Raw genomic sequence first — 72,089 nt, 5'->3', positions numbered from 1 at the left:
GTATTCAAGTTAGACACTGAATTAAAATTCTTCATGAGTTGTAAATAGTTTTGACAAATTTAAATTCACAGTAGTCATGAGGATGCAGGTTATAACATAAGGAATATGGTCAATAATATTGTAATAACTACATGTGTTGTCAAGATGGGTACAAGACCTATCAGAGTGGTAGATAGGAGGGGAGTTGGGTGCAGGGTAAAAAAATTGAAAGGATTAAGAAATACAAATTGGAAGTTACAAAATAGTCATGGGGATATAAAGCAAAGGGAATATAATCAATAATATGGTAATAATTATGTATATATAGTGCCAGGTCAGTACTAGACTAGTTAGGGGGATGACTTCTTAAATTATATAAATGTATAACCACTATGCTGTACAGCTGATATAATGTACAGCATGGGGAATATAGTCTATAGCATTGTGATAGCGTGGTACAGTGTCAGATGGTTTCTGGACGTATCATGGTGATCACTTCTTTAGGTATATAAATATTGAATAACTATGGTATATATTGTACGTTAGCTACATTTTAGTAAAAATCTTAAAAAACAGCAAAGACAAAAAAATAACTAATACAAAGCACAGTTTAAAAATCTGTCATTTCAAAAGTTGTTGGTGAAGAAAAGTATCAATTCCAAATTTTGAGGGGCTTTATTCCAGTTGCATGGCTCTCTGTTGGGCAGATATTACAAGGGAAATTTAAAAGTAGAATGAAAAGACAGTCTGATTGTTTTAGGATAGAGTCCTTCAGGTTGAAACTTGTCAAGAAACTCTTTTCCTTTTTGAAATCATGGAATGAATATAACTTGATTGTCCAAGGGTTTTGACCCAGCAGGCAAGGAGACTTCCTATCACCACAGGCTAGTCATGATGGTAGTGCAGACTGGGCACTGAACCAAAATGAGTATCCACTATGAGGCCAGCTGTGACACATGCTCACTACGTGGGGACCATGCAGAAAGACAGGTGCAGTTGATCAGTTTGACTAGGGAGATATGGCCGGGGTTTTGCGGGGGGGGGGGGGGGTATTAACCTTGCAGGCAAGGCTGGGGCTATTTCACGATCCAGTAAGCCCATTGCTGGCCTTAGTAGTGTGCACGTGGCCCTATACCTGGGTGAAGAGCACAGTACCTGACTGAGAGAAAGTAATGCAATGGGAGCCGTGGCAGAGATCAGTATTGGGGTAAAAATATCAACCCTCTTATTATAAATAACTAGACACTGGGGCAAAGGGAGGCAGCCCAAAAGCCCCCATAGCTAATTGGCAGAGAATAGCCTGAGAGTCAAGAGAAGAATGCTGAGGGCTGGGCAACTGAGACAAAACAATGCAGGGACCAATACTACCTGTAGTCACCATGGGCCACAGGATTCAGGGTAGATGCATTGGAAACTGACCTCAACCACATTATTCTCTACTCTGATTAGTTACATGCATGTTCAGGATAACCAAGAAAGCATGTATGTATTTTACGTGGAATGCCCTTGGATTCTTTTCAATTAATTACTGTTTTATTTCTAAAACCCCATTTTAAAGGTACTAGAAACTGTTAAGAGAGAAAAAAAGCTGCTGCCAATTCAATTATGACAGATTGTCAATTGTAAGATACAAACTGATCATAGAGATGTTAAAAAAAAAGCATGTCATAGAACTTATAAAATATGGTACCTGGATACTATCAGTTCATTTTAACATTAATGTTTGAATAAGTATTAAGTGAGTTGTCTCGGATTCCATACCCTAAGGCTGCTCCCCACTAATCCCTAAACAGGCATCAAAACAGATTTGAACTGTCATATCAGTGAGATATGTATGTAATATGGTGCCAAGCAGGCAAAACCTTTATAATGAGCATGGCGTATATTTTTTATTCAAGTATTACAGAGTGTTTAATCCTTACCTCTAGACAGTATCAAACCTAGAAAAAGAAAATTTGACTCAAGTTAGTATGACTTGTTTCCTGTCCCTTTTTTTTAAATTATTTTTTGTGTTTCTCATTAATACTAATATCACCATCATTTTCACTCTTCAATCTCTTAGAATTGTTGGCAATCTAGGCCAATGATTCTCAACCTGACTGCTCATCAGAACTACCTATGAAACTTTTGAAAAATTTTATTTCTAAAATTTAAAAGCTTCATAACACATTTTGTTGGCCAGACTATAGAGACTCTCCCAAACATAGCTGGTAGGAATGCAAAAAATCATAGAGAGAAGAGTTTGGCAATATCTATCAAATGCCTTTTGACCCAGAAATCTCACTGTTAAGAATTTACCCCAAGGGATAAACTACAAACACAAAAAAAATCATATCCAAAAGGTTAACACTGGAAACCACCCAGGTCTATCCATAGGAGGCTGGTTGAACAAAACCTACCGTATCAAATAATGGAGTACTATTTCACAGTAGAGCTATAAAGAAGAATGAGGATCACCTCTCAAAATGGATTTGGAGTGAAAAAAAGGCAAGTGCAACAGAGGATGCTACGATTTTTATGTACCTAGAACTAGATAGATATATAGTTGCTTATTTTGGCAAAAAAAAAAAAAAAAGGAAGCATAAACCAGAAACAAATATAAATGGTTCCCTAGCTCAAGTCAGAAGAAGGAATTGAATGGTGACAGGAATTGGAGGTAAATGAGGCTTCTCGGAGTACAACATTTTTTATAGTTTTGGGAGTTTTTGAGCAATGTAAATATTTCATATCTTCAAAAATAAAATTATATCAACAAGGATAAAAAAACAAACCCTAAAATTTAATTCAAACAGAAATAAATGAACCCAATTTTATATTGCAAACACACATTTTTAAAAAGGATTATTCAAATAATTCTTTTTTTTAATAACTCTCAAACACATTTCTTTGTATCCCCTTAATGACATATTTTCTCAGGATAAAAAAAATAAAAATTATTGTGGACATTACTTAGGTTTGTTGCTGATTCTTAAAACTATTTTTGGTGTAAAACTGTTTTTTATAGGATTTAGTAAATGAGTAAATAACTGGTGGTATTAGGATTCAGGGTTTTTAATGTGGGACAAACAATATCTAAATACAGAATGGAGAAGGTAAGGAGCCCTGAGGTGTGGATTTGAAGTGGAGTTGTCAGCATGAACTCACAATTTAAAAAATATATACCTTCCTAGCTCTGTCCACCGAAGGTGCCCAGAAGCAAAGTAAACCAAGAGGAGATGAACGTACTAGTGGCAAGATCTTCATTTCAAAATACTAATCACCACTGTAAGTAACCAGTGTTCCCTGGAGAAAGAGCTGATTCCAGATCAGAGACAGAATATGATGTATAAGCTGAGCCTGGAACATCCTATGTCAGAAGGCAAAGGAAAGACCCAGAGAATGATAAGTATGCCAAAAGGACAACGCAGCAAGCATGAAGGGCCAAATATGGAACAATTAGGATAATTTGGAAATTTTAAAAATTGAAAAAATGAATTGAATTTTTAAAAATTTATGAGTCCATAGAGCTACTGGGGAGAGGGAATCTTTCTTTTCACAAAAGAATGCCAGCTAATAAATGCAGAAGGAATAATAAAATTAGGGAATCACTCAAAAATGTGGTGCATATGTACAAAGGAATACTTAGCCATAAAAAAGATGAAATGTAGCCATTTGTGACAATATGTATGGGTCTTGAGAATATTACGCTAAGTGAAATAAGTCAGAAGGAAAAGGACAAGAACGGTATAATATCACTTATATGTAGGATATAAAACAAAAAGCAACAAACGAACCAGCAAAACAAACAAACTCATAGGTATAAACAACAGAATGGTGATTACCAGAGTGGGGGTATGAAGAGGGTAAAAGGGGTCAAATATATGGTGGAGTAAGACTAGACTTTGGGTGGTGAGCACCCAATGGGGTGTACAGATGCCATCTTGTAAAATTGTACACCTGAAATTTATATAATGTTATAAACTAGTGTTACCCCAATAAATTTAATTTTAAAAAATTTGGAAATCACTATTTTGCACTCTCCAGTGTGGCTCAGACAACGATCATCAATGCACGCTAAAACTACTGGGTAAAAGTGTGTTGGGGAATATAATATTCACATAGTGTCAAAATGTCATCCGATAGATTACTTACTAATTTAAAAAGCAAAAAATACCTTTAAAATGAAAAAAAAAAAATTGGCAGGTATTATCTTAATCAGGTGACCGAACTTAGCACAAAACTAACATATCGTGTCTCTTTAAAGTCATGCAATGGGATGTGCACAACAGCAACTGTGTACTATTCTTAACAAAAGTGGTTAAGTTGAATCTAATCATGAGAAAATAATCAGACAGTTTCAGAAACATTCCACGAAACAATTAATTTGACGTCTTCAAAACGGCCATTGCATGAAAAGCAAAACTTTGGTAGTAGAATGCTGTGTACTAAAGAAGTCTAAAAAAGTAGGGCACTATTTAGCATGTAAAAGATGTGTAATCCTTGATTAGATTCCAGATTTTTAAAATCATCTGAAAAATGCACTACTAAAAGAAAAAAATTATTGAAAAATTGGACTGTGAAATCACTACTCATCTTACTCATTGTACTGCAGAACTTTTTCATTTGAATCCCTTATTTCAATAGCTCCAATGACATGACGTATGCAATGGATGTCAAAGTTTCAATGATCAAACACTATTAATATTTAAACATACAAGTCTTCTAAAGCATTTCACTTAGTACTTTTAAAACAGGTTAAAGTATTTTATGTCATCGCGAAAATACAGTTTCAAATGTGGAGATTGTTTTACATTTGGTAAAGATAAAGGCTGAGGCTTACATGAATTCTCCTTTCCTCTCTTTGCCCAACCAACTTAGAATAATTGTTGTACAGCTAGTTGACCACATAAAACCCACCACAGAAAGCCAATTGAAAAGTCACCACAACCAATAAACCAAAGGAGAAATCAAATTGAAACAACTCATGCATGTGGACAAGGACCTTAGCTTTTAAATCTTTTCTTCTCTCATAATAATTAGCATAGGACTTTTCCACAGCAGGTGCTTGTCCCTTAAGCCCCAGTCAGTTAACTGAAGGTTACTAAGATAGACTCAGGAGCAGGGCACAACGGAAAAAGAAATAAGACAGAACGAGAAATAAGAACAAGAAATAAGACAGAAAAAAAACTGGTGATAGTTAGGGCACAGGAATAGGGCTGCCAATGTAGTGCAGCTTCACACTATACCCCAAAGGGTGGGTCAGCAGTGGGGATGGTACATACCTGGTGTATGCTGCCCCTCTTCTTTCTACACCCATGGCAGACATCAATTTTCCTGAATAGATTCTTTCCCATTGGGCTGGAACTTTATCTCACTGTCTTTTTCAACCCAGGGCTCAAAGTCACCACGAACAGTCAATTGAAATGCATTTCATATGAAACAAGGACTACAATTTTAAAATTCTTTTTGTTGTTGTTGTTTTTGTTTTTGTTTGTTTGTTTTTTTCAGATTAGACTAGAGTTTCGAGCTGAGGAAGGGTCAGATCCCCCACAGTTTTAAGAGGAAAGTTGCCAGGCTAGCAACCAGGCAGGGATGAACAATGCACAGTAACTCTTAAATTAGAAAGTGAATTAAAGTATGACAGAGCAGCAAAAAATAATTTCCTTCTACATTGTAATACACATCATGTCCCCTCAAAATATAATATGGCAAATGTTTGTCTGGTTGCAAACTGAGCAAAAGCAAGAGGGCTGCCACACTTCATAAAGGCAAGCTGCTGATTGCAATATCACAAAGCAAGTCTGAACCAGATGGCTGCAAAGATGTTATTTTAGAGATTTTGTGGGGCTGGTGGTATGTGCTAACCTGTAGTATGTGAAATAAATTCAAGGGAATTCTTGATTTTTGGTTTCTCTATCTGACTGCTTTTTAAATAACACCCATGTTTTGCCACTCTTTGAAATTCTACCATTATCAATTTTTTTTTTTCAAAACTAGGCTTTCAGGCACAAAATAGAATATACCAGTTTGAAATTATATGTAAAATGACATGTTTTTGAGAAATGTTTGTGCAGCATATTTTGTTTGCAAAATATTTTTTATTGCAAGCATCCCAGCTAATTATCCCTCCTCGCTGTTCAGGGCCTGGCTCACCCTTACATTACATATGTGAAAAACAAGACAGAGAGATAAGTTCAACTTGAGTTAACTAAACTTTGCATGCTTTCTAGCCAACAGAAATCAAAATAACTTGCCCAAATTACACAGTAAATCAATCATCCAACCATGATTAAAACCTTTAGCCTCTGAAGCTCCAGCTTAGTTCACCGAACCATTCAGCCTTTCATAAAGATTTTATTACTTTGTAATATATTGATTTTTTTCTTGAAAACTTAATCTCCCTTTCAACTTCCATAGTAAAATGCATAGTGGTCAAAACTATGATTGTTGACTATTTAGGAAATAAAGATACCAATTATATGTTCTCTCTCTTCTATTCCTATATTCCCAACATTGCAATCTTTTTCTCTATGGCTTATAAACATAAACATACCCAAGAATCTCCAATTTTATGAAATCTCCTGACTCTATAACTCCATCAATATATTATCTCATTACTCCTCTTTTCAAATCTTTTGACAGAGTTGTCTATAGTCACTGTCTGCATTCTGGCACTACCCAATCACTCCTCAATCCACTGAAATTTACTCTTTTCCTCAATGGACCAACTGATATGTTCTGTTAAATTGTATCAATAGATCTTATTCATCTTGCACAACTGAAACTTTATACCAATCGCTGCACACTATAGCTCCTCGAACATTCTACTGTAATGTGTACATAAAAGTTTGTTAATAGAGTAGATCTTATGCTAAGTTCTTTTACCACAAAAATAAAAATTGAATAAAAAAGGGACACAAGGAAATTTTGGGAGGTGATAGATAGGTGTATTACCTTGACGGTAGTGATGGCTCCACAGGTGTATGCCTGTGCCCAAGCCCATCAAATTGTGTACATTAAATAAGTGAAACTTTTAATATATCAATTATACCTCAATAAAGGTGTTTTTAAAAAGTGTATTAATAGCCTCAATTCTTCCCAATGCCACTGAGCACTTTAAGACTTTATTATCTTTCTGTATCTGACTGATGCATCTGACTTTGTTGAGTTCTCTCTCTCGGCTCCCTGTTTTTGTCTCTGTCCATTTATTTCTTCTTTGTCTCGTTCATGAATGCCTGATTTGTCTCTCTTTTAAATGTTGGAGTTTCTGAGTTCCATTTTTGGTCCACTGCTTTTCTCATGGTGGAGCTTCTGTTCGAACTGTGATCCACTCTCAGAATTTTAACTACCTTCTGTATCTCAGTGATTTCCAAAACTAAATCTCATTCCATGACATTTTCTCCAGATTTCAGACTCATATTTACATATACCTGTTGGACATTTCCAATCTTGTAAGATCCACAAGTTAGTATCAGAAGTACATTTTATCCTCAGTCCTCTTCCTTTTATATTCCCTATGTCATTGAATGAATTAACCTCTACCAAATCTTAAATCTGAGAGCTTTGCTAGTTTTCCCCTTACCATCATCTTCCATATTCAATTAACCAACAAGTTCCTTCGATTATACCTACTGAATATTTATTTTTCTTATATTTTCTGCGTCTACTATCTTCAACGTTGTTTGGTCTCTGATAATTTTAATTCTGTTCTAGTTCAGTTTCTTATTTCTAGTCTTGACTTCATCATATTCATCCACTGCACCAAAGCCATAATAATCTGTGCAAAACAAAATCTGGCAATCATTTTTTCGTATAGACCCCAAAGATCCCTGCGGTTTACAGAATAAAGCCCAAGCTTACAAAAGTGGCTACAGGACCTTTATAAACTGGCTTCAGTCTACCATTGCCAAATACATCAGATATCCCCTGCTTCAAATTTATTTAGCAATACCAAAATGTTTATAGTTTCCCATCCACATGGAACTTTATCAAGCCTTGGCTGTTAGCTCTGTGTGCAACACTCTTCTGGTCTCTCTCCTGTGGCAGTCATTAGTACATTTTGCCACTATTTTCAAATATTCTCCTCTGGATATGTGGTAGGATAACACCCCTCACCTTGATGTGAGCCATGATCATGCAACTTGCTTTGGCCAATGAAAAGTGAGTAAAAGCAATGTATATCACATTCATCCACATGCTTTTAGGAGCAAATGTATGATTTTCCATCTTTCTTTCTACCAGCAGGGAAACTAGCAGTACATATTCCAGATGGTGGAGTATCTTTCAGCCTCAGGCCCTGGGTGAGGACAAGGTCCTGAGATATACATGAAGCATAAGAAAGAAATACCCTGAATTATTTTAAGCCCTTAAGAATTCTGACATATTTATTACTGCAGCATGTTCTAACCTGTCCTGACACACACACACACCTTATTCTATCCTTTTTTTCTAATTAGTTATTACTTGTGCTTCAAATTTTACTTGGTTATTACCTCCTCTCAGATAGTTTTCCTTGAATTTCTAGGGTATTGCATCAACTGTAAATCGGGGATAACAGGGCTGCTATAAGATTAAAAGAGTTAATTCACATAAAATACTTAAAACTCTAAGTATCTAGATATTACTGAATAAAATGTGCCTGTTTATATGATCACTATTATGATATAACTATGTCAGTTACTTGATTCTCTTCTCTTTCCGTTTTGAATTTAATTCATATGCATAACTCACGTCTTTTATAAAAGATCAAGCAAGCCAATATCTTTATCAAAATGCCAGCATTGTAATTGCCAGATTGGGGATTGGAATGTGCAGAGAGAGAAAGAGAGAGAGAGAGAGAGAGAGAGAGAGACAGAGAGACAGAGAGACAGAGAGAGATACAGAGAGAGACAGAGACAGAGAGAGACAGAGAGAGAAGTAATGATACCACAGTAAAGCTTCAGCTACACTGAGTGGTCAGGGTTTCTTCACGTGATTAATGTCTCTGAGTTTCAGTTTCCTCAATTGTAATACAGAAATAGTATACGTAAAGTTTTTTTCAGGATTGAAGTAAATAACACACACAAAGAATTTAGCATCATTATCTGTCACACAGTAATTTTGCAATATGTGTTTTCACTTCTAGTTTTTCTAGTTAGTTATGCTTAGCACCTATGTCATGAATCCTGAGGAAAGGCTGTCACTCGGGCTATGAATAGTTTGTAACTTTGCCTTGCTTCCACTGTAATTTACAAGACCAGGAGCTACCCAAGGGCAGATATTCCCACTGCATTTTATTTATCCAGAATGCCAAATACAGTGCTTAGTAGATATGTATTGGATTCATCTGAAGTTTCTATCAAGTGTCTTGCTTAATAACCCAAATCAATGGGTCATTGTGATGAGTCATTGTGTTGAGGGCAGAGTTAGGGTTACATTTGGAAATGACACAAATTCTAGTCCCCTCTCAGCTGAGAAACAGCTGCCACTGGCAAGCTATTGCTCTGGGGAATTGCCCTCCATCTGAATTGTTTGAGTTGCCACCTATGATATCGATTGCTCACAAACAGTAAGCACATATTTGTATCAAGAGAACAACTGATGTGTCTTCTGGACAATAAGATACCAAGTGCATTACCTGCAAGCTTCAGCTGGATAGAGAATTCAAAGTATCTGCTCCTGTTCTAATACTGCAGCTGTGGCAGCAACACACACAAATGGCTGGAAGTATTTGGGGAGCTCTCCAGGAAGGCAACCAGTGGAGTGACTGACAAAAGATTGTGTTGTAAATTGAGGAATTCTGTCCCTCACTAAAGAAGACCTCATGGAAACAAAATCAAAATTTGAGAATTTGGGAACTTTGCTATAAAAGTATAATATATTTTGTCTGTGTTTCATGCTTTGATCAACTTTCAGCAGAGAATGGGAGTTCTAAAACAATCTATGGAAACATAACTTGCAGAACAACCACAACCAGGAGGGAAAACAAAAAGGAGAAAATAAAACTCCTCAGAATATTGGATGCGGTTCAGTAAATCACACAGAAAAATTCATCAATAGGTTCTGAACTAGTATTGAACAAAGATAATTTCATTATTTTTTCCCGCAGCCATGGAGCTCACGATAAAGAAATCCCTAGGTCTAAGGTCACGTAAATATTATGACAGTCAATTGGGAAACAGACTATTTTTCCCTTTTGATGTGATTCCTGACTTGTTCAAGTTTGCCCTTTGAATGTGGTGAATACTGCAGGTTTCTCAAATACCTGAAAGGGTAAACCAAAGACCAGCCTTCATCCTACACAGGAAGGATTTGCCATTTGGCAACACACCTGCCTCCCTGACCACCCTGTCGGTGTCTGAGACCAGTGACAATGCTGTCAGCAGCAAGTGGCCCTCATCGTCCAGTCCTGAGGCGTCCCATGAGAGCTCTGTGTCCACTTCCTTGTGCAAATGCTTTTGTCTCCTACCTATCTGCTCACACGCAGGTTTCAATTAAAGTAGCCGGTATAAAGACTTTGAATTTCATGGAAATGTTTTCATTAGCCAAAATAAATATATTCATACAGTAATTTTTTTAAGTACATTATTCTTTGTCTAGTTTGCATTTTGCTTATTTTGTCAGGCACAAGAAAAATTCTTTCTGGCCAAAAAGAGAAGTATTCAAAAAGAAAACATGGAAGAAAAAGAAACAGTTGCCAGTCATTTTATGCAGACCTCTTCCTGAAACTTTATCTGGAAAGCCATTTTAGAAAACATAACACATAATCTATTAAAAAGTTAAAAGTAACTAGGAATTTTTATCAGTCTCAATGTTCTAACCAAAACTTTCTCTTCTAGCTCTAAGAGCCAAATTCTGCACAGACAAATGCTTTTCTTCCCATAGCCTTTGTGGATTTCATGGTGGATAAAGTTATTCCAAGGTTTTAAAATTTAATGACTTTTTGGTTCATAATGATTTTGTGAAAAATGATATTATTCTGTGACGAGAACAGTGAACTGAGAGCTAATTTCTAGAGTGACTTTTCTTTTTCTGGCCTAAACAATAAATTTTGTTGGCACAATATAAATGTTTGTTTCTTACCTATATTGCTTAGGGTGGCAGAATGTAAGAAGAAGAAAAAAAAAAGCTGGGCTTCGAAATTAAACTGGGATTTGAGTACTAACTTAACTTCTTACTAGTTGCCTGAAAGCTAATAATAACTCTGAAATCATGTTTCCTTTTTTGGCTCCCGTCCCCTCTCTTTCCCTCCCCTCTCTCCCTTCCTCCCTATCCTTTCTCTTTCCTTTTCTTTCCCTTTTCTTCCTTTCCCTTCCCTCCTTTTTCCTTCCTTCCTTCTTTTCTTCCTTCCTTCTATCCTACTTTCCTTTCTCCCTCTCACTATCTCTCCCTCCCTCTCTTCCTTCCTCCCTCTCTGCCTCTTCTCTCCCATTCTATCTATCAATCTATCTGTTTTCTATCTATCGTCTAAGTTATCTCGAATTATTATCTACATCAGAGGATTATTGGGAAGAATAAACATATGAGAATCACCTCAAATTGCACCTGGAACATAGTAGGTCTTTCATAAACATTAGTTTCTGTTCATTTCACCGTTTTGCCATCTGAGCAACCCGTTTGTTGAGATGTGCAGAACATCTAAGAAGGTGTCTCATACTTCGGCATGCATCAGAATCACCTGGACGTCTTGTTAAACACAGATTCCTGGGCCCCACCCACAGGAATTCTGATTCCATAGGCCTTGAGGTGGGCCGGAGGATCTGTGCTTCTCGCAGATACGCAGGTGCTGTTGGTGCTGCTGGTCCAGGAACATGTTTTGAGCCTATCTCATCATTTTAACAGATGGCAAACAAGTTTCATCTCTTGAGCCAACTCCAATTGATTGGTATGCTCTGTCAGAAGATTGCAAGGCTATGTCAGGCCTGAGTGAAATAGTGCTTTTGAACTATTAAGTATTTAATATCTCTATCCTTCCTGCAGCAAGTTGTTTTCCTCTTTCTTACCATTTCCCCATCTCTCAGTCAAAATGGTAAATCAACCTCAAGTTCCAGCAACCTCAAAGCATATGACCAATCTTCACACATGATCAGGACTGTACAGAATTGTCCATCTACTTTCTGGTACCACACCTCCTTTCAATCCCAAAGATACCTATGGGACATTGAGGTCTGAATACACGTACATGACCATAAACAACAGAGATCTCATAAAGTCCAGAAAAATAATAACAACATCAACTGATCTGTGTGCCAAACCCTGAGATAGACACTCGAATATATATTATTTTATTTACTTCTTCTAAAATGGACACTCTAATATATATTTTATTTAATTCTCCTAATAAGTATATAAAATTAGTATTTATATCCCAATTTTAGAAATAAAGAAATGATGCTTGGAAAGCTTTCTCAGGTAACTTTCCCAAGGCCATTCAGAAAGTATATAAAATATTCATAATCCCAAAGACTGTGTTTTTTAATCTCTATAGAAATAGGATGTGGGGCCACTGAAATACTTTCTCTGGTTGTTAGGGAAAAAAAAAAAAAAGCCTGTTGTCCTTGTGAGGTTAGAATTTGGTTTTGTTCTTTCATCAAATGGATAAGAAACATCATTCTCATATGTCATATTCAAGTGAAGTACTGAACACATATATAAATGGAGCTCTGTGCAATTGTGGAGTCACTTCTCCTAAACATAAATTATATATACATGCGCTGGCTTAGTATTCTTCAATACTTTGTTAGCAACTGTTCTTACTATTGAAATACCTCATGTAAAATGCAACATACCTTAACTCAGGTCTAATGATTTTTGTTAATCCCCAGGTTTTAAATTGAATGAATACCAAATGCTTTGCTAGACTTCAATATTAGGTGTCCTTACTTTGTTACTTGTAAGGCACCAGTCTCATTTTTTTTTAACAATTTCTTGCTTCTCTACCTTCATTATCAAATTAATTTAATTTATGTATATCCATGACTGATTCGCTCCTTATTTTTAAGGAAACACGATATTTTCAAGTGGGTCAGTTCATTGGGATTACATGTGTGCTGGGAATAATTTAACATGACTGCCTAATAAAGAAAGGACTGCTATAGAAATTATTCTCTCAAAGCTCTAGAGAATTTAGTTAGTGGTAAAAGCAGGAGTTATCTCCCCCAGAATGTTGTGATGTTTATGAAATTGGATAATCAAAGCCATTTTTGAAATGTCATTCATTCTGTTCCTTTTATGTGTGGAAAATTTCTTTTTTGAAATAACATATTTGTTTGTGTTGACAGAAATTAATTCGGCACTTGCAAATGTTGCTTCAAGGATAGTACTATCAGTTTTTTTTTTTAAGCTTTCTTATTCTGTTGGACAACTCATATTGTTCTGAGCACCATGAAGGGAAATAGCCTAGTATTTGTTTTGCTCTGCACCTTACAGAGCTGTTTTTGAGATCAAAGAGATTCCTGCGTGAGAAGGAGGTCTACAGAGTACAGGGTGAACAGGCAGCTGTTGCCAAACAGGCAGGGGAGTCTGATTGCGGAGACCAACTTCCAAGTCACCAAAAATATCATCAGCTGACTTACGGAAACAAGAATCACAGGATTATAGAGTTTTGAAGCCCAATGGTACATTAAAGAAAACCTAGCCTGACATTTTTATTTCACAACTGATTATCCTGAGGAAGAGAGAGCATCCAAAAGTCAGTTGCAAAACAATTATTAAAATAATCACAAATGATGGTACCAGAAACCCTTAGAGTCCTGGTTCAAGCTAGAATTTTCCAGAATAAAAATCAATTGACACATTCACCACTAAGTATATGTAGAGAAGAGCTCCGAGACGTTAAGTAAAGGAAGAAAACCAAGAGTTGAGAGTCCTTTGTAAAAAAATGGGAAGTGATCATACTCCTTGTACTTAAGTCTATAAGCATCTTAGGAATGAATTAGATAAACAGTCACTGAAAAAGTGAAAAACTGCTTTGTACTGGGATATCTTTTCTTCTAATTAGGAACAACTCTGACCAAAGTGTGTCTGGTTTCCACGGTCACCATGGAGTTATTCAGAAAAGGACCTATGAAAAGATGACTGGTCACCAGGAGTAAAAAGCATCAAGCAAAGATGCTTATGAAAAGACTGGGAAGGCACAAGGAGAAATTTTGCTGACTTTATATGTTAGTCCATCGTGTGGCATCGAGCACTCACCATGGTACCATACCTGGCTTCCCCACAAAACTGACGAAGTTGAGACCATAATTTAAAATAGACTCTATCCAAGCAAATCCACTATAGAATTTGGGTCTACAAATTAGGATAAATGTAGTAATACAGTGTTAAGCTACAAATTAATACACACATACCGGCAAATAATGCCCCAAGAATTAACTCAATATTCTACAGACGGAAACTTAAATTGTCATATTTAGCAGGACAGTGAGTAAATATTTGCCTTCTTGGCCAATTGGTGATGTAGGTACTTAAACAGTATAGGTACCTGTTTACTTATAAGGCTGATGTTGATTCCCTTGTTGCTATGGGAGATGGTTGAAGTTGATTTCACACTCTAACCAAAAGGTTCCATATCTCTACTGTGGGAGGCGTGGATGGCTTCTATTACCGAAAGCTGGGCGTTCTCTATGTGACCAGGACCTGCCTGTGTGTTTGTTTGAAACATTTCTAACAATGTTAGTGTTGCTCTAGGTAACCAGGAATTTTTTTTCTTTTTTGGATATCAAACATGTTTACACAGGTATGTATGCCAGTATTCAAGGGAAGGAAATCATAATATAAAATTAGCAACTAGGTGCTTTGGTATGTATACTAGGTAGACTATTCACTATTTCCTGAACATCCATGCTCTTTCACACCTATTAATTGCACACTCCATCCTAGCTGCGCAGAATATCCTTCCTTTTTACAACGATGCACTCGTATTTACCCCTAAAGACTCAGGTTCCTTTACCTTTCCTTTAGTATTAGAGAATACCATATGTATGACATTACAAATTGCTTTTCTCATTTACCAGTATATTTAGGAGATTATTCCATACTCCATAATTCTACATCAGCATATAGAGATGTATGTTCAATATACTACAAGTTTTCCATTGAAACACATAACTTAATCGATTTAACCAACCTTTTATTGAAGGATATTAGCTGTGTCTACTGTGCAATTATACAAAAGGCTGGACAGATTGTGAGTTTGTATGTGTGTATCTTTGAACACATGGAAACATACAGCTAGAAACTGCTGGGTTAAAGATCATATTTATTTTAAAGTTTGGTAACAACTTCCAAATTACTCTTTCAAGTGCTTAGGACAGTAGGAACAAGGATTTAAGAGTGCATGTTGGCTCACTCAGAACCAACATCCTACTATCAAACTGTTTTCCTTTGCACATCTGACAAGTGAAAAACAGCATCATATTCTTACCTCACTTTGCATTTTTTAAATACGAGTGAAGTCTAACTTCATTTTATAAACTTCATAAGGCATTTGTATTTTATTCTGAGCTTCTCCAAACCTGTTTTTTTAAAGTTCATGTACAGGTGGAGAGTATGAATATCTTTGAATAATAATCTAAAATACTATCAGAATTTTATTTTATTTTTATTTGTCTGCCCCCCACCCCCAACCCAGACTGCATCTTTTATACGTATCCCTCTTAAACTCCGTTTTGCTCATTTCAACCATTTTTCCAGCCTGTTTCATGATGTCATCATTCACTGCATTATACCCCGCCCCCGAGCCTTGCACTGGCCTACTTCCACAGGTGCCACAGTTGTCTTCTTCCTTTAAGTTCCTGATCACAATGTGCAGTGGCCAGGGCCTGTCCACTTTCGATCCTGTGGCCCTGACCATTCTGACAATATCCCTTGTGGCCTCTTAGGCCTGGGCTTTCTCCAGAGACTCAGTTTCCCACCTCTGAGCTCGAAAACATGCTCTTGGGAGAATTCTGCATGGGAAAAATTCTCTTGGGAGAATTCTGCATGGGAGCTAGAAAATGGGGATTTTTCTGCAGTATTTAACTGAGCGCTGTTCACCCCCACCTCTCATCGCTCATCCTGTCTTCTCATGGCTGTTTTTGTCGGCTGTGTAATCAATCCTGGTGAGTCATATCTTAACTACTGAGGGAAAGGAGATGAAGGGAAAGCTGAGGGAAACAGATTCCTCATTTAGTTTATAAAATCCACTGACTAAATGAATAGAAGTTCCGGGTTTGTTTTTCCTCCAACTAGTACTTGAATGCTATGGAGTCATCTGGTTTATCAAATACATTCACAAAATTTCCTTTTTTCTTTTATTTAGAGTAGTAACTTCATTTATTAAAAAATAGAATTCATCAATTGAATGTATTTAACTCAATCCCTTTTGCCCTTCTCTTCATTCTTTATTATAGTTTTCTTATTTTTATCTGAAAATGATTCAAATTTATTCTAATTCCTTAGTACATCCTCCCAAATCTTTTCCCCAGTCGTTTTTAAACCAGATGTGCTGCCTAGGCATATCCACAGAGCTATGTCCCACGGCACAAGAGATGTCCAAAACCCTCTCCAGACGGCAAAAGGGTGGGGTAGGCAGGAAGGAGTAGACTTCTTTAAAATCATAGCATGTCTAGACTTATGCCCAAATACATCAGTTCATGATAAAGTAGTAAGTAGGACTTTTGTGGAAAAATATATGGTAGAGAAAACAACACAGAATCTTACATCCTTTGAAAATTGGACATAGCATAGGGTTCAGGAATTGTCTAGCCACAGGTTGTTTACATGTGGTCTGAGCATTTTCTTAATGTGATCCTGTACTTAAGTGTATATAGGTTCAGCCAGAAAAGAGAAAGATGAACATCAAAGTTGTTGCAATGCCAGAAGAAAATTACAGGGTGTTTCCACATTTGAAAGATCACTAGTTTTTACTATTGGTTTGGGGCGATGAATTATCCATAAATAAAAACCTTAGAGACCTCTTACCAAAAAAACATATACTATGTTTACAAAAAGTACAAGTTCAATGAGTAGCCACTCCTATCACAGAAGATCAAGTGTACTCAATTAGGAAAACAGCAAGGAACTAAAGGCCAAAAGTAGCTTTGGAAACATTCTGCCAACAGATCCTATAGTTTCCTTTCCAATATTGATTTATTTATGTCAACAACAACAACAAACAAAAAGGAAAAAGCTTTTAATAACTAGTTTCCTTAGAAAGGTTTGTAAGTAATAATGACTTTCATTTGTGTCTTGCTTACTTTGTGCCCGGCACTATACTAAGAGGTTTAATGCATCATCCCACATAGGCCTCACAATAATTCTGTTCATTGGTCAGCACAGGCTGTGCCGCTGTGACAAGTAAAAGGGAACATCTCAGCACAATTAACACCACAAAAGTTTATTCTGATCCAAAGTGGGTCAGGTAAGTTTCCTGGGTGGTCATCCTCTGCTTCCAGATCACTCCAACAAGGGACAGCTAAAAACTGCACAGCAACAAGAAAATTCTTTGGACTGAAAGCAACACACATCATTTTTATTCATAGCTCATTGGACAGAATTAGTCTTGTGTTCAGGCATAACTGCAAAGTAGCCTGGAAATCTGAAGAAGTATATAAATATTTAGTAAGTGCCTTTTCCCTATTCTGTAGTTATTATCTCCGTCTCCATGTCACAGATGAAGAAACTGAAGCATAACTATAGATTCTAAGCTAAGGAGAAGTAAATCTGGAATTCAAACCCCAACCTCCAACCAGCTGCCCAAACCTGGGAGCCACCTTTGTTTTGCAAGCGGTGGTAATGGTGCCTTATTCATCGTTGTATATTACATAATAAATACTAAATTATGAGAGATCAGCAAATGAATTGAATGTAGAAATAATGTAGTTTTGTCATGAGTTAAGTCATGTTACTATTTCTTAACCCCTCAATTAGATTACAATTGGCAGAGTTCCATACTTGTTATCTCTACATTTTCGAACACAGAGCTCATAGTAAATGCTCGCTAAATATGTTAGTTGATTGACTGAAACAATTTCAGCTTTCTATTTTGGCTAGATATTTGTATTTTTGCCTTCTGAAAGCAGAAGGATAAATAAAGGCAAAGGCCTTTCCAGAAAAAGAGGAGATTTATTTATTTTTATTATTTTAGGCTTACTTGATGATTTTCAGTTTGGGTAAAGAAAACAGCATTTATAAGTTATTGATGGCTGATACATACCATAAAGTAGCAGAAAAGGAAACATTACTACCAGTCAATCCTCATGATTTTACATGATTTGGCTTTTGTGGGGTTTTAAAAAATAAATTTATTTATTTATTTATTTCAGTTACAATTGACGTTCAATATTATTTTATGTTAGTTTCAGGTGCACAGCAAAGTGTTTAGACATTTATATAATTTATGCAGTGACCTCTCCAATTAGTCTAGTACCCACCTGGCAGTATAAATAATTGTTGCAACATTACTGACTATGTTCTCTATGCTGTATTCTACATCCCTGTGACCATTTTGTAACTACCAATCTATACTTCTTAATCCCTTTACCTTATTCACCTAGTTTCCCAACCCCCCTCCTCTCTGGCAACCATCAGTTTGTTCTCTGTATCTACCAGTCTGTTTCTGTTTTGTTTGTACACTTATTTTATTCTTTAGATTCACATATAAGTGAGAACACATGGTATCTGTCTTTCTCAATCTGACTTATTTCACTTAACATAATACCCTCTAGGTCCATTCATGTTGTCACAAATGGTAAGATTTCATTCTTTTTATGGCCGAATAATATTTTATTGTACCTATGTACCACATTTTCTTTATCCAGTCATCTTGGATTGCTTCCATATTTTGACTATAGTAAATAGTGGTGCAGTGAGCATAAGTATGCATGTATCTTTTTGGATTAGTGTTTTGGAGCTACAAATTAATTAAAGTATACACTGTGCTCATGAGTAGGAAGAATTAACATCATTAAAATGTTCATGCTACCCAAAGCAATTTACAGATTCAATGCAATCCCTATCAAAATATCAATGGCATTTTTCACAGAAGTAGAACAAATAATTCTAAAATTTGTATGGAACCATAAAATACCCCAAATAGCCATAGCAATCTTGAGAAAAGAAAACAAAATTGGAGGATCACACTACCTGATACCAAATTTACTACAAGGCTATAGTAATCAAAATAGCATGATACTGTCCTAAAAACAGACACATAGATAACTGGAACAGAATAGAGAGCCCAGATATACATCCACACCTATGTGGTCATTTAATCTATGACAAAGGAGGCAAGAATATACAGTGAAGTAAAGACAGTCTATTCAATAAATGATGTTGGGAAAACTAGACAGATACATGCACACACAAAAAATATGAAACGGGACAACCTCTTACACCATATACAAGAATAAACTCAAATGGATTAAATATTTAAATGTAAGACCCAAAACCATAAACTCTTACAATGAAATATAGGCAGTAAACTTTCTAACATTACTCTTGTATATTACATAATAAGTACTAGTAATATTTTTTTTCTGATCTATCTCCTCAGGCAAGGGAAACAAAAGAAAAAATAAACAAATGGGACTACATCAAACTAAAAAGTTTTTGCACAGCAAAGAAAAACACCAACAAAACGAAAAGACAACCTACTGAATGGAAGAAGATATTTGCCAATGATACATCTGATAATGGGGTTAATATCCAAAATTTATAAAGAACTCATACAACTCAACACCAAAAAAACCAAACAGTCCAATTAAAAAATGGGCAGAAGACCTAAATAGACATTTCTCCAAAGAATACATACACCTATGAAAAGATGTTCAATGTCACTAATCATCAGAGAAATGTAAATGAGATATCACCTCACACATGTCAGAATGGCTATCAGTAATGAATCAACAAACAACATGTGTTGGCAAGGATGCAGAGAAAAGGGAACTCTCATGCACTGTTTGTGAGATTGTAAATTGGTGCAGCCACTATAGAAAACGGTTTGGAGGTTCCTCAAAAAAATTAAAAATAGAACTACCTTATGACCCAGCAATTCCGCTTCTGGGTATTTATCCAAAGAAATCCAAAACACTAATTTGAAAAGGTTATTGTGTATTTTTTAACACATTATTTTTAGTTTCCAGGATAGTATGATTGTACATGAGCTTTTATCAAATTTCTTCCTCTGCTTTTGTATATTTTTTGTTTTCTATATTTTTCATATTCTTCCATGCTCTTATGTTTTTTCATTTATTAAACTCTCTTCTGCTATATTATTTTTTATCTTTTAAGATAATGTCCAATCTAGTGATGAGACACTTTTTTGTTTTGTTTTATTTTGTTTGTTTTTCTTAATGGTTTCTTTTTTCTCAGTTGTCCAGATAGTTTTACTTTACACCTTCAACTGGACCTCTTTGTATCCCCCAATATCCCTAACACTGTTCTTAGTGCCAACACATACTTAAGTAACACTTGTGGATTTAGAGTGGTGGAATCAACTTTTTATAACCTCTTTCCCAATCTGTATTCATTTTCTTTATTTTTCCAGGTTTCTATGACAATGATTGTTTCTCTTTCCAAAGAGATCATACATTTCCTCTAACATCCTACTTTAATTATGTGATGCTTTTAACACCTTGTTTTTGATACGTCTTTATCACTCACTTTTTATATAACTTCCACATTTTTATGTGTTAATGAACAAATTTTCAATTGCTTTTTCAATTGTATCTCTTTGCTTAAATTTATCTAGTGACATTTAAGTACTTTGAATAAAACTACCAGGTAATCAAATTTGGTTGAGCATAAGGATTTTTTTTGTTACTGTTGTTTTTATGATTAAGCATGATTTCAAGCATGATTAAAATTGAAGACGTTAATGATGTCATGATGAATTTCTTTTTAACCAATGAGTTACTTTGTTAAAATTGTCAGGGTAATTAGCTGGAACCTTCACGCTGTCATGATAAAGGTTACTGTAAAATAAGTCTTTCCAAAAAAGTTAACAAATATTTATTGGGCACCTACCAACCCCAGGCATCATGTTGTGTACTAGAATCACATCAGAGAAAAACAGAAAAAAAGGCAGACTTTCACAGAGATTGTATTCTAGTCAAGGAGAAAGAAAATAAAAATAAAGCAAATAGTTATAAAAGATTATGAGTCACAAAGTTATGTGATCTAAAACAAACAAACAAACAAAAAATTAAGGCATCTGTACTCTCAATGGTGGAGTCAGGAAAGATGACCCTGAGGCATTTAAGTCACATTTAAGCTGCTGTCTAGTAAACAAAAAGGTTCTTGAAGTGGAAACAGCATGTGGTCTTGAGGAGGGAAATAACTCAGTGTGTTTGTATTTAGAGTAATTTGAATTTTATTATGTTGGAAATGGGAAATTCTTGAGTTTTAAGAAGGGAAGTAGCATGATTCTATTTATATTTGTACCAACATGTATTTATTAAGTGCCTACTGTGTGCCAGACACTGTCCTAGGCATTGGGGATATAGCAGGGAACAAAATAGACACAATATCTGGTGGCATGGAGATTTAATTCTAGTGTTTTAAAAAATATCCTGGTTATTGCTCAGGGGAGAAGGAGTGGGATAGACAAGATTATAGAAGACTATAGTCCAGTGGAGAGATGATGAATGCAGGAGCCCAATAGAAAAACTCACCTACCTGGGGATGATTTTATGAATAAGATGTTTGAATACATATTCACTGTCTTTTAGACTCAAACCAGGGCAAAATGGCAACGTACAAAGGTACAAAGGGACATACAACAAAGAGTATACATTAATCATTAAATCAAGATATATTTTATGCAAGTATAAATTCCAGGTGGATTAAAGATCTTAATATAGATTAATAAAACCATTGTATGTAGAGGACAATTTCCCCAATTCTTGGGTGGGGAAAGCCTGTGTAGATGTAACATGAAACACAGAAACTTATAAAGGAAAAGGTTGAAAGGTTTGCCTACATAAAAATTTTAAAAATGAAAACACAAACAAACAACTTCTGTAAAGCAAAAACACCATAAAGTAGATTAAAAACAACAACAAACTGGGGAGGAGGGCAGCTGGCAAAACACTTACAAACTTAAAAGATAATATAGAAAGACCTCCAAAAAGTCAATACAAAGAATTTTTTAGAAACATATTTTCACTTCTGTCACTGTTAGCAGGACATATTCCATCTAACTTGAATGTCTGCTACTGTGCTGGTTCAACAAAGTTCAACAAATATTTAACTCCTAAGGGCTAAACATTGATAACAATCTACATTTCTTTAACCCATTAAATTTATAAATACTCTTCATTTCTGTTACCTCATTTGCCAGTTGGAACAACTGTAGGCAAGACAGAGGCACTTTATAGATGAGGGGGAAACGCTTAGGGAGCTTCCGGGATTTACTCCAGACCACCTGATGAGAGGCTGAGCTGGGACTAGAACTTAGCGTGCCCACCCCAAACCAGCATTCTTTCCAGTCCCCCACACAGGCAAGTCCCAAACCATCCTTGAGTCACACTGGGGAGCACGGCTACGGCTCCTGGTACATAAGCTTTCAGTCTGGTGTTTTAAATGCCACTTGGCTTCAGCACAGACCTTCAGCCCAGTGACCCAGTACCGTGTCTCAGAGAGCACTGTGGAAATCTGGGTATGAGTCCTAAGGCAAACACTGCTGTTTTCCAGAACAGTAGGCATTGGCATCCCTGAGTGTGCATTTTGTTCGGGGAAAGTAATTGCTCTGAGGTCAAGACAGAGCATCTTAGCCATAGATTTCGACCAACTTTCTGTCATAGCACTGGTTCTGGGTAAGATCACTGGGAGACACCAGGCAATCCACCGTTAAGTGAACAGTATAAAAAAAAATCCAAAGTCACTCCACAAAGGACTTTAAAAAATACTGTGATATATGAATAAACCCATTTTTCTATCCTTCTGTTACAATTTCAGAAATCTGAGTCAGTGTGATTTTTCTAAAGGGAAACACATTTTATCCTATGCCAGAAGGTTTGGTTTTCAGTTCTCCTGTGTAACTGTGAGGCTTTGATCAAGGTACTTGCTTTTCCTGAGCCTCAGTTTTCTTATAAGTTAAAACAAACAAACAAATGAAAAAAATAAATAAATAAAAATAAAAAAAAAACCTCTTCCAATCCTCTGATATCATCATTTGGGTATTTTAGATATTGAGATTTGATTGAAATAACTTTCAAAACTTGAACAATGGAAACATCTACAGAATAAAAATAAATCTTAGAAACATTGAATCATATTAATACCTGTCTAAACTGGGGTTTAGTAGAAATACATTGGGAGGTATGGTTTTTCATATCTTTTTTTTTTTTTTTTTTTCCACTCTGAGGTTTCTTGGGTCCTTATTCATTTACCCAAGAAAGCTTAATTTAGAATTGGCCTGATTCAGAGTCTTTAGGATTGGTTAGGAGAGTCTTAAGGGCCACTTAAATGCCACCTTCCATTTCCTGGGCAAGAGTGCCTGGGCTGGCACTACCCCACAGCCCAGCAGGGCAGCAGTGGTTGTGGTGGGACCTGCAGAGGGGCTGCTGTTTCAGCCCCTGAAATTAGTGCCTAGAGAGCTGGAAATTCCAGTAGTCTCTGATCAGATGGTCCGGAACTGGAAATAACAGGAGTGAGAAGTTCATGAAAGAGAAGGCTACAATCCCAAGGGGAATTTGCACAAGTGCTATACACTGCTTTCAGCAAAAGAGAGTTCCACTCCCTTCCTGGCTCTCAGGCTCCAGATCTTCTGTCTTTTCCTAGCTATTAATATTTAATGGGAAATCACATGATACGTTCGTCTAGACCCACTCAGGGAGAATACCACCCTGTCTTCAGCCCACCTCTCCAGTCCTTCTCTTTTTCCCACTCACTTTCTTTCTCTCTGTTTTTCTGTCACTTCCCTTTCTCTCCGATTATAATTTTTCTAATACAATACTCATATATACCCCAACAATTCCTGCACACTTTCTGAAATGTCCAGCATGGAATAAATACAAAAATTAACGCACTAACTGAATCTTTAGTTTCTCCATTACCAGAGGAGGAGATAGGATTTTTGCATAGCAGTTGTCAGTGTCCCATTCTGTATTAAGACCCCCAGCTAAAACCCAGCTAGTAGGTAGAGCATTCAGGTAGAGAGAGTCAACCCCTTAAAAGACACGAGAGATTTCTCTCACAGGTCCCAGCATATTATGGTCACCTATTCAGTGACTGATTAAGTGACTGACTTGTAAAAGTGCAATCTTCAAGTAAAAAGGAAGACTATATAATACATGTCAGTGCCAACAGTTTTTGCTAAAAATACTTTTTCTTTTTGGAAGTAAACCAAACTAGGAATCTCTAAATTGGTATTCAAAACTGACACACAACCAACTCTATCTGGAAACTAGCAGCTATTGATTCCAGAAAGTGTAGGCAGGGAGCTGGTACAACTACAGGGAGACACCGATAGTCTGATTACTCAGCCACTGAACTAAATAAGAGGAAGGCCTGGGGCTATCTACATCATGATAAAGAGCTCGAGCAGAAGATTAACCAGAGTCAGTGTTTGAGAAAGGGAACAGCAGTTAACTGACTTTCTTAACTATCTTGAGAGTGTTAGGACTAAGCATAGTGAAAAGGACAGTAGGTATATTCGTTCTTACCAATCTTCAAGCTGTACTTATATATTCAGTAAAGCAAAGTAATATATATTTACATGATAGTGGGAAGCTACTCAAATATTTTAGACTCTCTAGTCATACATCTTACACTCCAACCTTATCAATTATCTTACCTTCTTCAAACCAGCCTGGCCTATTCATGGCCACTAAGCATCTGAATGAGTTGTTACTTTCCTTGTCTGAAATGCCCTTCTCCTCTCCCATGTTTTAGTACGCTGTTACCCATCCCTCGAAATCAACCCAAATGTCCTTTATGAAACCTTTTTTCCAACAGACTCCCCGAAGCAGAGTTGGAAACTTTTTCATGGGGGTGGCTTTCAAAATTGATTTCTTCCCTCTTAGAGAGTTAAGCACATTGCAACGGTGTGTCCATGTCACTTCTCCCCATCTTCCTCCTCCCCACATTATACCAGAACCTGAGTTTCATTGGGGAAAAACATTTCTTATTTATCTTTTTGTCTCTAGCACAGGTCTGACACATGGTGAGTGCTCAAAAGATACTGAAGAAGTGAAATTAGAGGTGGGTTGGAGATGCAGCAGGCCCAGCAATAAATTCACACAAGTTCATGGAGTGGGGAGGCATAGGGGAAAGCTCTCATTTCTTTGCAGTGCTGTCTTAGAGTATACCCAAGAGATAAGTAAATAGTATGTTTGGGCTGTGAAATTTTGAAGACTGTTGTTTCAGCTAAATAAGATGAACTTTCTATAACTTTAGAAAAATAAAGCCAAGGAAACAATTCCTGAACATGTTTCAATGATAAGAAAAGGAAAAGTCCACTGTCTGAAGTCTTAGATAAGGACTAATTCCCTTTAGTGAATTCTGGGTTAATTCAAACTTCCAAATTTCCAAAATTCAGGAATGGAACATTTAGAAGTTAAAAAAAAAAAAAAAAATCTAGAACTGCAAGTGGAGCAGTGGATTACAAACATAAAAGGATTGTAATCTCTAGTTTTCTGTCTTTTTAAAGAAAGCTTGCAAATGCTTCCACCCTGCGTAATTAATGTAATGATATGACGAGCTACCACTTCTAACTTCCTTCGGTCGACAAGATGGGGAGACGTCAGAAAGGCTAGGAAAAGCTTACTGTTACCTCATAGATTCTGGGAATAGGATTTTTAATCTGTATGACAACACACTTTAGACTTGAAGCTAAAGAGAAGACCAAGACAACTTCACAACGGATGATACTCAGAAATTTTCAAAGAAGGGAAAATGAAACATACCTGGGCAAAACCACCAAGCAGACTCAGCATGTGTTTATGAACTTGGGAATGATGACTTACACATATTTGGAGGAGGCGTGTGTGTGTGTGTGTGTGTGTGTGTGTGTAAATTATCTTTATGTATTTATTTTTGAGGTACAGAAATTTGTGAGCCTTGACACAGAAGCAAATTTTAAAAAGACATCAAGAAGACAGCAAAACTATTCAACACTCTCCTCTGAGATGAGATACGTGAGATCCTGAACGTGAAGACAACAGGGGCTGAGTTACCCACTGAGAGAGTGGGCATGGCTCTCTCTTCAGGTTAGCCACTCTAACAGCATTGAGGCAGAACTTGAGAGGAAAGATGTCAGTCCTTATATTCAGAAATCTACTCTGAGAAGACACAGCTGCAAAGACTGCTGGTTCATCAGAGGACACGAGGAAGAGCAGGTTTGACAGGAATGGCATTTGTACTGCTGATGGTTCTGTTGTGCTCTGTGCTGTTGCAAGGCTATAAGGGAAGGAGGACAAAAGAGCATTGATGCTCTTTTGGTTCTGTCTGAATGAGAGAAAGTTGTGTAAGGGGCCAGCAGGCGGGTAGAATGAATGGCATCATTTAGAGCCAGAAGTCAAGCAGAAGGGATGGGGCAGGAACGTTTTCATTTCTATGTTCCATCCACACAGTCCCTAGAATTGTTCCCCATACACTTGGGAACTCAGTCAATATTAATTAAGAAGAAGGAAGAAGCACACTTAGAAGCATGAAATACCATTGAAAAAGACTGTATGTGGGTAGAGAGAGGCAGAAAAAAAAATGAAGAAAGCGTACTCATTTTGAAAGTTGGGGTCAAATCTGTAAGCTTTCAGCCCAATCAAAAAGCTAAATCCAAGCTTCGTGTATAAATTCTGTTTTAGGATCTTAAAGCAGACAAGATTGAGTCAGTGAGTGCAGCCAATAAAAGTCTTTCCCTGCTTCTTTATTTGTTTGTTTGTTTTTTAATGGAAGGAAAGGAAAAAGATAAGGTCCAGAACATCAGGCATAGCTGAAATTCTATGTTATTAATGAACCAGGGGCCTGAAAGGCAAGAAGCTCGTTAGTGGCTTCTGTGGAGAAGGCTGGGACACTCGATGCTGGAAGGAAATGGAAAAGCTGCCAGTTAACAGCAGGAACATCTAAATCATCCCACTTAGGAGGAGAACTGGAAAAACAAGACAGCATTTTACCCTCCACAGAAAAATAATAGTGAAAGAAAGCCTTCATTGAGAGTATATACGGAATGTTTTAAGTCAGGCTGCTAAATAAATAGCCGCTGTTGATGAAGGCAAGAAGATAAACAGGCATTCATAATGGTCAGAAGGGCACGGAGCCCTGACTGTGGGGCAGAGAGCACCTTTAATTCTAGATCACTAAATCAGACGTACCGTGGGTAGTACTGACTCAGAAAGAATCCTCTGATTGCCCCTCAGCCTGTGGCAAATACTAGGTTCGGCCTATTAAAATACAACAGTTTGGTGGCCTGGGTCATATCAAAGAATCAATATTTATTAAACATTTACTATGTGCGAGGGACTATGCTAGTCACTGTGGAGCATTTCTTCTCAAAGCATTTTCCATGTATTCGGAGGAACAAGATCTAAACACATGAAAGGATAACCAGCGGTGCAGTTTCCTGCGTGGCACTGAATGGCCAAATGAGAAATATTTCAGGAGTCGAAAGGAGGGCACGGTTGCCAGGATGTGAGGTGTTTAAGTGGACTGTTCATAGATGGAAAGTACATTGGAGCAGAAAAGGAGTTTAGAAAGCAACGCAGACCACAGCTTTTTAGAAATGATAAAACGAAGGTTCTAAGAGGTCACAGTTTATCCACAGTATCCCAGTGACTCATAGTCTTTCAGAGGGAGTTAGTATTTAACTTCCAGCTCCACCGTGTATTCTGGCAAATTATTTAACCTATCTGCACTCAGTTCATGAATAAAATAGGGTGTTGGGACAGAGCCAGGAGTGCAGTTTCCAGGCTCTCACCTTCACATGGAAAGGTGCCCACTCAGGTAGTAAATGGCCATCAACTGTGATTGGATGGCCATCAGCTGTGGCTAGTTGGCCATTATGTAACCAGTGAGCCATTGGCCACTAATATAACTGCCATGGCTACGCTAGCAGAAAAATGGGGGCTAGCAAGAAGATGGTGGCTGGCAAGCGCGGATTGCAGTTAGCACGGCGGAGTGCGGGTTGCGGATTGCAGAGAAGTGGACGGCAGGTTGCAGATAGTATGGCTCCTGCTTCCTGTGTCTCCAACCCAGCTGCCAGCGAGAATATAGTGGTATGACTCCCTTATCTATGGCTCCGTGGATGTTCCTTTTTGGCCTCGCCATATCCTGCATTCTTATGTGGGAGCGGGACTAGAGACCTTGCATGACACCCTGCATGACATAGGGATAATAATGCTAAGTACAAACTAAAGGGAGAATGAAATACAGTTATTTTTCAGCCATGATGTCCTTTCCCTCTAATCTAAACTCAGCTTCAGAACCCTTCTCAACACAGAGCACCAGGCACTCAGCCATTTCTAAGTGGACAGAATTTCCAGTGATACTAAACATATTTTTTCAATATAACAAGGAGGTTTATACAGCTACTGATGACAAATTTCTATAGACAGATTAAAATACATTATTTTTTTTTTTAAAGTTTGCAATCTAACTCCTTTTTTAAACTTAAATTATTTCTTGGTTTGATTTGCAATTCCCAAGTCCCAACCGGTCTCTCCACTACTTCAAACCAATTACACAGAGATTCTCCACAATAACTGATTGTTCCCATTAAGTCTGCTTCAAAATGAAATTTACTTTTTCATATTTTAGTATAACAAACAGTGGTCTGGTATCAGTTTTTCATGTGGCATGTCACGAGGTGGCTGTTTATTAACACTCTTGCATTGAATGACTGGACACTGAGCTTCCCCCACCTCGATGAGGTGGCTGAGGCCAATTACAGTCACCCTCACTTGCTTTAGATGCTCCCTTCCACCATGGTTTAGCTCTTTTTCATTTAATGGGCAGAGTAAATCTAGAGGCCACCGAATGTTAAATGTGGGGAAGAACCTTAGAAGTGATCTAGTTCACTCCCCCTTCTAATGCACAGTTCCCTATCACTGAAGACCACTTTCTGAGGCAAGCTGGAAGTTATCCAGCACCCCCCCTCCCACCCCGTTATTCAGCAAGACTGAATTAAAGGCATGTTCATTACACAAAGAAAAGTCGAAACAGCTGAAGCAGGGGCACCTGTGAAATACAGAGATCCCACCTACTCAGTAATCTACAGGGAGGCCATCAACTGCTTGCCCAATTTAGTGCAATATTATATTTGTGTTCAATACTGTAATACTCTGAGAGGCAGGACTGAAGAAACCGTAATTCTGAGTGATCAACGTCATAAGTAAAAGGAAGTAGAAATGTGAAAATAGTTGAGACTAAACATGTCTGCCTCACGTGGTGCAAAGGACAGATTTGCAATGCAGGCACACCCAACTCAAGGAATGGGAAGATGTTGGGATAGAAGCAGGCATGGATGACGATTCCCTCCAGACTGTTTAATGGGAAGATTATGTGTTGTATCCAGCTTCATAATGGAGGAAAACTAAAGGGCTTGCCAATGAAATGCTGATGGAAGTGCTCAGCTGCAAACCATTATTTACCTCCTTTGATTCACTAAACTACAAATAATCAAAATGATACACAAATTTAATTGTCGGTGTCATGTAGTTATTTTTGAGGAACAGCCACAAATCTGAGATCTGGTATTTAACAAACAACTCAGGCTACCTACTCAGACTAAACACATAGTGTGTTTTCCAGGCTGTAATTTTATAAAAACAAAATGTCTTTAGAGAGAGAACAAGCTAGTACTATTGCTTTAAAAATCACTTTAGGAAAAGTTTTCTTACTAAACTAAAATAAAACGTAGACAATCTAATCCATTTTGCTGGCTGGCCCTGATCCGCCCTGGTGTGCCATATTATTACCCTCATTTCATTGACATCCCACACAAATGTCGTCCCTCTACCAGTCTCTGGGAGCAGATAAACTACTTTCTCTTTATTGCGGGGCTTTGTCTCTCCAAGAACAGAGGTTTGCAGATAATTTGGTTCTGGAGTATTTTACACTCTTAAAAATTATCAAGTCCCTAAAGGCCTTTTGTTATGTGCATTACATCTATCAATATTTAATGTACTAGAAATTAAACACATTTTTTGTTTTAAAGTAAAATTCAGTGAAAAGAGTAGAATTGTTTTACATTTTGCAAATTTCTTTAATGTCTGGATTAACAGAAGAAAGCTGGATTCTCATATTTACATCTATATTCAATCTGCTATGTGGTTTTAATTGACATGTCTAAGAAAATCCAGCTTTACACAGATATGCGGATAGAAAATGGAAAAGCATTCTAATGGCTTTTTCAGAGAATTATGGATATTCTTCTACCCTTCTACTCAAACTCAACTAGTAGTAATTGTTTAAAGATTAGTTGAAATGTGGAATCTGAAATATTATCAATGAACTTTTCATATTGTGTTACACTAAAATGCATTGGCTTGTCTTTTAGTTTGAATAGATAGTGTCATGCGGGAGACCCTGCTCGCTGCACCATTTGTCATACGGGGAGGCCTGCAGGGTCTCTGGTCCCGCTCCCCACATAAGAACGCAGGATATGGTGAGGCCAAAAAGGAACACGCACGGAGCCATAGGTAGGGGAGTCATACCACTATATTCTCTCTGGCGGCACTATACTCTCACTGGAGGCTGGATCCACACTGTCCGCAAACCGCCATCCACACTCGCCAGCCCAGCCGCCATCTTCTTGCTAGCCCCCATTTTCTCTTCTCCTCTCTGCTAGCGTAGCCACAGCAGTTATATTGTGGCCAATGGCTCACTGGTTACAGCTGACGGCCAACTAGCCACAGCTGATGGCCATCCAATCACAGTTGATGGCCATTTACTACCTGAGCCAGGCACCTGTCTATGTGAGGCCAAGAGCCTGGAAACTACTTTCTGGGGCTCTGCCCCCACAGATAGTTTACTCATATATGATTTTATAAGATCAAGCATTGGTTATTCGCAATTGTTATCATACAATGTCTAAAAATCACATGCATCTATGAGATCACAATCTCATAGAAAAGTCGAAGTACTAGGGAGCTTTTCAGCTCGTGGTGGTGGATATGTTTTCCAAAATTCTGGGTTTTCCTTTAAAACATGCATTTTATCATTGATGACAAATATTGTCATTTTTCTTGAAGACACAGGCTCACTTTGTTCATTTTTGAGAAAATGTGTTCTCAAGTCAAATAACCATGGTTTTTTTTATCATTCTTTCAGACAAAAAAATGGTGTTCTTTGAAAAAAGTGGCTAGTTCAGCCTACAACCCAAATAATTGCACAAGTACTTTCTCTGGAGATAACCACCATACTTTGAAATGCAGCAGGAGTGATTTATGTGTACTTCTCAAACAATACGAAAAAGATGTGTACCCTAGGGTCAAGACAAATTTAGTAATTTGTGCTGCTTTAGCAAGGACAATTTAAGTGAAACTACTTTTTAAAAAGTCTATTACTTATGAATTTATTTTAATTTATTTACTGTGAATAGTTAGTGGTGAAGAATACAATCATCATGAGTACAATTTGGAGCCGCTGCCTTGATTTGTGCTACGGCACCAGCAGTTTTACTCACCATTGCTTTTGCCCCACCAGTGCAAATGTGACACAGTGAAAAATGCAAAAAATGTCTTAAGTATTGTAATGAAAATAATTTTGACCTGGCAGACACCCTAAAAGTGTCTCAAGGACCCTCAGGAGTCCAAGAAACAAAGTTTGAGAATTCCTGTCCTAGAGAACTTCAACAAATTTTGCAAGCCAATGTAATTAAGTATAAAAGGAAGACTATCCAAATGGGTAGCAATCATTAAAAAAATTTCATAAGTGCTTTATAATAAAGCCAATAAAAATCTCAACATATAGGAATGTTATGTTCTCAAAACAAAAACCTGTTCCCCTCACCCCACAATTTTTGCCCTTAACTCTGTTACTTAAATTTCTCTCTCCCTCAGATCTCAAAGCTGTAAAATACAAATAATAATAGCACTTATCTCATAGGGTCGTTTGGAAGATGAGATAATTTCAAGCCAGGAGAGTACTTAGCACGGTTTCTGGTACATGGTAAGTGCAAAATTATTATTACTGGCTATTATTTTTTTTCTATAATGCCTCATTAGCCTTAATTTTTTTCATTGTTGCTCAAAATGGATATTTTCTCTTATGGATGATACGGACATTTCTGTTTTCTTCACAATTGCAAGCTCTTTATTGAGGACATCTCTGACTCCCAAATGTGAAGTGACTTACAATACTTTTGTTATAAAAATATAACTCATTTCTCCTTCCTAAATGTTCTCACATCACAACACTGTTTGATAGGTTTGCTAGGTTTTCCTGAAGGATTTTTTAAAAATAAACTTAATACTGTCAAGGCGAAGTTGGAAACACTGTGCAAAGAGCCTATTGCATTTTATCTATAGGCAAAGGACAAAGGGTAGCTCTAGGTCCTCGTACAGTGTGGTTGTTAACAAGGAATGATGAAAGTTATGGTGAAAGAGTTTGTGAGTTTCCTTATATAGCTCAAGATTTAATGGCTAAATGGCATAAAGACTACTCCTGACATGACATTTTCCTTTGTTAGAGAACATTTTTAAACAGCTAAGGAACACCATTAGTGAAAATATTTAATTTTGCAGAATATTATTCTGGGTGCTGACTGGCACAGGATGAGACATGCCACTCTACAAATTCCTCAGGCTGAATGAAGGCTTTGAATTTGAATGAATGTTCACATACTTCACAGAAATGTCGCCTTCCTTCTGGCACAGACTTTGAGAAATACCTCTGTCAGCGCTTACACCGTTTTAGGAAAGCTCCCTGGCTTAGGATCAAATTAGCCTATTTTCCTTCTAGTGCATGGCTCCCACGTCCACGTGTGGAAGTGCTTCTCCGAGAGCAGTAATAAGTGAAGCATGTGCTTCACGAGTTTCCGTAGTTGTGAATAATCAAAGTCTAATCAAGTTTGAGAGAGACTAGATTTCAGATAGGATCTTCTTTTAGCTAGCTAGATGACAGAAAGAGAGACTTAAGTTCTGACACTTAAACAATATTTGAAAGTAAAACCTCCCTACCCCACGGCCCTGAAAACCAATAAAATATCTATATGAGTATTTTAGGCAGCAACTGCAGTGTTAAAAATGCAAGCCAGACACAGAATCGGGGTACTCCAAAATGCGGTTGAGTCATCTTCTATGTCTCTGCTTCATGCTTCTAAGCTGTTTTTGGTCTTGAAATGGGGCAAAAGTGAGCCAATAGGAAGACCTCCAGAGGACAAGTGGTTGTAGTCATGTGTGAGCATGGAGGATGACGTATTCCCTAATAAGTTCATGGATGTTGAGACACTCAGGAAAACCTTTGGTAGAACAGTATAAAGAAGATCTGCACACCATGGGTATCAATGGCTAAAAAACAATGGTGGGAACACATCTGCCCAAACACAGACTATCAATCAAAAAGTCTTAATGTGCACTTGGCTGTGTTTGATGCACTTACACTCTAATCATTGGAAGATAACGTTCATTTCAGCAACATTGCTTTAAGCCGATTATGAGGCTAAGAGGGAGCCACCACAAGGGGCAATATGTACTAAAGGAAGAGTGACCAGTGGGCAGGGTGCTCTTGGCTATGGGAAAAAAAAGAACATGAAGTTTTGTCATTCACCTTTAGCAACAAGCAACAACATGTCTTCAAATATATACATGAAGACAGGTGAATGAATAAGCAGATGAATAAACAAAGGGATCACGAGTCATCTGTCAGTAGAAAATCCAGGCATCTTCTACAACTTGCATAGGTACTGTAATGAATAATTCACTTTCTTATTTAGTTTCTGCAGCCACTTGAGCGCAACTTAATTCTTGCATAAAGTGACAGCTGGAAGTAGTAGTTCACTTTTATAGCTTTCAGAACATTGCTCGCAGTCAAGTATTTGGTTTTGTGCCCATGTTTGTTTTTGTAACTCCTTGTGCTACACAGCAACCCTGCCACCTCCAAGCCAAGGCCAGACAGAGTCTGCGAAGCAAGTTCCAAATGGCTGACAGTTCCAGCTTCCAGATATAAGAAGGCATCTCTCCTCTGTCTTTCTCTCTTTCTTTTCTGGTGACAGGGAGAGTGATTTCTCTGCAATATGACATTTGAAATTATGCCTAGCTTTTGCTAAAGATAAGCAAGCTGCCAGCCCTGAAAGAATTGGGAGGACACAGAATTCAAGAGCCCAGGAAGTGTTGGGAAGCTTATTCCTCACCCATTTGTGCAGTTCTGGTAGGAGCTCACCAGTCCTGGTCACCCTGTCTCCATTTCCTGGGCCCCCTGGACATTCCAGTGAGAGGGGAGAAAACAGGCAGAAGTAAGATAAAATAAGCAAAAGAGTAGTTCACAGAATAAGAAACATGGTTAGACTTTCCAGTAAAGAGAATAAGAAAACCAAACATATATTAGATATAGGCTAAATATCTTAGATCATTTCATAAAAGTCAAAATTAACACATTAATTTTTTAAAAATGTGTAAGAGTTTGTCAAGATTAAAATTTAAAGCATAAAAGTTTACTTCTTCAAATAGATTGGCTTCCACTCGGTTGAATTTACAAAGTTTTAATAATTCTACCCTCAACACTATATTAATATTAAGCATAGCAGCCATAAGTTACAGTGAGAATTGCAAAAATTGAAATTCTGAGAACCAAAAGCCATAGTCCTACAGTTTCTCATTTCCCCCTCATTCTTACTATCAAAAACAGACTTCACACCATCTCTAGAAAATTTCAAAGGCCCACTCCCTTTCATTCTAATTACCTACTGCAAGTATCATTTGGATATGATTACCTTCTGAAATGTCTATAATACCTCCCAAAAGCTCTTCAGTTAAAAGTAAAGCTTAGAATCATGGCCTTCCAGATTCATCAGCTATTAAGTCATTCATCAAACAGTTATTGCATTCCCAATGCACGTCAGGCATTTGAGAAGTGTGGGGAATATAGAGATGAAAGACGGGCTTATCCTGTTGAGCAACACACAGTTTGGGAGGAAAAACTGATATGTAAATGGCATTCCTCCAAGCAGTGTTTTGATTCCTATGGGACCATGGAGACAAGAACAGGCAAGGCTTTTTGGGAGAGACAATGATTAGGTTAATTTTAAAATAAAAAGTAGACATTATCCAGGTGAATAAAGTTCATGTCCAAGGAACAGCATGTACAAAGGCACAGAGGAGAGAGAGAATATGGTTCAGGGAACTAAATAAGGAACAGCATGACTAAAGTGTAAAGAATATGTGACAGGTGATGAAACCAGTCAGTTACATAGGGGACAGCTCACTAAGAGCCCTACAAAGAGTTTGGATTTTAACTAATGTAATAAGGTGACATTAAATATTTTAAATAAGACAGAATATGTATGATAATTTTTGTATTTTAGAAAGATTTCTCTAAAAGTCCCATGGAGAATGGATTAATGTGTGAAGACCAATCCAGAAGCTATTAAGAAACCTAGTAAATGAATAATAAGGACTTGGATTTATAGCATCGATGATAAGGAAGAGAGTGTGGAAAGATATGGGAAGATGAAATTTAGAAACAAAATGGATAACATCCAGTCAGAAAATTGTATTGGAGAGCCATCATTGAAGGAGAGAAAAATTAAATAATACACCCAGTTAATGATTTGTGAGTTCGAAGAATGATCAGGTCTGAAAGGAGAGCTAGACGCAATTATGGACATATCGCCTTTGAATGATCTTGGTATGTACAAGACTATGCTGCAGGGCATGTACTGGAGCAGGAGGTACTTATTTAGGAGTTATTAGCATATTAGCTATATGCATATTAGTTGAAAACTGGGAGAATAGATGAGATTTATTTGGGTTCTATACCTGAAATCAATAATCAATAATCTAAAAGATGATTTGAAAGAGTGATGTCATGGAAGCCAAGGGAGAAAAGACATTTAAGAAATAAGTGGTCAACAGTATTAAACACAGCAAAGGTTTACAGTGAGATAAAGCCTGAAACCAGTAACTCTGGAACCTTTCCACCAAGGCTTCATTAGAATGTTAGGGGTAGAATCAGAGTGTATGGAGTAGAGTGAATGAAAGGCCGGGCATGGAGAAAATGTGAGTATAACATTTTGCAGCCAGAGGCTCACGGAGATGTCCAAGAAAGGACTCAACCCAGAGCAGCAGTGACCAGGTTCTTGTCTCCATGCAAGAAAGAATTCAAGAGTGAGAAAGATACAAGGAAGCACAGAAAGTTTATTGAAATGAGAGTACACACTTGAGAGGAAAGTGCAATCGAACTCAGGAAGTCCGGACCAGGGGTCTTTATACCTCCAGGGGGCAGGATTTGGTGATGTCCCATTGATGTGGCTCTTCAGTTTCCTCCCAGTAGGTGCTATCCTCAGTTTCCCACTCTTCCTTATTTGGCTCCTCTGGAACTGTCATGATGTCAGATGCATGCTGGGAGTTGTAGTAACCGCAATGTAAATGATATTACAATAATATTATAATTAGCCAAAGGGCAGATCCTGGTCAAAGGGATTAGCCTTGCTGGATGAAACTGGTTCTTTTTCTTCTCCAGCTGGAAGTGCAGGATACAGTCACTTGTTACTTGTGTAACCAGTGAGGCACCTCACTTTGTATCCTGGAAGGGTTGTCAATTTCCTAGGGTACATGTCCTGCCTCAATCTGAATCATCCAAGATGGACTAGGTTATGCTGCAGAAACAAACAGCTCTCGAATATCAGTGGCTTAACACAGCAAAGGTTTATGTTTCATTGTGCTACATGCCCAGGGAAGATTATTAGGGGACTGTTCCACTCAACACATGCATTTACAATTGTTGCAACAACAAAAAGAAACTGCTGTGTCTCACAATGGCAATTAAGTGCTTCCTCCTGGAAGCAATACCTGCCACTTCACTCTTACTTCATATGGCCACACAAGGCAGAGAAGGAGATTTGTGTACAATCTTCATAAGGGTCTTTGGGCACTACTAGCTACAAAGGGTTCATAAGTTTGAGGAGAGAATTTTTGTTTGGCTAGTTTTAAGATGGAGTAGACAATGGCACTTGGTGAAATGCATTTCCACAGCTCACACTTTGTCCTCTAATTGTGCAATTCACCCAATAAACACCATTCACGCCTAAGCTCTCTATGGGAACATCATTCCTACTATTCTGCATTGGGTACATCTTGCTTCACCTTCAAAACTTTGCTCAAGAATCACTTTGCGCAAGAAACTTCCCTTTGATGAAGCTACTTATATCTGATTTCATTTAGGTAAATATATTTTGTCATGTTTCCATTGTTGACTTATTTGTATCTTTTTCACATGTTTCGAAGTCCTTTTCCCTAACCCTCTAAGGACAAGAATGCTTCCTTTTGTTTTTTCTTTCTTTCCATGGGGTAGCTACCCACAGGTATATACTCAGTCCCTGATGTTGGCTAAACAATTGGTTTCTCCCTGGACAGAGAAGACCTTTCTACAAAGTTCTTTGGATCTGACCACCCCTGAGCACATAGAAGCATTTATACAATGGTTTATGAAGAAAACTGCAGCTTGTTTTTTTCCATGGCTAAAGAGGCAGGAAATTGAGTAGCAGTGGCCTAACTCTGGAAACTCCACCCGTGTACTGGCACCATGGTAATTTTGCTTAATCTGCTTTCTGGGACTAGCCCAAACCTGTCAAGTTCTCACTTTAAAAACTTGCAAATGCATCCACCACATATTTATGCACTCACATTCATATGCAAAGAAGTTGCTACCAAGACGAAACACTTCATCAATAAGGCTTACAACTGTGCTGTTTCTGTGATGACAAATTAATTCAGATTCGCCTTCATTCTCTCATCTGGTCCTCCAGGACCATGGCCATACATGTGCAGGGTACCTCTCTAGGTTCATAGTACAGTCAATTCTGTGGGACATGTGTGTTAATTGGCACCTAAGCATCAAAACCATAACCTAGGTCTCATTAGCACAATGCAATCTACTGAGCTAAACAACCACAGATATGCAAACTCAGGAGGGCTGGGAGGTGAAGCAGGTGCACATGCATTTTGGTAAGGATTTCCATTATGCTCGGAGCTGAAAATTTAGATTCAGTCACTATATTTTTGAGCCAGGAAGAGTCACAGAAACCACCCACACACAAAATAAATAGGTCTATACAAAACCCAGACAGACCAGAAAGGCTTTTTCAAGAAAAGGAAAAATTGGTCGACAAGTGTGTTTAATGGGAAGATGAGTTAGGCAGCAAAAGCATTGTATGATTAGGGAAAAGCTAAGCAACAGCCATTTGGATGTGTCCTGAAGACAAGTATATATTGTGATCCAAATGTCTTTTCCACAGAGGTGAGAAAATGCGATTTTTGATCCTGCTAATTTCAGTTCTTGATTCAGGGTAGCAGAAACACGAAAGCCTTGTGTCCATATTGTAATAATAAATAATTTTCCTCTCAAGTGAGTTGACTCCAGTTGGCATTTATCAGCTTACAGGTCAGCACAAGTGTTTTTATAATGAGCCATAAAAGGAGGAAAGTATAGTCTAGACTGGAAGTCAGAAATCCTGCTGCTTTCTCTCAGCAACCCGGCTGAGTCTGCCTCTGGGTAACTGGCCAAAACTGATAATATCAGCTCCCTGACACATTAGGTGGGGACAGGATCTTACCTTTTAAGTGGTATAAAATGTTGTAACAGTGGGCAATGTGTACTTCAGGGCTGGCTGGTCTGGGCCACTGAGTGGCTCCCAATACTGGTTGTCCTTCCCTATCCCCACCTCTTCTCACGAAGCACACATTTCTTTTTATTCTGTTTTTCCCCTCCACTCTTACCTACTCCTACATTCTAATTCTCCCAGATTTTCTCCATTCTGATATGTTTTTGTCCTGCGAGGTGTACCCACTGCTAAGCTTCTTGGAAGGGTTGAAGAGGCTACTGTCCCATTATCTACAGTGAGGATGGTACTGAAATGAAAGCGCAATGAGGGCAAACATCATGCCTGCCTTGCACTTAGTAGGCACACAGTAATATAGACATGTAGCATTTAGTATGCTTTCAGTAGTTGAAATACATTTCTCTTAAGTTTCCTGATGAAACTACGTATGAATGTTGCCAAGTCTACCGGACTGCATTGCCCATCACCAACATTCTAAAGCCCTAAGAGCAGAAAGCTGCTTGTTATAGCCTGAATGTTTGCGTCCTCCCCAAAGTCACGTGTTGAAATCTACTCTTCAGTATGATGGCCTTTGGGAGGAGATTATTAGGTCATGAGAGTAGGCTCCTTATGAGTAGGATTAGTGTCCTTAGAAGAAGAGGCCAGAAAACTAATTAGCTTTCTTTGTACCACATGAGGGTACGAGAAGTTAGCAGTCTGCATCACGGAATAGAGCCCTCACCAAAACGTGACCATGCTGGTACTCTCATCTCAGACTTGATTTCAGACTCGGATATCAAGAACTGTGGAAATAAATTTCTGTTGTTCATAAGCCACCTACTTTATGGTACTTCATTATACAGCCTGAACAGACTAAGACGCTCTTTATGGAGTATCAAGTCTCTGAGTATTCCCAGTCAGCCTCTCAATCAGTGGTTCTATTTCAGTAAAATCAAGAGAACAGATATGGAAATGGAACCAGGAAATCGTTTGGCTATCCCAAATGCACTCATTTAGAAGCAGACTTCACAGAATTTTGGAAACCCATGTTGTCACTGTTGTCTTTCTAACATTTTCCCCAGCAGCTAAAAAATCTCATGCCATTAAAAAAAAAAAATTAAAAAGAAATAATAACTGCACTATGAAGTCTGTAGGAAACTCTGAGAAATGTGAGCCTTTTATCAGAGAAGTGCTAGGTTACAGCTCAGCAGACTTGTTGAAAGAGGGTAGGTCCAAACTGTAATAGAAGGAAGCAGGCAATATTCAGCACTTCTGATCTATAAACAAGGAGAGATGTTTTCCAGTTTTGCTCTTCCAGTACTTAATGTCCTGACGTATCCCTCTAAATTCCATTCACTGGTAACCATCACAGGCCAGTCAACAACTACTTACTGAGCTCTACTATGACCAAGGAAGTCCTTTAAACCATTATTCAATTTGTTTATTCCATGACATGTTTTAAATTTAGAGATTAAAATACTAAAATCACCTACTATAAATGCAGACGACTATTTTAAATTTGAAGCTGTTTTTTCCAAGGCCAACAGAAATTTTAGAGTAAATCATCATTAGGACGACCAGTATTCTACCTTCCAAATCATCTTTAAGGAAAAGATCTACAACACTGCCGTTCTTTGAAAATGGAAGCACAAAATACTTTTACCCAGGAGGATATTTACAGACCACTCCTACAATTTGAATTAAGTAGAAGAAAATGACTTAGGAAATACAAAGCTCTGTAATATCTTGTAGTCCAAGCAAGTGAAACAAAATCTCACACCATTTACCAACGGGATGAAAAATACTTTAGCTTAATATCATAACTTGATTTTGTGACACACTGTTTGGCTACTACACATCATCACAGGTGGTCCAATGGTGCTTTGCCCAGTTCTTATGTTAACCCAGGAATGCCCATCAGAGCCTGCCCCTCAGAGAGGGAAGTGAGTATTTTCCAAGGAAAGACAGCCCAACAGAATAGTGTAATAACTTCACCCAATCCCAACACGCCCCCTATTCAACATTAGATAAATCTTTGAAATCTAGAAATGTGATGGCCACCTCATACCTGAACATATTCAAGAATCCCTAAACCCCTAGAGTCAAAATTATAAGGCAAAAAGTAATCTTCTGTACAGTAATTTGAAAGCAAATTTTATCTACTTTCAGGCACTATTATTTGGGGGAAAAAAACTTGAAAAGAAATGAAATACTCTAATCCACAAATAAAACATCTAAATCATTGGAATTTTCATAAATAAACACATACACCCTGAAAAATATAACCAAAAAAATCATTTTTAGAAAAAAGATTTATTTTTTTTTTTCATCCAAATCAGTTGCTCTGAGAAAGAATATGGAATAGCCACTTTCTATTATAAAAAAAGGTGAGTTCTCTGATTTGGGTAACCTGGTAAATCCCATCTCTTTCTCGTTTCCCTAAATAAATGTCTTTGTTTATTTTTCTGAAGGTTAAAAAATTAATAATTTTATTATTAAAACGCTTTTCATCAATAGTAGATAGAATAAAGTACATGTAAAATTGGTTTGAAAATTTTCAGAAAAAAATAAATTATATCTAAGTGGTATAATTTTCAATGAAAGGGAGAACAGCGTAAAACAGCTTAGACTCTAGCTGTTTATTAAAAATAACCCTACTGAATTTTTAAAATTCTAAAAAACTGTGACACCAAATTATTAATCAAAGTTTATCAACTGCCACATAGGGTTCACGATAACCTTCTGGTCTACCCTAGACAACTTTGTAGTGTCAAATAATAAAGAGTAAGAAATGAAGGATACTAATTGCCGTCAACCACTGTGAAAAAAAATGTGATTTTCATCCAAGTTAAGGCAAGACACGTGATGGCCGCTGAAAAGGCAAGAAGGAAATTAACAATTGTAGTAGGCTACATATGAATTAGTAACACTCTTAAAAAGTATCTTATTTAATCTTAACCACATACTTTAAAATACATATTACTATCCCCGTGCAAAATAGGAGCAAACCAGAGCTCAATGACATAAATAATTAGCCCAAGGTCTGTCAGTGACTGATTAGCCAGCCGAAGGTATTTGCATGTGAACTGCACTATGCAGCCTAACTAGTATAGGTCTGTACTTGTGCATTAAGATCACACTGTGTTTCTGAGCTCTCCCCAGAGACACTGATGGCTCTGTTAGCAGTATTGGCAGGGTGCAGAAGAGCTCAGTGAGTTTGCATCCAGATCCTGAGGCTCAGCTTTGCATATGTGAGTAATAAAGCAGGTCAGAGGCAAAACTGTGAAGTTGGCAGGCATGGTCTTCACTGCCTCCACTCAGCTTTCCCCTGAGGCGCCCTGATGCTTTGCAGACGCCTGGCACCTTCAGCTGGCCAAGTGCTGAAATGGGGTGATCCTCAGCTCCGTTTTCTCCTCCAGCACTGCCCACTGTCTTCAGGTATAATCACCCGAGTGCCTGCCTCACCACACTCTCCACTGGATTGTGAACTTCTGAGGGGCACAGAGAGCCCCTCATTCCACTTTGTGGTACTTACCCAGGGTGGGTGCTCAGTAAATATTTGTAGAAAAGAATTGTGAATGCTGTACTAGACCCCCGCTTCCAACACTCAACAAAAGATTCTAGGCCTCTATATCTACCCTACAGTTCTCCAATCTTTTCTTCTTAAAGTGACATACAACTAATATTATGTGCTGTTAACTTACTAAGAAATGACTCACTACCAGATCCTATATATCAGCATTGTTATGTGCATGTTTATGTGTTTTAAAGACTAAATACCAAGTCTTTGCAGTATTTCCATTAGCTATTTTTAAACTTGGGCATTTGGACACAGGTTATCAGAGAGGACAGTATCTCAGTAAGATTGATTATGAAACAATAACTACAAGAAATGTATAATAGTCACAAAACTATGAGTTGAACAGTTAAGAATCAAAATATATAAATCAAAAACACTATTAGAATTCAAGGAGAAATCAACAGAAACAGTTTTATTATAGTAACAGAGCTTACCATGAAGTCTTTGACAGTTCCAGTAAGCAAAAGTTAATAACAAGAAACCAAAGATAAAGAAGATTTGGATGAATTTCTTGATAAAGATGAGTAAGTAGACGTGTATCATAGTCTGTGGCCAGAATAAAGTACATCTTTTCTCCCAACACTCATTTAAAATTTATTTTTAAAAAAAAGCATTATATTCACAAAGAAAACATAACCTCTAAAAACATAGTTCTACTGTATACAGTCTGATCACAAAGCAATAACACTAAACATTACTAACAATGTATAAACAAACAGAATGAAATGGGTTGGAGTTTTTTACAAAAATACTTCTCAACAATTTAAATAAGAAATTTAAACTCTCTTTACCAATTAGATCCAAATTGTTGCCAGAGTCAAATCTAAGACTTGAAATGCTTGAATTATTAACAAGTTATATTAAAAAGATAAAATGTTAATCCTGAAACTGTGCCTCAAATGACAACTGCACAAGCACAGAAAGGGGATTTCTCATGGTCACAAGCTGAACCTGCACTGCCTAGCGGGGCGCAAAGAAGCCAATGCAATTTTGGGCTATGTTAATAGGCATGAAATAACCAGATAAATGCTAGAGATGATCCCTAACCTATTATGTATGGTGTCAGCCTTCACTCCTCTTTCATATCCCACTTCAGAAGATGCTATGTGGCTCAATGGAAGGAGAAATTATGAGAAAATACTAAAAGGATTGAGAAAAGTAGAGCAACTTCTCAGTTTCCTTTTTCTACCCAACTGCTAGAGTCAAGACAGCATAAAACATGGTGGGATGAGGCAAAAATGAAGGCTATCTTGTCAAAAGGCATAAAGAGATTATCAATGCTTTCTTCATTTCTTACCTTTCATTTCTCTAAGGGGTCTTTTTTTTTTTTTTTTTTTGATACAGGAAATATGATTCGTTTGGGAACCATTATTATAGTGATCTACCACAGTAGCTTTTAAGATTCCTTCCAGGATTTATGTAGAATGCTTAAATGTTTTTGGGTTTTTTTTTCTGACTCTGGGTGATGAACACACAGTATGATATATAGATGATGTATTACAGAATTGTATAGTTGAAACCTATTAATTTTACTAATCATTGTCACCACAATAAATTTTAATTTAAAAAAGGGAGGGGTCATGCTTTTATAGAGTCATACATTTGGGGTTGAGGATTCCTTTTTATTAGAAAGCTTTTTTTGACTTCAGGCAAAGAGGACAACCAGAAGACCTGGGAGAGAATGCAAGGAAGAGCTTATGAAACCCTCTTGGACATGTTTTTAAGAGTAACAGGGAAAGGGGGTGCTTAAGTTTCCTTCTAATTAGTTTATCATGGTAGGAAAGTTAGGAAGGGATTCAAGATAGAATCATGATGAATTAAGGAAGAAGGTACACTTGGTTCAAATTAACTTGAGCTGAATTCTAGTACTTTTGGCCCAATAAGTAGCAGGATGGCAGATAGATGCAGATGAGAATACCCAAGTCATGTGTCAGGCCATGTTTAAGAAATGTATGCAAGGCTGAGTGTTACAGTTAACTAGAGAATGTAATAAATCAGGGAACTTATAGAAGAAGGGGACTGGGGATGATAAAGGATCTGGAAAACATATTCTATGACAAAAAGTTGGTGTTTATTTATGTTTAGGCTGCAAAATGGTGAGTTGGATTGGAGGATTTCATGTCTATATGTATATAGGAGGCTTCCGTGTCTCTATGGTTTCAAAGGGGTAAAACAAGGGGAAATGGTACTAATTATAGGGTGGCCAAATGTGCCTCTAAATTAAAAACATTAAAACAATTCTAAAATGAAAGGGTTGCCTTGTGGAGCAAATGAGGGCCCATCACTGGATGCATCTAAGCAGAGATTGGAAAAGATTATCTTATAATTCATAAAAAGGATTCACGTCATTCCTTCATTTGTTAATTCTTTTTATGGAACATTTAGTGTGGCTGGACCTATGCTAGTTGCTAGAGAGACCAGTAGAATAAAACATGTCTGGCAAACAAGGAGTTCTCATCTCCTGGAGGATATTGATACAGTATATGAAGGGTGATGGGAAGGAACCCAGCAAAAAGGAAACCCACGTAGACTGGCAGGGCTTGATTTAAGAGATAATTCTAGGAGAAAGGGCATAGAAAAGATGCACCAGCCCTCAAAACGAGAATCTATCCACTTACCCTTCCTTTACAATTAAACAACTGCACACGCAGTCCCTGAGGGGCCAGAGTCCTGCCAGATGGGGAGCTCAGTAGGTCCATGAGAGTATATCTGAAAGTGGTGAGCTTATAGGCCTGGATTCTTAATTGAGGTCTCCTCCTGGTCCTCAGTAGTATCAAAATAACCAAGTTAGGCATTTAAGTGCTGATGGCCTTATGCAGAGTTGATAATGGTATTTACTGCTGTAACTGTAGTCTCCACTAGATGCTCCTACAGTTTGCGTTCACCAAGTACCTGGCTGTCATCCCAATAATAGCATCTGCATGGGTAAAAAAGGGAAAACAAAGCCCAATTTTTTTTGACCTTGATGTAGCATAAGGAGGGTATTCTGTGTCAGCATCAGCCTCATAAAAAATAACTGTAGGCATGTGGAGAAAAAAAAGGTGGTGGGGAGAAGTGGACAGAGAAACAAAGGGAAATAAGGTTAAGTACATGTGATCAGCATCTACTTCAAGTCAGTAAAATATACCACAATTGTTTTCCAGTAGTAACACTTTCCAGTCAGATACTACCCTCAGGGAAAGATGGTAAGATCAACAATGTGGGTAGACGGAGTTAAGTTCCACTGAGTGAGGGCATTTCAGCACTGGGAATTCTTGTTCTCTCTCTTCTAATTCTACTTCTAAATAGGTAGGTAGGTGATGATAGATAGATAGGTGGGTAAGTAGGTAGAGGGAGGGAGAGACAGAGAGAGAGAGAGAGAGAGAGAGAGAGAGAGAGAGAGAGAGAGAGCTCAGTAAGAGTTTGTTGCGTCGCCCCTTTACACCACTTTTACATCACTTCTTTGGTCACTATTAAAATGCGTATTCTTTGGGAAAATAACATTCTATGAGACATTGATATTCCCTAGGGCTAGGGGTGCTAAGGGAGTATCACTGCACTTCAAAGCTTAACTTGAGAAGTGTTGAGGAAATGAAATGAGAATCTATGTAAACTGATAAACATACTGGCCACATAGTAGGTGCTCAATGAAGGCTGGTTTCCTCCTTCCACAGCCCTACCTCTATACCTTGCTTTTCCCCTAAACAGGGTAAAAGAATTGTATTGCTGGAGCCTTGCTAATTCTCCAACTAAGAGGTCCAAGCTTGGGGGTGACACAAGTACAAACTCCTCATGTGCCTCCAGTCTTTGCCATAGTATATTATCTTGCCAACTATGTACTAACCTCTTCCTCCTGGAACATGATAGGGCCTCAAAAAAATGCTGATCCCCTCTGTTTTTCCTTCTTGAAGAGGAAATGAGCTTTCAAGCCTTGGTTTATCTTCTATTTAACCCAACTTCATTAAATTGAATTCAAAAAAATATTTAGTATCTTTTAAATATTATACGCGTATGCTACTCTGGGCTAGGCTATATGAAGTTACAAATGCACAATTTGGTGTTCCAGGATGCCTAATAATTCTGAGAGACTCAAGTCAGGCTAAAGGTGGATGGAGATTTCTCATAGGTGGGTCGCACTGCATGCCTCACTTTTACCTGAGATTCAGGGCAGAAGCTGTGAGTCAGCCTTCATTCATAGACACTAGAGTCCAGCACATGCTCAGAATGCTTTTTTGGTGTTATCACAATTTTACATTCAAATGAAAAAGCAACGTTGCTGTCTTTGGGCCCAGATTAACTCAGTCTGCTGAGACCATAAATAAGTTTATCTCATATCAAGGATTTGACAGAGATATTAAAAGGTAGGCACATCTTTTCCTGTAAGCATAGGGTGTGGCTAAAGCAATAAACTTGCTTTATTTCCAAACATGATTAGCATTTAGACATATCTGCACATGTTTACAAAACTACCAGCTCAAGGAAAATTCTTGCCATTCAGGTATCTTGTCCCCCAACATGTTTTTTTGTTTGTTTGTTTGTTTTGTTTTTTATTTTTTAAGATTTTATTGGGGAAGGGGAACAGGATTTTATTGGGGAACAGTGTGTACTTCCAGGACTTTTTTCCAAGTCAAGTTGCTGTCCTTTCAGTCTTAGTTGTGGAGGGCGCAGCTCAACTCCAGGTCCAGTTGCCATTTCTAGTTGCAGCGGGCACAGCCCACCATCCCTTGCGGAAGTCGAACCAGCAACCTTGTTGTTGAGAGCCCACTGGGCCATGTGGGAATCGAACCAGCAGCCTTCGGAGTTAGGAGCATGGAGCTCTAACTGCCTGAGCCACCGGGCCGGCCCTCCCCCAACATGTTTTGATTAATGCTTCACTATACATCTCTCATTTTGAAATGGCTTAAAACAATGATGACGTGATTAGGAAAGAAATGCAAGACATACCGTGTTTCCCCAAAAATAAGACAATCAGCTCTAATGCATCTTTTGGAGAAAAAACTTAATACAAGACCCAGTATTATATTATATTATATTATATTATATTATATTATATTATATTATATTATATTATATTATATTATATTATATTATTTATATTATATTATATTACATTACATTAGACTTGGTCTTATAGTAAAATAAGACCGGGTCTTATATTAATTTTTGCCCTAAAATATACATTAGAGCTGAATGTCCGGCTAGGTCTTATTTTCGGGGAAACACAGTATTATCTATAGTGTTCCAGAGTTTTCAAAAATGTGAATGATATGTGCATTCTAATTCAACCTTCAGAGAAGTTAAGAGGTGACAAGTCCACAAGCACATAGACTTGGTCCTCACATGATCACAAGCTTGTCTCCTATCACATAAGCTCTCCAGCCTCTCATTCTTGAACATTTTTCTAGGAAGGCAATATAATCTTGATGCCCTATCTCCAGAACAACACATTGTGCCTCTTAACAGGAAAGCTACTTTATTAATTCAGTGTTTTTTTAACTTCTAATACCTAACACTGTGTCTGTGTCATGTATCTGGCATTATGCTAAGTACTTTATGTGACTTATCTCACATGAGATAGATAATATGATGAAGTCTACTTGACATACGAGAAAACTGGGGTTTAGAAAGTCATTGAAGCAATGCCCCTAGAAAAAGTCAGAACAGGGATTTGACCAGGGCTCACTGAACCTAGAGCTACATCCTTAATTGCTGGGCTGTGCTCCATGAATAGAAGAAACTCTTTGGAGCCAGAACAGCCTGGCCACTATGATCCCCCATACCACCAATCTCTCTTCTTATGCTATAAGCCAGGTTTTTTTTCTTTTTTCCTTTTCTTTTTTTTTTTTTTTTTTTTTAAGATTTTATTGGGGAAGGGGAACAGGACTTTATTGAGGAACAGTGTGTACTTCCAGGCCTTTTTTCCAAGTCAAGTTGTTGTCCTTTCAGTCTTAGTTGTGGAGGGCGCAGCTCAACTCCAGGTCCAGTTGCCATTTCTAGTTGCAGCGGGCACAGCCCACCATCATTTGCGGGAGTCGAACCAGCAACCTTGTGGTTGAGAGGATGCATTCCAACCAACTGAGCCATCAGGGAGCTCAGTGGCAGCTCAGCTCAAGGTGCCGTGTTCAATTTTAGTTGCAGGGGGCACTGCCCACCATCCCTTGCGGGAGTCGAGGAATTCAACTGGCAAACTTGTGGTTGAGAGGATGCGCTCCAACCAACTGAGGCATCTGGGAGGCAGCTCAACTCAAGGTGCTGTGTTCAATCTTAGTTGCAGGGGGCGGAGCCCACCATCCCTTGCAGAACTTGAGGACTTGAACTGGCAACCTTGTGGTTGAGAGCCCACTGGCCCATGTGGGAATCGAACCGGCAGCCTTCGGAGTTAGGAGCATGGAGCTCTAACCGCCTGAGCCACCGGGCCGGCCCTAAGCCAGGTTTTTTTGATCAAGCAGAATATAATCTATTCACACCTCTACACATACACTTTTCACAAAGAAAGTCCTCATGAATGAATATGGAAAGTAACGATATTTACTAGTAACAGCCACATATTTGAAGAAAAAAAAAGTATCACTATACAGGGATAGTCTAAATGTGAAGTGATGAGATGATTACCATTTTCTTGCAATTTGAAGAATCCTGGGAAATTATTTCTCCCTTCTCAGAAAATTTCACATACTGATTTTGGAACGTATTCTGTATGAGCTCCATTCTTTTGCTGAACATTGCCCTTCTTGTGCTATCCCTCTTTTAAAATGCAAATATTACTGGAAGAGTAACATATTAAGTCATGAACAACTTTGTGTAAATAGTTTTATTATAACTCTTAATTCCCATGAGCCAGAGAAGGCATTGGGGATGCCTGAATGCACAGTGGGCATTAGCAAAAAACAGAACAAAATCCATCTAGGATTTGTCTCAGAGCCAGTGAACAAGTTTGCAGACTGACCAACACACAAGGGGGTGATGATATATCTTCTGTTTTAGGCAGAGCTAGAGGTTTCTGTTTTCTAACATAGCAGCAACTTTCTTAATGTGATTTTGATATCTAACTTACTTGCAAATGTAATTTGTGGCCTCTGGGCATTCTCAACATTCTCAGATTCTATATCTAATGATTGCTTTGCTTGTTATAAAACACCCAGGATACTTTTAAATGTTCTTAGTGAATAAAAAGATAGGCCTGGACTTCTGCTTAGGAATAGATGGAGTAGACATGCCTTTATTTGTTCCTCCCATTAAGAACAACTGAAAACCATGGGTATTATATATATTTAAAAAAAAAAAAAAACATAAAACACTGAAAGGTGGAGCTAAGAAGGCAGATTAGCCATGGAAGTCAGGACCCAAGGAACAACACAGCTGTGAGCTCTCTGGATTTTCTTTTTGCTTCTTATATCCCACACTGGAAACTGAGAAGGTCAAAAACTCAGAAATGTCAATAGGCATAGATTAAAAAAGAAAATTGTTTTCTCTAGCCAAAATATTATAAAAGGTAGCAAAGAAAGAAAGTTGGTATATAAAGAAAGCAAACCCTTACATGCTGGCTCTATTCCAGCCAAACGTCAGAGAGAAAAACCATAGCATACCTAACCACACCAGCAAAGGCCAAGTGGGAGACAAGACTTCCACTTTCCTGAGGCTGAAACAAGGCACCTCATCACCCCACCAGGATGGTGTCAGAGAAAACTAAATATGGAGCTGGGGTTTTCATCACCATCCACCAATAAAGAGCTGCTAAGCCCATAGTGTCCATGGAGATCATTTGTGGAGTGTGTACTGCCACCCTCACATAGCAATAATGAAGTCCCCCCATCTAGACTGTATCAAAGGAGGCATAATGGGAAGTCAAGTCTTTACCATTGTCCAGGGGTAACAAAACTCTGCAGTGTCAGTGGAGACCTCATGGAAAGTTAAAACTCCCATCTCCATCTAGAAGTAAAGAAGAGTTCCCTTCCCCTAGTTAAAGGAAGAGTGGGAAACCTAGACTTTTACCTCCACCTAATAACAACAAAGTAGGATTTCCTTGCTGGAGCAATGTCACAGAAACAAAGAAACAAAACTAGCTAAAACAAAATGTTTATATGAAATACAGAGTCTCATAATATAATTCTGAAAATGTCCATGTTTCAATCAAAAACCACTCAACATAGCAATAACCTAGAAAATCTCAAACTAGTTTTTTTTTTTTTTTCTTTTCACATTTATTTATTTAAGTGTGTTTTTCCAGGACCCATCAGCTCCAAGTCAAGTAGTTGTTTCAATCTAGTTGTGGAGGGCGCAGCTCACACTGGCCCATACAGGGATCAAACCAGCAACCCTGGTGTTATGAGCAACATGCTCTAACCAACTGAGCTAACTGGCCGCCCCCACAGACTAAATTTTAAAAAGATCAGTAGATGTCAACACCAAGAAGACAGAGCTGTTAGAATTATCTGACAAAGATTTTAAAGCAACTACAAATTTTAAAAAATGCTAAATGAGCTTTTACAAAATGTTTGAAACAAATGACTAATGAGAAAGTCTCAATAAAGAAATAGAAGATATAAAGACAAACCAAATATAAATTTTAGAAATAAAAACTGTAACAACTGAAATAAAAAAGCTCAGTAGATGAGCTCAACAGCAAAGAAGGTGGCAGAGGTGAAAAAAAAAAATATGAAAAAAGGTAGCACAACAGAAATTACCCAATATGAACAACTGAAATAAAATACACTTAAAGCGTTAGGGGTTTTTGGACGATAGCAAAATAGCTAACATTTGTGTCACTGGAATCCAGGAAAGGGAGGGGAAACCGGGTGGTGCTGAAAAGACATTTGAAGTAATAATGGCTGACAAGTTTCCAAACTTGACAAGAGACATAAACTAACAGATTCAAGAAGCTGAGCAAACCATAAACAGAATAAAGCTAATGAAGTCTACTCCAAGTCATGTCATAATTGAACCTGAAGTGACATAATATTTTTAAAGTACTGAAAGAAATTAATTGTCAACCCTGAATCCTATACCCAGGAAAAGTACCCTTCAGAAATGAAGGCTACATCAAGACATACTCAGATGGAGGAAACTGAGAGTTTGTCACCAGTGAAACAACCCTAAAAGAAGAGCTAAATCAACTTTGTAAGAAGAAAAGAAACAATGATAATAAAAACCTTGGATTATCAGAAAGAAAAAAAGAGTACAACAAGCAAAAATATAGGGGGCAAAATACAGTTTCTTTCTCCTTTTGCATTTTCTAAATTACTTTGATGGCTGAAACAAAAGTTATAGCACTGTATTATGTGCCTCTAAATTAATGTGGAAGAAATATTTAAGATATTATATTACAAATAGGGGAGGACAAAGGGATGTAAAGGGAAGTAAGGTTTCAATACTTTACCCAAACTGGTTTAATGACAACATCAGTAGACTGTGGTAAATTATGCATATATAATGGAATCCCTATAGATATATGAAAAGTTTTTAAAAAGTTAAACAAGGATGTGCACTGAAAAATACCATGTATAAATAGAAATGAAATTCTAAAAAATGTTCAAGTAACCTACAGGAAGGTGAGGGAAAAACAAATAAATTAAAAATTGAGACGACAAAAGCTAAAATGGAATACTTATGTCTTAACATATAAATAAGTATATTAAATATAAAAGTACCAATTAAAGGCAGAGGAAATTGAATTCATAGTTTCAAAACTCCCAAAAAAAGAAATCTTCACACCCAGATGTTTTCACTGGAGAATTCTACTAAACGTATATATAAGAATTAAAACCAATTCTCCACAGTTTCTTGCAGAAAACATTAATAGACCAGAAGGAAAGACTTCCTAATTCATATTATGAAATTAGTTTACCTTAATACCAAAATCATACAAAAAATAGTACAAAAAAGAAAAGTACAGGCTAATATCGCTCATGAATATAGATGCAAAAATACTTAACAAAATTTTACCAAATAGAATTCAGTAATATAAAAAGAATTATACACTATGAGTAAGTGGGGTTTATTTCACAGATGCAAGTTTGATTCAATATTAAAAAAATCAATCGCTATAGTCTACCATACTCACAGGCCAAAGAAGAAAAATCACATGATCACATCAAACGATGCAGAAAAATCATCTGATAAAATTCAACATCCATTTATGATTAAAAAGTTTTCTAAAAATAGGACTAGAGGAGAGTTTCTTCAGCCTGATAAAAGAAATCTACAAAAAAACTATAGCTAATATTATACCTAATGGCAAAAGACCAGATGCTTTCCCCCTAATTATCAGGAACAAGGCAAGAAGGTCCAGTCTCATTACTCTTACTCAACATAGTGCTGAAAATTCAAGTCAATCCAACAAGGCAAGAAGAGGAAATAAAAGATATACATGTCAGAAATGAAGAAATAAAACTGTCCCTATTTGCAGATGACATAATGTCCTACATAGAAAATCTCAAGTAATCTACAAAAAGACTACAGGATACAAGGCAAACATACAAAAAATCATCTATATTTCTATATACTGGCAGAGAAGACATGGACACCTAAATTAAAACCACAATATAATTTACAACTGCTCAAAAATGACATACATAGGCATAAATCTCTCAACATACAGGAATTCTGTACTGAAAACTACACAATGCTGATGAGCGAAATCTAATATTTAAATATATGGGGAAGGATACTAATCATATGTTCATAGATTAGGAACTAAACATAAGATGTCAGTTCACTCCAAAATTGATATATAAACTTAACATCATTCCTAGCAAAATCCTAGCAACATTTCTTATAGATATAGGCAAAAGTGTTCTAAAATGTATGTGGAAAAGCAAAGAATCTAGAACATCTAAAACAAATTTGAAAAAGAAGAATAAAGTGGGATAAACCAGTCTACCTGATTTCAAGACTTCTTACAAACCTACAGTAATCAGTTCTGTGGTATTAGTGTAGGGATAGATACACAGATTCTTAGAATAGAACCCAGAAATAGACCCATACAAATATATCAAACTGATTGTTTACAAAGCTGCAAAAACAATTCAATGGAAGATGTTAGCTTTTCCAACAAACGGTACTGAAGCAATTGGGCATTCATGGGCAGAAAGACGAGGAGGAGGAGGAGAAAGAGAAAGAGAAGGAAAAAGAGAAGGAAAAAGGGGAACTTAGTTTTAAGTCTTACATTTTATACAAAAATTAAATAAAAGGAGATCACAGGCTTAAATGTAAAACATGAAACTGTATTTTTAAGGGGGAAAAAAAAAAACCAGGAGAAATTTTTCAGGATCTAGGGCCAGGCAAAGTGTTCTTAGACTTGACACCAAACACATAATCTATAAAAAGAAATTGCTACATTGTACTTTATCAAAAGTAAAAACTTTTGCTTCATACAAGACTCAAGAGGATGAAAACACAAACTACAAATTGGGAGGAAATAGTTGCAAACCATATATCTGACAAAGGACTAATATCATCTAGAATACATAAACACTCTCAAAACACAGCAACAACAACAACAAAATCCTGTTAGAAAATCAGCAAAAGAAATAAAGAGATATTTTATCAAGGAGATATATAGATGGCAAATAAGCACATAAAAAATGTTCAACATCATCATCTATTAGGGAAATACAAATTAAAACCACAGTAAGCTATCACTGCACATCTATCAGAATGGCTAAAATGAAAAATAGTGATAATATCAAATGCTAGCAAGGATGCAGTGAAACTGGCTCTCTCATACATTGCTGCTGGGAATGTAAAATACTATAGCCATCTGTAAAAACAGCTTGGAGTTTTCTTTAAATTAAACATGCAACTAGCATGCAGCCCAGCAGTTGTAATCCTGCATTCATTTTTTCCCCAGAGAAAAAAGAGACATATTTACACAAAACCCTGTACAAAAATTTTTACAGCAGCTTAGTTTGTAATGGCCCCAAACTGGAGACAAGCCAGATGTCCTTCAACAGGTGAATGATTAAACAAACTGTGGTACATCCATACCATAAAATACTACTCAGCAATAAAAAAAACTATTGCTATACAGAACAATATTTTGATGAATCTCCAGAGATTAGAAATTATTATGAAATAATGAGTGGAATAGGTTACATGCTGCACGATTCCATTTACTTAACATTCTTGAAATGGCAGAATTATAGAAATGGAGAACAGGTTAGTGGCTTCCGGGGTTAAAGGAGGGACGGGAACAGATGAGAAGTGGGTGTGGTTATAAAGGGCAACATGACATGAGAGAGCCTTGAGATGAAGGGAAGGGTCTATATCTTGACTGTATCAATGTCAACATCCTGATTGTGATATTGTACTCTAATTCTGCAAGATGTTACCATTGGGAGAAACTGGGAAATGGGTACATGGCTATCTAGGTATTATTTATTGCATTGCATGTGAAACTACAATTTTCTCAAAACAGATAGCTTACCCCAGCAATCCCTCTCCTCGGTATACACCCAAAAAATCTGAAAACATTTATCTATAAAGATACATGTGCTCCAATGTTCACTGCAGCTTTATTTACAGTGGCTAAGACATGGAAACAACCAAAGCGTCCTTCAATAGATGACTGGATAAAGACAATGTGGTATATACAAGGTCTAACAATTAAGTTTGTCAACTTGCCACCACGAGCTTACATTGGCAGCACTGTACAAACACCCTGGTAAGGTTTCATAACCTTGGTATATCAGTGTCTCACAGCTGTGTTTGTGTCGATGTGTGGTGGTGTCTTGCTGAGTGGCGTTCATTATTGTTGCATGATTTTGTGTGCCATTGTGAGAATGTCTGAGCTTGAATTAGAGCAATGAACAAACAATAAATTTCTTGTTAAATTTGACAAGAGTAGAAGTGAAATCAGGGACATGTTAGTCCAAGTTTACAGAGATAATGCCACGAAGAAAAAAGCAGTGACAAATGGATTAAACCTTTTTCTGAGGAGAGAGAATGCTGATGAAGAGAGGTCAGGGCAGACAGTAACGAGCAGAACTGATGAAAACATTGCAAAAATTTGTTGAATGGTGCATCAAAATTGTCGGCTGACTGTGACAAGCAAAGCAGACCAAGTAAACATGAATAGAGAAGGTAAAGAAAATCTTAACTGAAAATCTTGGCATGAAAAAGGTGAATGCAAAAACGGTCCTGAAGAAGCTCACCAATGAACAAAAGCAAAGGAGAATCGAAGTTTGCCCAGACTTTTTGGAGAGGCAAGACAATGTTTTGGGTCGTGTTATCACTGGTGATGAAACATGCGTGTACCACTATGACCCTGAAACAAAGCGTCAAAGTGCACAACAGAAGTCAGCCAATTCTCCACAACCAAAAAATTTCCGTCAGTCCAAATCAAGAGTCAAAATGATGTTGCTAAACTTTTCTGATATCAGAAGGATTATTCATCATGAATTTGTACCAACTGGACAAACAGTTAACCAAGTTTGCTATTTGGAGGTGCTGACAAGGCTGCGTGAAAAAGTTAGATGAAAACGACCTGAACTTTTCACCAACAATTCATGGCTCTTGCATTGCAAAAATGCACAAGCTCACACGACACTGGCTGTGAGGAAGTTTTTAGCCAGTAAACAAATAAGTGTACTGGAACACCCTCCCTACTCACCTGACCTGGCCCCCAATGATTTCTTTGTTTATTCAAAGATAAAGGAAATATGGAAAGAATGACGTTTTGATGACATTCAGGACATCTAGTTTAATACAAGGACAGCTCTGATGGCCATTCCAGAAAAAGAATTCCAAAATTGCTTTGAAGTGTGGTCTAGGTGCTGGCATCACAGCATTGCTTCCCAAAGGGAGTACTTCGAAGGTGACCATAGTGATATTCAGCAATGAAGTATGTAGCACTTTTTCTAGGATGAGTTTGCACACTTAATTGTCCATCCTCGGTATACACAATGCAATACTACTCTGCCATAAGAAAAGATGAAATACTGACACTTGCGACAACATGGATGGATCTTGAGATTGTTATGCTAAGCAAAATAAGTCAGACAGAAAAAGCAAAAAAAAGTATGACTTCACTGATATGTGGGATATAAAACTGAAAGCAACAAAGGAACAAGACAAAGAAATAAATAAACAAAAACGCATAGACACAGACGATAGTTTAGTGGTTACCAGAGGGTAAGCAGGGAGGGAGGTGGTAGATGAGGGTAAAGAGGATCAAATATACGGTGATGGAAGGAGAACTGACTCTGGGTGGTAAACACACAATGTGATATATAGATGATGCATTACAGAATTGCGCACCTGAAACCTATGTAATTTACTAACCATTGTCAACCGAATAAATTTTAATTAAAAATAAATAAATAATACCTAGAGGCCTCCAAAATGAAATAAACACAGGTTATTTGAAAACTATGCATTTTGAGTTGTACCTGTTTGGTATCTGACATCTTCTACCAGATGTTTGGAAACTGAGAAATTTGATCATGGAGATTAAATAACAAATGTTCATTACTTTTTAAAAATTGCATCCTGGAAGAATGATGGCAAATAGAACTGAACTTGGATGCATTCTTGATGGGAAAGGGTGCTATGGTGGAAGTGTAGTGCCTGTCATGGGCCCTGGAAGTGAGGTTGTTGCAGTCTCTATGCCACATAATTGTCATTCCTGACTTGGACTTTTAACCTAAAGGTTTCTCAGTAGGATCTCTGACAGCTTGGGAGCTTCAGAGACTGGAACTTTCCAAAAAGCACCCATTTAAAATTCACTGGCATTTAAAAGCTACTAAATCCCCTGGGCGGTCGCTCCAACTGTGCCAAGTGAAATCCCTGGGCTACAGAGTTGGTTGTTTAGCTGATGTTCCACAATGATCATTTGCTGTCCCACAAATACATTATGCAGTTCATTGTTCAGGAAAATTTTCTCTTTGTTTGAGTTACAGGGATTAAAAGCATTACAGCTTAATCCCTTTGATACATCCAGGCCATTTTGAAATTGAATGTTTTTCTATTAACTCTCCTACTGGGAACCAATTCACTGCCACTGTAGCAACAGAGCCAGGCAATCCCGATTAATTACAGAAGTTCTGCCCTTCTGCCTCTGTGAGTCTTTCTAAAACATCTAATAACAAAAGCACTTAAATAAATCTATGGGGTTAATCAATGTTTCATGTAATTTGGAATAAGAAATTTCAAAGCCTTTCAATAAAAATAGCGGGGAGAGAGATGAGAACCAGTAGACTAAAGAAACAAGTGTTTAAGAATTCATATGTATTAAAGGTTCAAGCCACATCAACTCTGTAACCAAAAAAATGAATCCATGTTAGAAAATCAGCACACACTCAGTTTCTTACAGTTCTTGAAATGGAGAATATGAATTTATCAATTAAATTACACATTTAATTGTTAGGCTGCAACACTGCTGTGAGATTTATAGCCTCCAGTTTAGAGACCAAGACATAATAAACTGGCAGGAAAGGAGGCTGTCTACTCATCAGATCTGCTTTCCGTCTAGATGGGTTAGACTGAATATTCTTCATATGGGAACCACGAGATGAAGGAGGCCTTCGACTTTGCTTCCCTTTGTCAGTGGTGCCCATGGAGAAAGTTATATCAGAAGGACATGCCTGATGTAGAATAATGAATATTATATTTCACTTTGTGTGCTACCAAAAATGGAAGGAGTCAGTGCTGGGGAAAATTTAAGCATCTCAAATGGAGGCTAGTACATGTTGAAAAATAAATCTGCCCACTAAGTAATAAAAGTGAGGACTTCAGAAGACTTAGCATCACAGGAAGATCACAGGATAGAAAGGTATTTCTACACTTAAAAAACAGAATTTGTAGAAACTTAATATTCACAGCCTACTTCAACATATTACTTCTCACTGGCAAACTTATTATTAGGTTGATGCAAAAGTAACTGAGGTTTTTGCAATTATTTTTAACCTTTCAAACCGCAATTGCTTTTGCACCAACCTAATACTATTTAGAAAATATTTATTTCCTACATCAACAAGGATCAGCTTTATTTTACACTGTATTATCATGACTGTTTTGTACTGTATTATCTTATTATACCCTAAAACAGGATTCATTTCCTGAGACCTATGTTATAGACTTATTCTAAAGAAGAATAACAATGCTTGGGAATCATTCAAGGTGGCTTAAGGAAAAGCACTATGCTAAATACATTGTTAAATTAATAACAATTAATGTAAATTAATTATTACATTATTACAATACACACAGAACACTTAGAAATGAACTTAGTGTTTTTCATGTGTGCAGCGATATGTACCTCTGAAATTTGAAAGCTGAAATTTCTTTAAGAGACGTCACTTGTCAACCTTGTGGGAAAATTGTAATCTCTGCTTTTCCCTAAATATTTTCCTATGTGTTGTACTCTTTTCTCAAGATCATCTGTGCATTCAAACATTGTACAATTCATTTATTTTACTTAGCAAAATTGATTCCTTTCGGATAGCATAGACTATTTACAGGTTTTCCATTTTACTTTCTAAGAAATATCTTCCCCTTTTTTCCTCTGTATTTGCTGTTTACTTTTTGTAATTTTAATTTAATTATTGTTAGCAGTATTACCGGGCTTCTATGTTTGCATAAGGCTTTATGCTAGATGCTAAAAGAAGTACATAGTTATGAGTTCTGGTTTCACACTCCAGGTAGCTTGTATTCTAGTGGGAGAAAAAGACACATACACCAAACCCAGAGGGAGTACCTTGCTTCTCAGAGGGTGGTTCTCAGACAGGAATTCTCATCTGGGAGTTTGTTAGAAATGCAGAGTCTGAGACCTCTCAGCAGTCCTACAGAATCAGAAGCTGCATTTTAACAAAATTCCCAGATGGTTAGAATTCCCAGTACAGTATGAGGATTGGACAATGGGGTTGGAGTTGAACCTAAATTGAATATGCTAAAAAACCAACCTCCAAGTTCCACACAGTAAGATTGACAGAACAATTTTAAAAGAACTGCTTCACAGTCATTTTCTAGTGTTGTACTTAGATTTTTGAATGTTACCTGGGTCTGAGAATAGTTGAGCAAGGTACATGGATAGGAATCCATTTTAAATAAATAAAAGCTTTAAGAAATTTCTCAAATTAAAAGATGACCTAGTCCTGCTTATAATTTTGTGCATCAGATTTTTTTACTTATTAAATTTACTGGGGTGACACTGGTTAGTAAAATTATATAGGTTTCAAGTATACATTCTATAATACATCATCTATATATTGCATTATGTGTTCACCACCCAGAGTCACTTCTCCTTCCATCACCATATATTTGACCCTCTTTACCCTCTTCTACCACCCACCACTTACCCTCTAGTAACCACTATATTGTTGTCTGTGTCTATGATTTTTTGTTTCTTTGTCTTGTTCATTTGTTGCTTCCAGTTATATATCCCACAAATGAGTGAAGTCGTGTGGTTCTTAACTTTTCTGTCTGACTTATTTCGCTTAGCATGATAATCTCAAGTTCCATCCACGTTGCTGCAAATGGCAGTATTTCATCTTTTCTTATGGCCAAGTAGTAGTATTCCATTGTGTATATACCACATCTTCTTTAGCCAATCATCTATCGAAGGACACTTTGGTTGTTTCCATGTCTTGGCCATGTGAATAATGCTGCAATGAACATAGGGGTACATATATCTTTACGGATAAATGTTTTCAGATTTTTGGAGTAGATACCCAGAAGAGGGAATGCTGGGTCGTATGGTAATTCAATTCTTAATTTTTTGAGGAGCTTCCATACTGTTTTCCATAGTGGCTGTACCAGTTTACATCCCCACAGCAGTATATGAGGGTTCCTTTTTCTCCACAGTCTCTCCAACTCTTATCATTCCTTGTCTTGTTGATAATAGCCATTCTAACAGATGAGAAGTGATATCTCATTGTAGTTTTTATTTGCATTTTTCTAATAGCTAATCAAGTTGAGCATGTAATTCAGAATTCTCCTGACATCACTAGCTTACAAGTAAAAATAAAGTCAGATTTGCTTTACTATTCAAATTACATAGCTCCCTTGTGATCAGAGGAGCAACAAATGCAGTTATTCATCAACTCAAACTCTGACACCTAATTCTTTTAAAAATTTTTATTGTAAAATATATATGCCATTAAATTTACCATTTTAATTATTTTTAAGTGTATAGTTTAGTGGCATTAAGTACCTTCACATTATTGTGAAACCATTACCACTATTCATTTCCAGAACATTTACATCACTCTAAACCAGGGGTGTCCAAACTGTGGCCCGCGGGCCAACTGCGGTCCGCAACCTATTGTTAATTGGCCTGCAGCAAATTCCAAAAATATATTTAGTTTACTTAAATAAAATAGGTGAGGCAATACGTACTTCACCTCGAGTGAGTGGCCCGACTGTATTTTACCGCATATGGCCCTTGGTGAAAAACATTGAAAAAAGTTTGGACACCCCTGCTCTAAACAGAACTTCAGTACCCATTAAACAATAATTTCTTCTTGCCCCTCCCCCAGTCTCATCGTTCTACTTTCTCTATGAATTTGATTACTCTCAGTACTTCAAGTAAATGGACTCATACAGTATTTGTTCTTTTGTGACTTCTCACTTCATTTAGTATAATGTCTTCAAGGTTCTCCCCTGCTGTAGCATGTGTTAGAATTTCATTCTTTTTATAGCTGAGTAATATTCTATTATCCATATATAACACATTTTGTTTATTCACTCATCTGTTGATGGACAGTTGGGCTGTTTCCACCTTTTGGCTATTGTGAATAATGCCTCAATAACAGCTTATTATTTTATGTTACTGGGCATAAAGCTATTGAAAGTTAGTTAAGCTGAGCAATCTAGGCACCTTTCACAGAAGCTGTCACCACATGCACAATGGAGCTGGTGGGGAAAATATACCCCTCTTTAACTATTGTTGCTGAAATGCAGCATCACTGCCAAAATCAAGATTCTCCACTGCATGTCCTAGTCACTAGTGGTGTTCATAACTTTTACCAAAACAAAGAATTCTAGTGGGAAAGAGGACACACCCTCTTCCAGTGTTAAGCTTACACTCAAAATTGACCTGGCTGTCACATATACAATGTTGAGTATCATCTGTTTCCTGTTATTCAGAGGCAGCCATGTCCCCCAAAGCTCATAATGGCATGCCATGGTTGGGATAGAGGTGACCCGAGTACCAGCCAGAACATTCCCGAATCAGTTCTCACCAACAACCCATGCCCTGGGATGCAATCTAAGGAACCAGTCTGGATCCCCTTTCCTCCAGTTTCCCTTGGTTATTTCTTAATGATTTTAATGTCAAAGGATCTCATTAGTCTGTTTTTGCCATCTCACCTCCATGAAGGCTACTGCCTGTCCCTTGAATGTGTTTTTAAAACTTTGAATCACATAATGAAAAAACTGAGATATGAAGTGTTTCCATCCCATGAGCCGCTGTGTAGCAAGCACTTTTTCAGAATGTATACCTCATGATCTCCCAGATCTAGAGAGCAGTGAGTTTCATAGAAGGGCATAGGTTTCCATCTGCCTACAAAACCTGAGCCAGGGCCTGGCTTAATCAACAAGTCCCACTGTATTCTCTTCCAGAAGAGAAGTGAGTACTTGCTTTACATTTCTATTTAACTAAAGCATACCATTTGCGTGGTTTTTTCCCAAACCAAGGGAGTCCACCCAAAGGAGATTGGATGGCTTCTCGTCAAAACATGGAAAAGGAGAGCTTATTTTAAATGATTCTCCAGCCCATAACAGAATTTAATCAGGTTTCTTCTGGAGATTCTGTTATACACATGTGTACATACCTTAGGAGGTCTGGTGTGACAGGCCCACAAGAACTCTAATTAAATTGAGCAGCAGCCTGATGAAAGTAGAACTCGACCTGGGGGAAGGAGAATCATGCAAATGACCTTGACTCAATAACTAGACTTTAGATGCCAGACTCTCATGGCAGTTCTGAGTACTGCATGGCGTCTCTCTCTCTCTCAGGTCTGAGCCCACGCACAAACAGCTGAGTGCGAGGGAGCAGGAGTGTTCTGAGAAAAACTGGAAGGGTGCTCTTCACTGAGAACTCTGTAAGGCACTGACGCTCAGCGAATGTTCTGGTGGTGTATATATGCCAACATGTGACACAAAAGTGGTAGTTTAGGGAGAAGGGATCTCTCCAGCTCTGCAGGGAACATGGTAAAGTTTTGGTACCTGCATGACTTGAGTACCTTGCTGGACCAGCACACAGGCTGCAGTGTCTGAAGGAAGTGTGCAGGTGGAGGTAGTGTGCTGGAAGTGGAGAGCAGCACCGCTGTCACTAGGAGCAGTTTCAATGTCTGCACAGGTGTTAGTGCCCAAAGACATGCTGTTGCCAGCTGATGGAACATCAAGTCTAGAAAAGGGAGATCATGGAGAGGCAATTTGGTACAGCATTGCTAGCCATGGCCATTGTTTAAGGGAATTGGGCTACCAGGATTTTTTTTTTTTTTTTTTTTACTATGCTGTTGGTTTCTAATAGTGTCTTTTATGGTTTTTTAATTAATTTATTATTTTATTAAAGCATAGTTGACATACAATATTATATTAGTTTCAGGTGTACATCCTAATGATTCAACATTTATAGACCTTACAAAGTGATCACCACTATAAGTCTAGCAACCATCTGTCACCATACAAAGTTATATTATTCACCATATTCTCTATGCCATACACTACATCCCCATAACTTATTTATTTTATAACTGGAAGTTGATACCTCTTATTCCCCTTCACCTTTTTCACCCCCTCCCCCATTCCCTTCCCCTCTGGCAATCATCAGTTCATTTTCTGTATCTATGAGTCTGTTTCTGTTTTGTTTTGTTTGTTCCATTTTTTTTCTTTTTTTTTTAGATTCTCCATATAAGTGAAATCATACAGTATTTGTCTTCCTCTGTGTCTCTGTGGTTATAAGAGTGAGGAACGTTTAACTTTGTACTGCTTTTAAACTTTTACCATCTCCTTTATAAAGTAGAGCAGGTGTCATAGCCTCAAGGACAATGGGGTGATCAAACAGGGAAATACATGTGAGTATGTGATGTGATGGTTATAAGACAATAGGGAGTGGCTGGAGAAAGCTCAGTCCCTGTCTGAAGGCATGCTACTTCACTGAAAACAAAACCAAAACCCAAGACACTGCTTGGCCAAACAAAACCCGTCTATGGACCATATTAGCCAAGAGGCCACCAGAATCACTATTCTATCCTCATGTTTCTAATCCTCAATACAGAGACAATTGATTTTACTTCAACATAGCTGGGATCAACCATCTCTTTCCTGGCTAACATGGATGAAAACCAACAGTAACTTATTATCACAATACCACTACAATTATCCCAGCAGTTATTCAAAAGCAGGGACCCTACTGCTTTATCTTTGTAGTCTGTGTATCTAGCTGGTTTGTAAATACGAGGCATCATGATGTCATGGGGAAACCACATCAGATAAATGAGAGTGATAACACCTAACAATCACTGAGCTTTTATTTCTTGCCAGGCACTGTCTTCCGTATTACTGTTTCATTTGCTCTTCCCAACTAAGCTATTACGTAAGTACTATTATTATCCCAATTTTACAGATGAGGGAACTGAAGCTAGAGTCACACAAGTGGTGAAGAGGACTCCAAAGTCCATGACTTTAACCAAAATGTAAATACTTATGATAAATAAGAGTGAGTCAGCAGTTCAAGGATTGTGGAATAGGGTGGAGGGGATATTGAATGCAGCTAATATTTAACAGGGAATTATTACCTGCAAAGACAGACCTTGGGAGCATTATAGAGAGGGTAACAGCAGTGTGTCCAGGGGAGTTTGGATAGGAGCTTGGTAGTGGGAGAGGGAGGTCATGGGGTAGGGGTGGAATGTGGTATGACCAGGGGCAAGTGGAGATAGCCTTGAGGCCGAGTTGTTCTTCTACCATTTCTCTCTTTCTCTCCCTCCTCCTTTACCCTTCAACTGTCCACTTACACAAGTTCCACCTCACAAGAACTAAACTAAAACTTAGAAAAAATATTCTGTTTCATGTATTTGAAGGACATCAGATTTTCTTTCCATCTACCACCCTACCATTGGCCTCTACCAGTTTAGAAAAACAGAAAAAAAGTAAACTTTAGTAATGTGGAGAAAAGGACAGAGCACAAAGACTTCCCCCTTCAGCACATCAGAGTTATGCTCTAAAGGGTGGGTTTGTTTGTATTGTGGATGTTTCACTCTGAGGGAAGGAATGAATGAGATCAGAATGAATCCCAATCCCTACAGGACCTCAAGAGGCAAAGTGCTACTCTGCAGTGTATCTGGACTTCGTGTGTTGGGGTGATTTCTAGTACTACTAACATTTCTGACAATGAACAGAATCTTCTTATATTTCCTAATGTCACTCTGTAATGGTTAATTTTATATGTCTACTTGGCTATGTCAAACATTATTACAGATATTTCTGTGGAGGTATTTTTCAGGTGAGATTTACATTTAAATGGGTAAACTTTGAATAAAGCAGATTATCCTCCATAATGAGGGTGGGCTTTATACAATCAGTTGAAGGATTTAATAGAAAAAGACTGACCTCCCTGGAAGGAGAGGGAATTCTGCCAGCAGATCACCTTTGGACTCAAATAACAACTCTTCCCTGGGTCTCCAGCATGGCAGCCTACCTTTCCAACCCTCCATAATTGTGTGAGCCAATTTCTTGAATAAATCTCCAAGTAGGTAGGTAGGTAGGTAGATAGAGAGACACACACATCTTGTTGGTTCTGTTTCTCTGGAGAACTTTGACTAATACATACCTTATTTTATCAATTCTAAGATGTACAATTTGTTCACATTTTAATATCGCTGAAATCATAAGGTATCTTAAATTTGTACTATTTTAAATGAAATATAATTATTCCTAGACTTTGACAAAATATTCCAATTCCCCCAACTAGATCCTAATTTGGAACATGCATGCCAATAGTTTGCTGTATTGAGCCAACTGACTTTAGTGTAACCACCATCCATGGTTTGTGTAGTCATGCAATGACTTCTCTCCAAAGATCTAGGAACTCTATGAAATTTCAAATAATTATTTTTTCATAACCCTATCATTCAACTGCCATCTGTAAGCTCTAAAAAATATTTTTCCCCCTAGGAAATGCAAAATATAAATCTTATTAGGGACATAAAGCCTAAAAGGAATGTTTTGAAAGGGGAGAATGGGAAAAGAGAATAGAATATATTTGTCCTCAGGTAAGCCTCATTGTACTACGTAAGCCCCACTTTCCTTTTAGTACAGGTTTACAGCATTTAGCCAATAACTATACCTTCTTTATTCTATCGCAAGTGGTAGTTTACTTTTCTACCTAGTACATTTTCAAAAGGAACTGGATAATTGGCCAATATGGCAACCTTTTTTGACATATTAATTTCTTATACAAAACTAAGCGCTCCTTGACGGTGGGACTAGGACTTAGCATATGCACAAGGTGTATATGAACAGTTGTCAATATGTGCTTGTCATTGAATGTGTAGACTATAATGTGAAGTGTGACAATTGACCAGGCATTCAAGGGGGCCCTCAGAATCTAGGTATTCAAAGTCATCAAATAAATGAGATTATTTTTCTCTTTTTTATATATTTATGCATCACATTCTCCTTCATATCCTAGAGTGTGTGTGTGTGAGAGAGAGAAAGAGAGAAAGAGAGAGAATGAGAAGTTGTGCAAATGAGAGAGAGATTGTCTCTTCAAGGTTGTGAATATCTTGAAGGTCGCTTAGTCACAATAGCATAGGTTCAGTGCCATCAAAATGCTGGTTTGAATATTGGTTCTGTCACATGCAGGCTGTGTGGCTTTGGGATATTACTTAACTTTTCTGATCTCCAGTTTCTGTATTTGTAAAGTGAACATTATAATATCTATGTTGAAGAGTTTTGTGAGACTTAAAGGTAACTCTTGAAAGAAACAGGCACTTCATACTCTCACGAGGGTGGTAGCTCTCATTGTTCTGTCACCTCTATCCTGCTGGTCCTGCTCTAACATAATACCTTGCACTTAGAAGATACTCAATTATATTTGTTGAATGAATCACAAAGAGGTGTCTTGATAAAAAATGCAGACTATTTTTGGCTTTCTATAGAACATGTAATAAATTTTATAGCCTGACTTTTATGAATACAAAGTAAAGAATCATTCACCATGTATTCCTTTTTCACCCTAAATTTTCAATATTTTCAACTGAGAAGCCATTATCTCCATTGTATTACTCATGTTCTAACCTCCCTCATTTATAAATATCATCAACACTTAAATGAAAAAAATAAATAAACAAACAAAACTGCAGATACTTTAGTTAAACCACACGATTTACCTCAAGCTTACAGTATTACTAGTTTGAATTTTCACATAGGGAAACAAAATTCTCATTTCTAGTTTTTAAGAGATAATCAAAACACAGACATGTTAGTGTCAAAATCATTTTCTTTCTCATTCTTCTCTCTCTCTCTCTCTCTCTCTCTCTCTCTCTCTCTCTCTCTCTTTCTTTCTTCTCCTGTTATCTATTTCTTTGGGAGATCAATAAATTAATCATCCAACAGGAGAACGAACTCTGGAATGAACTGAACGTTTAAAAGCCCACATAACATCAGTTGGCATGTATGCTATTCTTGTTAAAAGATTATTAGATGCCAGAAGGGCCTTTTGTAATGCACTGTCCCAGAGACTATCAATGCCAATATCCACACATACATTCTTCATATGAAACATTGGCATCCATTTTGTAGTTACTGTTGTACCCCCATAATTCTTCAGATTTACCATGTTATGGAGCAGTAAGTCAGAGAATCTAAAGTAATAGCTAGAAGAAAGTGTCAAAACCAAGTTTCAGGTAGCAAACAAGAACAGCAAAGTCTAGACAGACTGGAAGCTGAGAGCAGAGGGGTGGAAAGGAGGTAGGAAGGAAGGAAGTGTGGATTGATGGATGGATTTAGGTCAGATTAGTTCATAAACCTGAGTCAAATTTTTAACTCTAAGCTGTGGAAATTGAGTGGAAGCTGGAATCCAAACAGAAACTTCATTTATTCAATGGAAGCATTTAACAAATACTCTTGTGTCAGGAGATGTTCTAGACACTGGAAATATATAATTGAACAAAACAGAAATCTGCCAACACTTAGGGATTTTATTCCAGTGGAGAAAGATACAACAAACAATTAATGTAACCAATAAATAAATTATAAAGTATGCTGAAAGAGAGAGAAGTGGTATAGAGGAAGAAAAAAATCAGAGTAAAGAGTATAAATGTCAGAGTGCCAAAGTGGAAGTTTTCGTTTAAATGACGTAGTCTTAATATGAGGATTATTTAAATATCTATTATTCACAAGAAAAGCAGCAGAATCACAAAAGTAAAAAAGGAAACATTTTTTGTAACATGACACGAGAGGAATTTTATGACATGTACATAAAAAACTACTCACAATTTTCATTGAACTTAAATTAACTATATACTATACACATAACACCAAAGAAGCTCTCGAAACATTTCATAGTTATGTCCATAGTTTCTTTAAAAAAAATCACTGCCCTTTAACTAAAACATAAAACACAGGTATGTGGATTTTACATACTGGCAAGGTTGAAGTCCTTTAAAAACAGTTTCATCTCATCATTGTCCATATGACCTACTGTTATCCCTATTTTACAGGTGGGGATATTGAGGTCCAAAAAATGTTTGTGACTAAAAACAGTGAGTCAGTGGTAAGGATTATGGAAAATGCATGTCCTGGGCAGCATGCAAATGACTTCATCTTATGTGGGTTTGGCCATGTAAGAAGTTAAATTATCTCAGCAATTTTGTGAACATGACTTCCTTCATGATTATCCCTCTTCCTGTCTGGCTGTCCCAAAAGACATGGTTACTGAGTAAAGCACTGTGAGAGCTAAAGATAAATGCAGATGCCTGAGAAACACCATAACAGTAGGCAGAATGTGCCCTGCTACAATTTCTATAATGAAGGAATTCAGGAAAAGATGAAATACTGCCAAAAGTTTAAGTTTCAAAGTTTTTGGGTTTTTTTTCCTCCTAGAAAAGTGACTTTTTGGTTTTCACTTCTTAGGAAAATGAGAAAGGCTTTACAGTAAGTCCCTTATCTCCCTTCACTGTTTAAATCTTAAGGACGTGGTTAACAGTATATATTTGTAGTTCAGCTAATGAACTCACTGATTATGCTTGGCAAATGATAACAATGGCAGCAACCCCACAAAACTTAGGGAATGATGATTTCTTTAAATTTGGAATTCAAGATAAAATTTAGAAATTTGTCAATGAGGGGTGAACTTCTAGGTTGTCCTCTCACATAATTTGAAATGTGTGGCCAAGACAATGCACTAAGTAGTTTCTATCACTTGATCATTTGGAAAGTTTTCCAATTTACTGTAGACTAAACTTAAAGCAGGATATTGTGTTAATCAACTTTTAAATATTAATATGGCCCCGCCAAACTGGTTTCCTTGAATCTCTTTCATTTGTGTACCCTACTATTTTCTCATGTAAGAGATGAAGATAAATGTGTAATGCTCTTAACCCTTTTTGCTACTTGATTATGTTCACACATTTACAGAGAGGAAGGGAGACAGAGCAAGAAAGGGGGAGAGAGAAAGAGAGAGAGAGAGAGAGAGAGAGAGAGAGAGAGAGAGAGAGAGAGAGAGAGAGAGAGAGACCCCGAATTATCTAAGGGGAAAAAAACCACTGAATATTCAAACTATTTTACCCAAGGCTCCTTAATTTACACACCTGTCACTTCATTAGTGGCCATTTTCTTTCCCTTGAAAGATGTCAGAATTTAAACCCAGGAATTCTAAAATAAGCAAATCCTCCCTCCCTCCATCACTCTTGCCCTGCTGCTTCTGATCTTGACCCTAAAACCCAATTATTGGCTTTATCAGAGCCAATCAAGCTGCCTTGACTTAAGGTTGATTTAATGAAAACTTGACTGTGCCATCAAGAGTGTGAATTCCCTGCCCCCCTTTCAGAACTTTCAGAAAGTGGCCAGAAACATGAGGATAGAGCCTTAAGTGGTAGCCTGGTCTGGTTTTAAGGAAAATAAATTAGCTTCACAAAGACCACTGTTACATCTGGTACTCTAATCCTACAGTTGGATTACAACTAGGTGCCCTACATACGGTTACTCTCAATAACTACACAAGGCTCCCAGAAGGAAACCAACTGGTGAGAATGCTGGAGCTGCAGCTGTCCAGGAAACTGGGAACAGGGTGACATCAGCTGGGCTCCAGAAGTACTGAGGACTTCTATTTGGCTTCCAGGAACAATTCAAGGTGTTAATTCTGATTTCTAAAACTGTGCTTTGGATGCTAGTTAGCTTATAAATAAGCTCTAAGGTTTTAGTTAAAGAGCTTCCATTTACATTTGAGATACCCAGAAGCAACACCCTTCCAGGAAGAGCCAAAACGGTTAAAAATAATGGCTGCTTTAATCGGATAGATTCCTACTTTGTAAATTCAAGCATTTCCCTCCCACCTCCCACCCGCCAGCTTCCTTACTGAATAGAAATACGAATGTGGAGGAAGTACCACATTGAAAACTTTGGCATTAACAGTTTAATAGTGCTGAGTGTTAAAACATTTAAATTACAATTTTACAGGAGTATAACAACAAATCCCAGTGTGTATTTTAATAAGATCCCTGTTTATGACTCCATACCACATATTTGTTGGATTAAATCATATATTTAAATCATTACCTTCTCATTGGCAAGTACATATTCCCATGAGCAATGAGATTTGAATAGAGTAGGTGTTATCCTCTGTAAATACATTTTTAAAAATCTGCCTTTTATTTATACTGGGTTTTCAAAAAGTTTGGGCACATTTTTTTTTTCTTGACTCCTTTGTGAGACTGATTTAACCTGCATATACTTGTATCATTTATACTATGTCCTCAATATATAATTACTCAATCATAATCTCATTTTTCCCAGAAATGATTTGAATGATTCAGTGAACTCTTAAGGTTCTCTGGTAATTTACCATAAAGAGTCCCTGGAACTAGCAGCACCATCAATGCCCAAAGCTACTCCTTTTTAATGTTCTACAGAGTGTTTTAGGACCGTTCTGTGACTTCCATTTCATCTGCAGGTTGTCATAATATTTCATCATATTTCATCCCTTTCATCATAATATTTTTTTCACAGAGAAGAAAAGAAAAGCAGAATGGCCAAGAGGATTGTCCAAGGCTATCCAACAGATTAATAACAAAGGTAGGATTGGCATATTGTATATCCTTGAAGAAAGCTTTTTCCTTGTGTGCATTACTCTGCCAAATAAAGTATCCTGTATACTATCAGTAAACAGAAGTCAGTCTCAGGACAACCTGTTCTTACTGCTCCTATTAAAACATGGATATGGAGCACACACATAAGAGAAGGCCATATAAGAGCACAAGAAATGAGTAGAGTGAGAGCCAATTTAACATTTGAGTATAAGTAAAAATACGTAACTGAAATTATGCACAACTGAAAGTGCATAAATTGGAAACTGGACAGTTACTGACAGTCTCCAATACTCTTGCAAGGGTATCAAAAGCAGAGAACAGCTGTGCTAAAACACTGGGAAGACCAACAGTTACTCATTCCCTCTCATAAAGTCACCAGTACAGTCATTAGCATAAAAAGTTAAGATTGTTAGCAATGCCTAACCACCTAATTGCCCAAGTAACTGTCTTGTCTTTTACAAGCCTCATTGTCTTGAGCATGAAGGAAGTGGTAAACCAGTAGAACTGTAATCTATTATCTGTTACCACTAAGAAGAGTGTTGTGTTGTGACACCAAGAGAGAAAAAGTTTAGGGAAGCAGACTCAGGGGAAACTCATCCCGATAAAGGCGGGACTAGACTCTGCCTTCATCTTCTTTCAAATGACTCACTATGACTGTGGGTACACTGGGTGTACGTGTGCCTGTGGGAAAAAGGAAAAAGGAAAATTTGATAGAAAAGCTTGAATTGCATTGGCAAGGGGTGACTACAGCATCCTGGTCCTGGTCTGCATGTCTGGGAATCAATATCACACACACACACACACACACACACACACACACACACACACACGCATTAGTTATCCCTACAGATTACTGAATGGAGAAGCCCATACACTACGTGGCAGAACACACGATAAATCCACACTGGATGGTCCACACAGTGGAAACTGGGTAGCACCTACCATAAGCATGCTTGTCCTAGTCACTAGAAAGTACATGAATAAAAACAAATGCAAAAGGAACTGCACAGCTAACACTGTTTTACTAAAGCTAATCTGCTGCCAAGTTTGGTTGAAACAGATTTTTGTTTGCTTGTTTTAAGCCCTAGAATTTGTAGCTGTTGACTTTTACGATTAAGATATCAATTTTGAGAAAATCCTTTAATTGTTATGCTTTTAAAATCTTAATGTCTGGATAGCACTCTAAAGGTTTCCTTTCCTCCCTTCTGTCCTACACTCTGTAAAGTGTCAGCTCCATAGTTCTTCCAGGATCCAGTACAAAACTAACTACATAGATCATAAAACTGGATGGCCAGAAGCATTAAAATGGTTCTTTCTTTTCCCATGAACTAGAAACTCATATAAACTTTTATATAGTTCAAACTTAAAGTTAAGCTTCAAAAAATCCTAAGATCAGTCAATGTGAATTACGGGATAATAGCAGTGAAGAAATCATGTTTTTATACACACTTTGTTTCTGTAGAAAAAAAATATTAAAACATTTTTAATAAAATGTTTCAAAAACCTAGATTGGAAGATAGAAAAAAACTTACATATACTAATGTGAAGTCTGGTTGAATGATTTTGCTATAAATTAGAAATTAAATATAGAAAGGTTATACATATCAAAATATTAGATAGCAATTAGATATAAAATGGTGTGCCATGGAAACCTATTCTTATTGGACCCTAG

Source organism: Rhinolophus sinicus, chromosome 2 (genome assembly GCF_057876585.1).
Source record: "Rhinolophus sinicus isolate RSI-liver-muscle chromosome 2, RSI-T2T, whole genome shotgun sequence".
NCBI lineage: Eukaryota > Metazoa > Chordata > Mammalia > Chiroptera > Rhinolophidae > Rhinolophus > Rhinolophus sinicus.
This window is presented reverse-complemented; position numbering follows the sequence as displayed.